Genomic DNA, 52,254 nt, shown 5'->3' with positions numbered 1-52,254 from the left:
GCCCAAAAGCATTGCTATCGTAAAGTGCCAGGCACACAGAAAAGACCTGTCCTTTGTGACGACGGGAAACAACGCGGCGGACGAGGCCGCGAAGGCGGCGGCTGCGGTGCCGTCCACGGCTGTTCTGATGTTTGCGGCCGAACTGACGACTGAGGTAACTGAGGATAATTTGAGTGATCTTCAGGACTCAGCCACGCAGGCCGAGAAACAGTCGTGGACGGAGAGGGGGGCTGTAGGGGGGGCAGATGGTCTGTGGAGGAGTCATAACGGTTTGATAGTCGCCTCCATCGATCTTCTGTCCTTAGTGATACCTGAGGCTCATGGTGTTGATCACTGTGGAAGAGCAGAGACCCTGAAACGAATCACGAAAATGGGATTTTGGTCCCCAAAGCTTCAGGCACAAATTGACGTTACACTAGCCAGGTGTTTAACATGCTTACAGGGCAATGTGCGCAAAGGAGTACCGACAGTGGCGGCTTACACACCCCTCCCTGAGGGACCATTCAGACATCTGATTATGGACTATACAGACATGATAACGCCAGTGCAGGGCAAACGATACCTCCTGGTAGTAGAGGACTGCTTTAGTCGCTGGATTGAGGCCATTCCATCTAAACACAAGAACGCGGACACAGTGATCAAGTTCCTGTGTCGCGAGGTCATTCCGAGATTTGGAATTCCCACGATATTACAAAGCGATAATGGCCGCGAGTTCATCGACAAGGTGGTTAAAGGGCTGATGCAGAAATTAGGTATAAGACAGCGCCTTTCCTGTGTCTATAGTCCCGGGTCGCAGGGGAAGGTGGAAAGGGCCAATCTGGTCATTAAAAACAAACTGTTGAAAATCTGTATGCAAACTAAGCTTAACTGGATTGATGCTTTGCCACTTGCTCTGATGGCTATTAGAAGCAGCGTAAACCGCCAAACACAGCTAACACCGCATGAAATGCTTACAGGCCGCAGCATGCCAGCACCGCCATTTAGACACCTGGCTAGGGGCCCGGCATTAGATATTTTTGAGCAAGATCTGAAAAAATATCTTCAGCAAGTGACTAAAATACATGAAGCTGTGTTTCGACAGGAGCAGAGAAAGGAGAGAAAGGGGGAGAAGGAGGCGGAGAAGGAAGCCACCAAACCGAGACTGATCCCTGGGGACTTGGTCTTCGTAAAGGTCCACAAGAGAAAGTGGTCATCACCCCGGAGAGAGGGCCCGTACGAGGTGATCCGATCGACTGGAACGGCAGTCCAAGTCAAGGGATCAGCGACCTGGTTCCACTTCAATCACTGCATAAAGGCCAGCGGCGATCTCTTGGGGGATACAATCGATCGCAGTTATGCAGAACCCGACATGGAGGGTCCGAGACGGCAACTGGAAGGTGCAGTGCCTGCTGATGCTCCCGCAGATGTTGGCAGCAGTGTGCGGACGGTCGGCCGGGCACAACGACGTCATTAAGAACCGTCACGGTCGACCCGTCCTTGAGGATGACGGGTTTGAGTGGGTAGGAGTCCCACGGGGTCCCGCTCAGGCTCAAGTACCAGCAGACTTTCATGACCAGGCTCAGAATCAGGCGCCCCCTTTTCCCTCCATCGAGGAAGGGGGGGAGAAGATAAGACTACAACCAAACGGGGTGTTTCCCGTAGGACCGCAAGGGCATGTTTTTGATTTTGACCATTCCCCCGTTACAGGCGGGGATACTTACCATTATACTAACGAGCATCGGGTTGTGGGGGTAGATAGGAGAGTTGAGCCTGTCCCGAACCAATCACAGGGGACAGGGGTGAGGGGAAAAAGGGAGGTCAAGGACACTGAGTCGGAAGAGGTGGGGGGACAGGATATGTTCCAGAGGACAGCCGGAACGTTGAGGGACTCAGTGGGCTCACTCTGGGCCAGGTTGAGGGGTTTGCTTCCTTCCGGGGAACAAGATGGGGGCGACTATGACTATGACGAGGAAGACCCGGAGGCTGACCCGATGTATAGGGCGGCTTTAGGGAATGAGTGGTTTAAGTGGGTCCAGTACACGAGCGCGCAGAATCAGATAGAGGATTGTTATGTCTGCTCCAAGGCACGTCCGGATAGGCTGCTGGTGAAGGGCACGAAGTTCAGTTGGGCTCAGTGTGACAGGGACGCAGAGGCATGGGAGGGGCCCCATAATAGTCGCCCTTGGTGCGAGGCAGAGTGTTTGGGGTTTCTCGGCTCTAGTCGTTTTAAGGCGGCAGGAAACGTCACGGATTTCAAGGATATCACTATGCGGGAACGGTGTAGGAAATTGGATGTACGTGTGCAGGGGGTAGCGACGGGGTTGCCAATACCCAGAGGTGTCAAACTATGGCTGACCAAGGATTTCGAGTGCTTGCAAAAGGAGGGGACCCGGGATGTAGGGGAGGTGGCAGAGGGGCGGTGCACTACTATTTGGAGCATCACGACTAACTGTACGAAAGAAGGAAAGTGTGGACACAGGGTCGTGTTAAAGGGAGTGGATACCAACCCACGGCCTGTAGCTTGCCCTTTTCATGTCCAGGATATGGCACTGGCGGACCAATACTGGCTCTGCGGCGGTAGGAGGTTGAGGAATACACTTCCTTTAGATTGGTCAGGTAGATGTGCCCGGGTTCAGGCGATCATGCCAATGGTGGTCCTACCATTATCAGTGACGGAAGGACCTTCTGAGTCTCCTATCTCTCGAACGAAGCGTAGCTACAAGGCAGACCCAAGGGTGTATCTGGACAGCATAGGACAGCCAAGGGGCATTCCAGCCGAGTTCATGGCTAAGAATGAGATTGCGGCAGGGTTTGAGTCTATTCTGCCATGGATATCGGTCAATAAGAACACCGGGTGGATCAACTATTTGTTTTACAATCAGCAGCGGTATCTCAATTACACCGAGGAGGCGTTGGATGCAATGGGGGACCAGATGCACGCGACCAGTACGGTGGCGTGGCAGAATAGACAGGCTCTGAACTGGTTAATGGCGGAGAAGGGTGGAGTCTGTTCCATGTTTGGACAGTACTGCTGCACATTCATTCCGACGAATGTGGGGCCAGGGGGAAAGTTCTCCGAGGCCATGGCTAAGCTGAAGGATTTGAGGGAGGAGTTGAGGGGGAATTCTGGCCGGAATGAAGAATGGTGGGGGAGTGGGGTGTTGGAAAGATTGGGACAGTGGGGAAGCATAGTGATGCAGACGGGGATATCCATCGGGGTGGCAGGGTTGATATTGGTTCTCCTTTTCTGTTGTGGTATGCCTCTCTTGGGTAGGCTGGTAACTTCACACGTAACGAGCCAAATGCTGATGGTGGGACAGAAAGAGATTGAGCCACAAATCGGGCCATATCCTCAGCTTTATGCTGCCTTAGAGGGAGACGAGGGGATAGAGGATTAGGGGTATGGTGAGGTAGGGACATTTTCTTTTTGTTGGTTCTTTCCTTTAAGAGTGACGGGGGATGGTCTGAGTGCAGTTTTGTTGGTTTATTCCTTTAACTAGGAATTTTAGTCTGATTTTCTAATGATCCTTCGGCATAGAGATTGCAACCATTGAAAATCATTGCATTGTTTTTTATTTTTTTATTATTTTTTGTTTATTTTACTTGTGGTCCTGGTCAAACCGGAATGGGAAGGGGCATCGGCAGAGTGTCGGTTCTGAGCCTGAGGAAGCATTGAGAAGAAGTGGTCGGGGGATCGGTTCTGGGGACTGGAGGGACAAAGGGGGGGGCTAACGCAGTGGGCAAGATGGGCACCTCCCGTCGAAGATGGGGGGACACGTGGTGAGGTCGGTACCAGCGCCTCCCGTCCAGGCATGGGGACATGCTTCTACGAGGACTGGAGGTGTGGCGTGGTGGTTGCTGTATTGGCAAAATGTGACTTTTGGCAATACGGTGAGGAGACTATGGCGTGGGCATGGAAGGGGGGCTGAGCGATGGACACTGGGACTCAATGTTATGGAAGAGACAATGTCATTTTTTTGGGAGGGATGTTCTATGTTTAGTTCTGACGGTCAACTTCTCCTTTCCCTGATGAGAGTCGCGGTTTCCGGCCGGAACTGTGGCTCATTTGGTAAGCGGTGGAGGTTGGGGGGATTTGTCTGTCAGGTTAGGATTATAAATTGGGGTATTTTTTTTTGATGTTTTATTATTACTCTTGTTTTGAGCGGTTTTGTGTTTATTGTGAGAACGGTAGTCAGCCTTTGTTGGTCCGTTAGGGGTCCAGTGAATGAAGTAAGGTTTCTTGTTTAGTTAGACGTTCACATTTTCTTGGTTATATGATTTGGGTGGGACTAGGGATAGCCCCAAATGGGGGAATGTTGGGGAAAATGTGTATGAGGTGGACTAGTTTAATATAGGTCAACTAGCAGTGCTGAAAGACGTCTGGCTGACGTTCTTAAAACAACTTGGACAGAGGGACATTTCAGTACGGCACATTGTGTGCTGGTAATCTTATCTTGTTCTTTTCTCTCTTTCATACATACACAGCACACACACACAGACACAGGCACAGCACACACACACAGACACACGGACACGCACATACACAATACACACATACAATACACATACGTCTGTACGCAGACGCACGCACACACAGACACACACACACATACACACACACACACACACATCTCACTCTCTACATCATATCGTGTGTGGATATCATATCTTGCTTATCTCTCTTCATGTTCTCTCTCTCCGATGTTAAATCTACGTATCATCTTAATGTACGTCATGTCAGATCTGACATGATGTGATACGTCATCATATCTGTCATGGGGGGGCAGGACTGAGAGGGGATTTAGGGACAGGCAAAGGGATCCAGGACAGAGTGTTTTTTGTTCAAGCCGTGGTGATCTTCTTTGACCCATAGCTCTTGCTGTTAAAGAACTTCTTTTCTTAAATAAATTACCTATTTGTTACAATTGGAAATATCGTCTCCTGCTGTGTTAAACAACCTTTCCACAACACTATATAAGATATACCCTAGCTATTTAAGATATACCCTAGCTATATAAGATATACCCTAGCTATATTAGATATACCCTAGCTATTTAAGATATACCCTAGCTATATTAGATATACCCTAGCTATTTAAGATATACCCTAGCTATATAAGATATACCCTAGCTATTTAAGATATACCCTAGCTATATTAGATATACCCTAGCTATATTAGATATACCCTAGCTATATAAGATATACCCTAGCTATTTAAGATATACCCTAGCTATATAAGATATACCCTAGCTATATTAGATATACCCTAGCTATTTAAGATATACCCTAGCTATATTAGATATACCCTAGCTATTTAAGATATACCCTAGCTATATTAGATATACCCTAGCTATATTAGATATACCCTAGCTATTTAAGATATACCCTAGCTAGTTAAGATATACCCTATCTATATTAGATATACCCTAGCTATATAAGATATACCCTAGCTATTTAAGATATACCCTAGCTATATAAGATATACCCTAGCTATATTAGATATACCCTAGCTATATTAGATATACCCTAGCTATTTAAGATATACCCTAGCTATATTAGATATACCCTAGCTATTTAAGATATACCCTAGCTATATTAGATATACCCTATCTATATTAGATATACCCTAGCTATTTAAGATATACCCTAGCTAGTTAAGATATACCCTAGCTATATTAGATATACCCTATCTATATTAGATATACCCTAGCTATTTAAGATATACCCTAGCTAGTTAAGATATACCCTAGCTATATTAGATATACCCTATAGCTATATAAGATATACCCTATAGCTATATAAGATATACCCTAGCTATATTAGATATACCCTAGCTATATTAGATATACCCTAGCTATTTAAGATATACCCTAGCTATATTAGATATACCCTAGCTATTTAAGATATACCCTAGCTATATAAGATATACCCTAGCTATTTAAGATATACCCTAGCTATATTAGATATACCCTAGCTATATTAGATATACCCTAGCTATATAAGATATACCCTAGCTATTTAAGATATACCCTAGCTATATAAGATATACCCTAGCTATATTAGATATACCCTAGCTATTTAAGATATACCCTAGCTATATTAGATATACCCTAGCTATTTAAGATATACCCTAGCTATATTAGATATACCCTAGCTATATTAGATATACCCTAGCTATTTAAGATATACCCTAGCTAGTTAAGATATACCCTATCTATATTAGATATACCCTAGCTATATAAGATATACCCTAGCTATTTAAGATATACCCTAGCTATATAAGATATACCCTAGCTATATTAGATATACCCTAGCTATATTAGATATACCCTAGCTATTTAAGATATACCCTAGCTATATTAGATATACCCTAGCTATTTAAGATATACCCTAGCTATATTAGATATACCCTATCTATATTAGATATACCCTAGCTATTTAAGATATACCCTAGCTAGTTAAGATATACCCTAGCTATATTAGATATACCCTATAGCTATATAAGATATACCCTATAGCTATATAAGATATACCCTAGCTATATTAGATATACCCTAGCTATTTAAGATATACCCTAGCTAGTTAAGATATACCCTATCTATATTAGATATACCCTAGCTATTTAAGATATACCCTAGCTAGTTAAGATATACCCTAGCTATATTAGATATACCCTATAGCTATATAAGATATACCCTATAGCTATATAAGATATACCCTAGCTATTTAAGATATACCCTAGCTATATTAGATATACCCTAGCTATTTAAGATATACCCTAGCTATATTAGATATACCCTAGCTATATTAGATATACCCTATAGCTATATAAGATATACCCCTAGCTATATAAGATATACCCTAGCTATATAAGATATACCCTAGCTATATTAGATATACCCTAGCTATATAAGATATACCGAAGAGAATGGACTCTGTTTTGCCCATGTGTAATGATAGTTTGTTGTCGGCGAGCCATATGCAGATTTTGCCTAGTTCCGAGCTGAGGGTGATGATGAGGGTTTTTTCAACCTGTAACTTGTTCTTGTCAGAGACCAGCAGGGCTGAGTCGTCCGCAAACAGGAACAAGTTGCAGTCACAAGCTGACGACATGTCATTTGCATAAATTAGGAACAGTAGTGGTCCTAGTATGCTTCCTTGTGGAACACCACAGTTCACTGTGAGGGGGGGGGATAGGGTACCGTTTACCTCCACCATCTGTTCTCTCCCCTCCAGGTAGGATTGTATCCAGCTCACTGATAAACTATCAAAACCAATTGCTTTTAGCTTGTCAATCAGAATGGTGTGATTGACAGTGTCGAAGGCCTTTTGTAGGTCTAGCATGACCATGCCGCAGTATTTGCCCGCGTCAACCTCTTGCTTGATGTGGTCGTTCAAATAGAGAAGGCATGTGTCAGTGGAGTGGGATGTTCTGAAGCCAGATTGGAATTCGTAGATTAGATTTTTATCCGTAAGGTACTTTTCGACCTGTTCGTATACTATTTTTTCCATGACTTTCGAGATGGATGTAAGGATAGAAACAGGGCGGTAGTTGCCTGGGTCTAATTTGCTGCCCTTTTTGTGCAGGGGTGTTACTCTCGCTATTTTGAAGTCCTTGGGGACGTGTCCCTGTTTTATGGAGAGGTTTATTATGTGTGTGATGACTGGGGTGATGGCGGCTGCTGAGTCTCTGAGGAATTTGGAGGGGATGTTGTCATGGCCAGTGGCCTTGTTCGGTTGGAGGGCGCTCAGTTTATTGAGTACCTCATCTGTAGTTACCATTTCGAGTTTGAAATCGTCTTTGTGGACGCCTAGGTTCTTGTAGTATGCTACTATGTGTTCTACCCCATACTGCCCTGAGTGGGAGGGTAGTTTGTTTACCAGTGTTGTGGCTATGTTTGTGAAGAAAGTGTTTAAGTAATTGGCTACATCCAGTTTGTCTGTGATGAGCGTGTTGTCCGTCTTTATGTTTATGTTTGAGAACCTGGTTTTAAGTTTTTTACTGCAGCCTAGTTGATTATTGAGTAATTTCCAAAGTTCACATGGTTTATTTTTGTTTTCCTCAGTTTTGTCATTGATGAATTTTTTTTTGCAGTTTTTATCATGGAGTTTACGTCATTTCTTAGTCTGTTTCTTACTTTGATCCGCAAATACCAGAAGAGTACTGACCTGCTCTTAAGATAGAGGCCCTTCGCTCGCCTGGTATGTTGATGAAGACTCAAACCTTTGACTGGTACTGTATAAAAGAATAGTAGTAATTATTGGTACGGTATATGAATAATAGTAGTAATGTCTGGTACTGTATATATAAAAGAATAGTAGTAATGACTGGCATTGTGTGTGTGTCTGGTTGTATATATATATATTAGTGCTGTCAATTGATTAAAATATTTAATCTGATTAATCGCATGATTGTCCATAGTTAACTCGCGATTAATCGCAAATTAATCGTTTTTTTTTATCTACCTTAAACGGATCTTTTTCAAGTTCCAAGTTTTAATACTCTTATCAAGATGCGAGTCAACAAATGCTTGCTTTATGCAGCCATTTAACACAAAAGGATGACCCTCATGCATTGCAAATTTGCATCAAATGCAAAACAGAGTGATGCACAAAATTACTTAAAAGAAAATAATAATTTAAAACAATGAATAAAGTGTGCATGACATAATAGGGGAAAGAAAACGTTAGGAACTTGTTACATTCACCCACACAAGGGCTGAGTAATCACACACACCCCCCCTCTCTCTCTCACACACACACTCTCCCAGCTCTCTTTCTCTTCCTCATCTCTCTCACCCCCCTCTTTCTCTATATATATATATATCTCACACACACTTCAGAAACAAACATAGTATCAATGAGAGCATCAATAATACACCTGAGTGAAGTCTAGTAAAAAAAAATTAAAGAATAAAAATTCTTAAAAGTTAATCGTGAGTTAAAAAAAAGAGTGGCGTTAATGGAATCGGGCGTTACCGCGTTAATACCGCGTTAACTTTGACAGCCTTAATATATATATATATATATATATATATATATATATATATATATATATATATATATATATATATATATATAAAAGAATAGTAGTAATAACTGGTACTGTGTATATAAAATAATAGTAGTAATGACTGGTACTGTGTATATATAAAAGAATAGTAGTAATAACTGGTACTGTGTATATAAAATAATAGTCGCAATAACTGGTACTGTGTATATAAAAGACTGCATTGTTTGTGAATGAATGTATTTTGTGAATTTAAACCATTCCCCATTTCGCTTGGAATCCCCTGGAATCCCTGGATCCTGGGATGATCCCACACTGGGAACCGCAGATTTGGCCTGAAGATGATTGAACACAGACAGTACAGCAGCTTTAAATGGTCATTGTGTCCTCTGCAGGTCAGGAAGCTGTGCCAGTCAGCAAATGCGATGGCAGTCCCACGCTCTCCAGGCCGTGCAGGAGGTAAGCTGCCTACTGTGAGAAACTACACCATCATGTTTTAAATACAGGCAGGCACGTGCACACATAGAGCTCAATGGGGTGCTTGAGCACCTGCCTTTTTGAGCCTCATCAAAAAAGTGCCATTTTTGAAAAAAAAAATAATAATAAAAAAAATAAAAATCTTTTTTACCGTTACGCATATAGACTGCCCTTCCAACTGAAAAATGTCAGGATAGAATCAAAATATTAGGTAAAGAGAGAGAGATGCCCCATATTCCAGTGCAGTTTGCATGGCCTCCTCTCCGCCGACCTATATTTTATGCATAGCGTGGGTGGTGATGATGATGATGATGATGATGATGATGATGATGATAGAAACCGCTGTGGCGCATACAGTTGAATGCTGGTATTACACTCACTGAGGGACACAAAGAAGTCAAGTCCGATGGGATTTGGGAATCTCAAATACAAATCGGGATTGGAATAAAAAAATGCATTTATATTAAACAATACAGAATATACAACACTTCTTGGGGTCTGTAGGGTAAGCACTTATTCCCTCCCCCCTGAACATTTATGGAGATGTGTGGGCCTTTTAAGTCGGTGATAAAAGTGTCTTTCAAGGATAAGTGAGCTCCTGCACTGATTATTATAGTTCAATATTCAATATTTGATCACCAAAACCCTCCAAAAAGCATAAAAAGGCCCCCCCCCCACCCCGCCCGAAAAGGGCCCTTAAAAATCGGGCTCGCACACTACGCGCGCTCGGTTAAAAACACACACAGGTATAGTGCCCTTTTCAGCCTTTGAGCACCTGCCCCTCTAAAGTCCTGTGCATGTCCCTAAATACAGGTGTCATTCACCTGCTGCCCAGTAGAGAAGACATTCACCTGCTGACCAGTAGAGAAGACATTCACCTGCTGCCCAGTAGAGAAGACATTCACCTGCCCAGTAGAGAAGACATTCACCTGCTGCCCAGTAGAGAAGACATTCACCTGCTGACCAGTAGAGAAGACATTCACCTGCCCAGTAGAGAAGACATTCACCTGCTGCCCAGTAGAGAAGACATTCACCTGCTGACCAGTAGAGCAGACATTCACCTGCTGACCAGTAGAGCAGACATTCACCTGCTGACCAGTAGAGCAGACATTCACCTGCTGACCAGTAGAGAAGACATTCACCTGCTGACCAGTAGAGAAGACATTCACCTGCTGCCCAGTAGAGCAGACATTCACCTGCTGACCAGTAGCGCAGACATTCACCTGCTGACCAGTAGAGCAGACATTCACCTGCTGACCAGTAGAGAAGACATTCACCTGCTGACCAGTAGCGCAGACATTCACCTGCTGACCAGTAGAGAAGACATTCACCTGCTGACCAGTAGCGCAGACATTCACCTGCTGACCAGTAGAGAAGACATTCACCTGCTGACCAGTAGAGCAGACATTCACCTGCTGCCCAGTAGCGCAGACATTCACCTGCTGACCAGTAGAGAAGACATTCACCTGCTGACCAGTAGAGAAGACATTCACCTGCTGACCAGTAGAGAAGACATTCACCTGCTGACCAGTAGAGAAGACATTCACCTGCTGACCAGTAGAGCAGACATTCACCTGCTGACCAGTAGCGCAGACATTCACCTGCTGACCAGTAGAGAAGACATTCACCTGCTGACCAGTAGAGAAGACATTCACCTGCTGACCAGTAGCGCAGACATTCACCTGCTGCCCAGTAGAGCAGACATTCACCTGCTGACCAGTAGCGCAGACATTCACCTGCTGACCAGTAGAGCAGACATTCACCTGCTGACCAGTAGGGCAGACATTCACAACATTTGTGATGTCACAGTATGATGTCATAATCAAACATTCTATAACATTTGTGTTCTATATAGGCAACAATTCTCTCAGAAGATCTCATTGTGCATCTTTGAACAGTACTGAACAGATAGACTAAACAACATAGATTGAAGCCTGCATTTCTCAACCAAGGTGCCTTGCCTACCGTTTTGCTGTGGAAAGGTGAGTGTCCATAACGGTTGATTTAATAAAAGAAAAAATACTAATTTAATCAGATTAATCACTTTATTCAAATTGAGGATTTAGTTTGAGGATAAAAAAAAATTTAAATTAAAAATAATTTATAAAAAGAAAATGATAATAATTTTTTGAATTTGAATTTTTTAATTAAAAACGAAGGGAGGGGGAATTGGCACAACGATTAAATTGGGACGGGGAGAAAACAGAAAAATTGGAGAAAGAGAGATACAAATAATAATAATAATAGAACATTCTAGAACATTTGTGATGTCACAGTATGTCATAATAGAACATTCTAGAACATTTGTGATGTCACAGTATGATGTCATAATAGAACATTCTAGAACATTTGTGATGTCACAGTATGATGTCATAATAGAACATTCTAGAACATTTGTGATGTCACAGTATGATGTCATAATAGAACATTCTAGAACATTTGTGATGTCACAGTATGATGTCATAATCAAACATTCTAGAACATTTGTGTTCTATATAGGCAACAATTCTCAATTCTCTCATTGTGCATCGTTGAACAGTACTGAACAGATAGACTAAACAACATAGATTGAAGCCTGCATTTCTCAACCAAGGTGCCTTGCCTACCGTTTTGCTGTGGAAAGGTGAGTGTCCACAACGGCTAGCTAGCTGTTCTACTTGAATACTGAATGTTAATATTGAATCAGACAATATTGAATACTGAATGTTAATATCAGACCATATTGAATACTGAATGTTAATTCAGGTTGACAGTTGACATCATTTGACAGTTGACAGGGGGCTGGAAAGTTGATCTAAAGGGGACATGCATTATAAATGCCTTTTTTCTGTGTTTCACAAATTCAGCCTGAGACGTTCAGAGTAACTCCGGCCCGCGCGCACACACGCACACACACTATTGTCACCTGTGTGTCGTTGCACTCTGGGTAATGTATCTGTAGTAGAGCGCTGTGTAGGCTACATCATCTGGATGGACTGTTTCTGTGCGAGCAAGCATGCATACTATGGAATTTAATCCTGCCGGCGCCACATACTGAACCACATACCAGCCCACATTAGTGGCCCACACACCGACTCACACACCGGCCCACATTAGTGGCCCACACACCGACTCACACACCGACTCACACACTGGCCCACACACCGACTCACACACTGGCCCACATTAGTGGCCCACACACTGACTCACACTGGCCCACACACTGACTCACACACTGGCCCACATTAGTGGCCCACACACTGACTCACACTGGCCCACACACTGACTCACACACTGGCCCACATTAGTGGCCCACACACTGACTCACACTGGCCCACACACTGACTCACACTGGCCCACACACTGACTCACACACCGGCCCACATTAGTGGCCCACACACCGACTCACACCGGCCCACATTAGTGGCCCACACACTGACTCACACTGGCCCACGCCGGCCCGCCCAACAGACCATGTAGCCTGGGAGATGACTGAAATCACTGCAAGCGCTAGTAGGCTATTTTTAAGCATCTTTCTGTGTCAATTTTCATTTTTACATCTAACTTTTTCAAGCCTACCCTACCATAGTGGGCCGGCCGATCGGAGTGGACTAAATGGGCCAGTCGAACCCCCCCATAATTTATTTTTTTTGGACCAGCCCACTTTACTTCCGGCCCATCGGGATTCGTCCCGAACATCCCGATGGCCAGTCCGGGCCTGTAATTCACCCACGGAACGATTGTTAGGAACATTCTAGAACATTAGTTCCGCCCAAACATTCTGGAACGTTTGTGATGTCATGGCAGAACAGTCTAGAACATTAGTGCCGCCCGAACCTTCTGGAACGTTCGTGATGAACCTTCTAGAACCTCTAACATTCTTATTGCCACCGGCATTCTGTTTAGCTTTCTAGTAATGTATTGTATCTTGTAGTTGTGCTGATGAATAATAAAGGAGTTACCTTCGACTTCAGGACATACATAACCACCCACCCACCTGCTGCCTACAAACCTACCCCCCCCCCCCCCCCCCCCACCAAATGCTGCATACCTATGTATGACCTATTTATCTATCTACTACTTATGGATATGAGAATTTTTTTGTAGTTTGCTTTAAAAAAAAATAAGCAGAGATGGAGATTTCCTCAGTATAGGATCAGCTGCTAGTGGACCGTCGGTAGTGTGATAGTAAAGGGTTAACCTTCTGTAGTGTGGCAGTGAAAGGGTCAACAATTGTGTGTATTGAGCCGTACTGTATTGTACCCATTCTGCAATCTGTTAAATAAAGTTTTCATCCATTCATTCAGCCTTTACTACTAACGTCGTGTCAACATGCCTGAGACGGAGACCTACTCCAACCCCCTGGCTCCGGACGGCCATGAGGTTGAAGACCACCGGTCCAAGCTGACCAACGAGGACTTCAGGAAGCTGCTGCGGCACCGTGCGATCCCCCGGGTCTACAACAAGGTAGCACCCACTTTTAGACACTTTAACACACTTTATATGTATATGTATTAGCAAAGAGATTTGCACTACAACTCGTACCTCATTGCACCATACCCTAAGTTGTACCTCATCCCATTTCTGCATTGTACTGTATATTGTATTGTAACTCAGTTACTTTTTTTCTTTTCTACTCTGTATTGTATACACTTGTATATTGAACACTTGTGTTTACACTTGTTTACGTACTTTTGACTTTGTATTTTATACTATTTTATCTAGCACACTCGCAAGAGCAAAACAGGAAAAAGCATTCATACAGTATTCTGTATTTTGTATGACGACTAATAAAGAAACTTGAACTTGAATACTTGAGGACTCGAACCGGGCCTCCCGCAAGAGGAAGAAGAAGAAGCAGCGTCAGCAGGAGGAGGAGAGGGAGAGGTATCTGGCGGAGAAGTACAGAGACAGGGCGCGAGAGAGGAGGGATGGTGTCAACGAGGAGACGGAGCTCATCAGCACTACTGCTAATTACAGGTGAGCAGCTGGCTGAATATGGGACGGATATCAAATGAAATTAACCCTTTCACTGCCACACGACAAAAGGTTAACCCCTTACCGTCGGTAGTGTGATAGTAAAGGGTTAACCTTCTGTAGTGTGTCAGTGAAAGGGTTTACCTGCTGTTGTGTGGCAGTGAAAGGGTTAACCTCCTGACATGTATTGTCGCAGTGAAAGGGTTAACCACTTGGTAGTGCGGCAGTAAAAGGGTTAATTATCAGGAATGTGTTATGTCGATATTATCCACAAAACACTCGGTTGGAATCACGTTATGTAATTAAAAGGACAAAACCAGTGCTTTATAGTTGTTGGTTATTCTCGCATAGAAACAATTGATGGCGCAATGTATTTTTAACAATATTTTTATCATAACCACGGCCAGCTCCGTTACAGTTGGTGCCCTAGGTCGGGTGTGGAATAACAGTATTGCTTTTCGATTGATTTAATTAATTTATCATTTTAAATATTTTGTCGGTTCCAAAATGAATGTTATTGTTTACATGTTGTGCCCTCCCTGTACCTGATTGGATAAATGGCATGTTGGTGCTCTAGTGTGACATCTAGTGGCTGAATGTTACCTGTAGCGTATATATAAACCCACTACGGTACTATTGTGTTGACGTTGACATTGATCCACCTCTGTGACCTTCAGGGCGGTGGGGCCGACAGCCGAGGCGGACAAATCGGCGGGCGATAAGCGGCAACAGGCCATCCAGGACTCCAAGTTCTTGGGTGGTGACATGGAGCACACTCACTTGGTGAAAGGCCTGGACTTCGCCCTGCTCCAGAAGGTGAGGGCCGAGATAATCAGCAAGGAGAAGGAGGAGGAGGACCTGATCAAGAAGGTGCAGAAGGAGGTGAAGAAAGACGTGGAGCCGGAGGAGAAGATCGAGTTCAAGACGTGCCTGGGGAGAAACTGCTACCGCATCCTGTTCAAGGGTCGCCAGCTGGAGCGCAACGAGCTCTTCCTCCCGGGGAGGATGGCCTACGTGGTGGACCTGGAGGACAAGTACCCCGACACGGACATACCCACCACCCTGATCAGGAGCAAGGCCGACTGCCCCACCATGGAGGCGCAGACCACGCTGACCACTAACGACATTGTGATCAGCAAGCTGACCCAGATCCTGTCCTACCTGCGCCAGGGAACCCGCAACAAGAAGCTGAAGAAGAAGGAGAAGGGCAAGCTGGAGGAGAAGAAGGCCCCAGAGGCCGACATCGGTATCTTCGACGACATCGGGGAGTATGACACCTCGGCGGTCACCGCCAAGCCCCCTCCCAAGGAGAAGGAGCGACACCGAGAGAGGGAGAAGGGAGAGAAAGGAGAGAGCGAGAAGGGAGAGCGGGAGAAAGGAGAGCGTGAACGGGACAGAGAGGAGAAGAGGAGGCGTGGCTACTTTAAGAAACCGAAACTGGATGACCAGGAGGCGGTGGAGGTTGAGGACGGTCCCGCCTCGGTCAACGACCAGATCAAGATGATCAACGAGAAGTTTGCCGGCGAGGCGGGCAGCCAGTGGCAGAGCCAGGAGACGGCCGGGCAGCGCGGCGGGGCCAGCAGGAAGGAGCAGGTCGGAGACTTCTTCGGGATGAGCAACAGCTATGCAGAGTGCTACCCCGCCACCATGGACGACCTGGCCGTGGACAGCGACGAGGAGGTGGACTATACCAAGATGGACCAAGGCAACAAGAAGGGTCCTTTAGGACGCTGGGACTTCGACACGCAGGAGGAATACTCGGACTACATGAACAACAAGGAGGCCCTGCCCAAGGCCGCCTTCCAGTACGGCATCAAGATGTCCGAGGGCAGGAAGACCCGGCGCTTCAAAGAGACCAAAGAGAAGGCGGAGCTCGACCGACAGTGGAAGAAGATCAGCACCATCATCGAGAAGAGGAAGAAGATGGAGGCAGACGGGGTGGACGTGAAGAGACCCAAGTACTGAGGTCTCCCTCCTCCCTGTGTCCTTCCTCCCTGTCTCCCTCCTCCTTCGTCCCTGTCTCCCGTCTCCCTCCTCCCTGTCTCCCTCCTCCCTGTGTCCTTCCTCCCTGTCTCCCTTAGTGTTGTCACGATACTGGAATTTCGAACTTCGATACGATACCTTGAAAAGTATCGATATTCGATACCATTTTCGATACCACAGGGAAAAAGGTTCAATCTTAAAATGTAAAAAAAAGAAGAAAAAAAAAGATAAATATATATTCTTTTTATTATAAATGTTGCTTTTGTTGCTGGTTGATTCTCCTCAGCTTCTCTCTGGTACTATAAGAGAAGATAAATATAACACTTTTAAAACCCTTTGTTTATCTTTAGATCACACATTTAAAAATAACTAAATGATATAATCTTAGAAATTAAGTAAACACTGTAATCTGTGTTGCATGTACCTGACAAACTGAACTGTTTGTATTACAGTCATATTCCAACTTAACTGAATGTTCATGTTTGTGTGTTTGACTGTTTGGACTACTGTACTATTACAGGTATTGAAATAAACAATGCAACTTCCTTATACAAAAAAAGTAATTTTTTATGAATAATTAAATATCGATATTGCGGGAAATGAGTATTGAAACTGTTTTAAATATTCAGAATCTATATGTATAGAAAATTTGATATTTTTGACAACACTAGTCTCCCTCCTCCCTCCTCCCTCCTCCCTGTCTCCCTCCTACTGGAACCGCTGTTCTGTATCGTATCGCTCTCGCTCGGCATCGCTCTCTGCACTATCTCGCATACGTGCACGCGCACTGAATAAAGACCACAATGTACCTTTAATCCCAATATTCGTCTGACCACACCCCTATCAGCTTACCCATATAAGCAGGGGTGGGGCCACCCACTCTCCTCCTTCTCGCTTTCACCACAAGGAAGAAGTGCCTCGGTAGATCCCCACACTTGACACCATGATGGAAGAAAGGTTTAGGAGCAGCTTTGGGAAACAAGGATACGTTGACATCATATCTTTATTTTCTCTCTCACTATTTTCGAGAAAATACGGCGATATTGTCTTCGTACTGGAGTGTCTGGAAGATGATGATCATTCTAAAAACCCTCCACCGGTTTTCGTATTGGGAGCACGCCGCTGCATGCTTCTCAACTGCAGTTCCTTGCTGTGTTTGTTGGGGTGAAACCTGTCAGGCCACAGCTGAACTGTCGGACATGCCGCTGTTGTGAGAAGCGGTGCGTTCCAGGTTGGGTGAGTAGTGTTTGCTGGCGGGCTCCACTTGTCTGTTAGTGCTATGGGGGCTACTTGACAAAGTTTATGGAAACCGGCCCCAGGCTAGGGTCCTTTGTTCAGCCACCTAGGCGACAGAAGGCCTTGGTCTGAAGACCATTATAGTTTTAACTAGTGGGCCGCGACCATTGACACTGGTGATCCCTGTGTGTTCTGGACGAGTGGATTCTCTCTGTCACCGTGTTAAGGCCCCATCTTTCATATCCAAATGAGAGTATTCCTTCACGAGGGGATATGTGCATGTAATGTGCGATAGCGGCAGATTCATGTTCAAAGTCAGCTACACAGGCCAGTTGGTACTGTGCTGATTCCGTCGGATGTGGTAAAGTCACCGTTGTGAAGCGGTGTTGACATCTTGTTTTCTCTTTTCTCTTAAAAAGTGAGGAGAGGTTCAGAACGGCGGCCTGTCTGGGTGAGTGTTATGTCATTGTTTACATGTTCATAGCTTACGGTTAGCCAGTCAGCTGTTAACTGCTGCGTTAGCCTGCTGGATCACTGCATGGCCTGCTTAGGGCCTACTATTAGCCAGTCAGCTGTTAGCTGCGGGGCTAGCATGTCGTGGTCGCTAGGTAACGTTAGCTTGCTGCTATGGCCATGGCCTGGCGCGGGGTAGCTTAGCTTCTCGCGCGCCGCCGTGAGCTCGCTTCTGATCGCGTGCGTCGTTAGATTGGCGTCTCGCGAGCAGAAGCAGTAGCACCCGAACGGTTGGAGCGGCCGTTAGCTTGATGCTATTCTGTTGAACGTGCTTTGATTTTAACATGTTTTACACTCTTGACCACGACGTCATCCTTGACAGGGGATGTTTTCGTCGACCCTGCCCTGAGCCAGGACGGCAAGGTTGCATCAACAGGGGACTGTAGTGCGGGTTGGGGCGGTGACGCTGCCCAGTTCGGACAACACAGGAGCGGCTGTGTTCCTACGGTGTCTGTGACTGCACTTCGCTGATCTGCGTTCCGGGTAGGAACGGGGTTGACCAGACCTCATAACACGTCTTCTGGTTTTACTTTGCTAAATGTATTGTGAATAACGGTGTTTTTCCCAAAACGTGTGTTGCTACAATGCATTTAGGATACGTTGCGGGTTATGTGTGAGCTGTTTTTGTCACTGGCAGTTAGCTTCTCCGTGCAAACGGGATGTAATGATCTGGTTGTTGTGTGAGAAACACGGCCGTGTACTCACAACTAAGGTAACTAACCTATGAAGCTATGCTTGGTGACAAGTGAGTAAAAGAATGTTCTTTCTCAGACTGTAATGACAATGAACAGTGTGTTCACACATTAACAGGTTTTCCTGTTTTAACTGGCCGTATTGAGGGTAAAATAGGAGGATTGTGTTTCCCCCCCGGTTCCCTGGGGACTTTTTCATCCTCCTATCAGACATGTTGTGCATTAATTGTGTCTTTTGTGTGGTAGGGATACGATGTAACTCTTAGCTTGATTGCTGAGGTTGTGCTAAATCTGCTGGAGAAACTTATTTCCTAAAGGGAAATTGGTTTGGTTGCTGTCATGTGTGCTTAGCAAGGCCTGTGGTCGATACTAATCAAGAATGATGTATTCTCTCATTGTGAAAAAAACGGCGTTCCTCTGTTGAGTGTTTTTGCCATTTTTTGTAGGTGATGATGGGTTGTGTGTGTCATGTGACCTACAACTGGGTTGTACTGGCCACGGAAGCACATGTGTATGTTGGACCGGGGTTCTTAGAGCCCTCTCTATTCTGTGTTTTTCCTTAGTAAAAATCAGATAGCAGGTTAGCTCATGCGCTGTGTGGAGCTGTGAAACGCTTCATAGAGCTGACTATGACTGTGTCATATTCTCTTTTTGTCGTTACATCGTATCATGGGTGTGGGGTCGTAAAGGGGTGAACTGGTAACCTTTCCTCTCCCCATTGTTCTGTCGGTCAGGGGTACACCCCCTGTCCTTCAAGGTTCCCGTCACGTGGCGGTTCGGCATGTTACGGGGGGGGGGGGGGGAGGGAGTTCCTGGTCCCACGGCCTGGTATATTGGGCGTGTGCACCGCAGGAATTCCCCCGCCATAGAGTACGTCACCGTGCGCGTCTCTGTTGGTAGGACTTCCGTGTGCTGTTCAGGTCCATGTGATGGATCTGTTTTCAGGGGGGTGGTCAGGGCTCCTCCTCACCAAGCGCCTATTCAGGCCTTCTGTGAGTTCGGACTCCTTCTTCCATGTGAGGGAGCCTCCATCAGAGTACAGAGCCTTCCTCCTCAGATTGTCAAAGTGAGTGGACCCTCTAGAAGGGTCCTTTTCTATTGTATGTATATTCGATTCAATTCGTTTATTGAGTGTGTATGGGTTCGGTGCCTCTTCCCCGGAGGCCCTAAAACCAGTTTTTTACATGGCTCAAGGTGCAATATATTCTTTTCAATCTGTACAGCTCGCGTGGGAAGTCTCTCTGGGGATCCCCGTCTCTTTCCTATGGGAGGGTGGTGGGATGTAAAAATGTGAACATTTTTTACCCCGGCTGTGTAGACTGGGATACATACTGTTGATGCTTCCTTCTTTCTATTCCAGAAGTGTTGGAGTTAGGGAGTGTCACACCCCTCTTGTCGTTCCCCTGGGCGCCTTGGGGATTCAATGACAGGTCTAAATAGCCTGTTCATTGATGGGGGTGTGTCCCGACGCACGTATAGTGCTAGCTCGCTGTAAACAGGCGATTGACTGGCACGCCTTGGTTGCTTGTGGTTGAAACAGCGTTTTTATAAAGCAACTGAGATGGGGGTTTTTCCTCTTCCGACGACCACATCCCATGACCTGGGTGGGTTGTCGACGGATTCTCGTTCATGTCTGGGGGATGATGACGGGATGGATCTGAACATATGTGGTGGGGTCTCACGCCCTTGGGGTGGGCCACCAGGCGCGGTTCGTCCGAACGTCTGGGTGGCGCCTTCTTTTCATGTTAAGATCAACACGCATATCTGCCCTTCTCCTGGAGTAGGCATGTCGGCGTGGTTAGGGCACGGGACTGGTTCTGGTCACGCTGGTCCAGATCAGTTGAACCCGTTGTCCGCCGGGGATGCAGATCTGCTGTTCTGGTACCCTGAGGGACTTGGGCTTTTTTCAGGGGGAAAAATGCCAGGTCGGTCTGGGTGTCACAGGGTTAAGCGCTATGGAGACCCTGGTTGGGTATGTTTTTACTCAGCACTGTCGTCATGGCTTACAGCCATGCCATTCTGTACGCGCTCGATCTCGTCGGATCTCGGCCGCTACACAGGTTGGTCCTGGTTAGTACTTGGTTGGGAGACCGCCGGGGAATACCAGGTACGGTGTGCTTAGGGGCTGGTTCTCCATTATTTTTCGCTCCTCTCTCACGCATGGCGAAGAGGGGCCTGTGGGGGTGGTTTTTTGACCTCCTCTGGTGACCCTGTGCTTCCCGTACCGCCAGGCCCGGTCCGAAGTGATGTTTGCGACCCGTAGGCCTGGGTTAACCCTTTTTGGAAACTGAAACACTTGTACTGCGGTATAGCCGGTGTATACCTGCAGGTGTGTTTTGGAGTTTTTTCTTGAGGGGTTATAGGAACAACCACCGCATTGGGTAACACCGAGGTGGTTGATTCCCTGGTGTGTTGGAGCAGTGTCAACTCCCGGGTTCACCGTTTGAGGGTGCCCCTGCACGTTCATGACGTCTGCCAATCGTGTCAGCCTTCTCTGCCTCGACCCCTCTGGGTGGGGGTTTTTAAATGGAGGCTTGGTCATGCAACACCGCCAGCTTACGCTCCTTCCGCCGGGGCGGCTGTGTTCAGCTGTCCCCTCTGGCGCCTGTCTCGTCCGCAGTCTCCAGGCTAGGGTTAACAGCCTGTTGCCTGGTTTTTCCCCGGTGCGCTGCCTGCTTCCGTTGGTTAACCTTTTTTGTGTGCTTACGGCCATGCTGACTGCCTGTTCTGCAGGGTCAGTGTGCCAGGCGGTGTACTATTGGGGGGACAGGGCCCGCTCGGCTTACGGCCATACCAACCTGAACACGCCCGATCTCGTCCGATCTCGGAAGCTAAGCAGGTTCTGGCCTGGTTAGTACTTGGATGGGATTCCGCCTGGGAATACCAGGTGCAGTAACTGAGGGGCCTTTGTCCGAATACGCTGGCGATGTGGGGGGCGGGGCACTACGTGCCCACCTGGTGGGGTCTTGATGCTGGCATCATGGACTTCTCCGGGCCCCCATTCTAGGGAGTCCAGTCCTTTTGGTGGGTCTGGGTCTTCCTTCGTGCTCCGCTGCTACGGCCTTGCCACGGGGTTGGGTTTGCCCTTGACCCCGTGATTCTGGGGGCAGTAACGAGGTTGTTCCTCCGTTCGTTCCCGGGTGGCATGCGGGTTGTGCGTGTGTGTAGTCGTGGGGTCAAGCCACGGTCTGCTCACCCTGTGCGTTGAGTTGCTTGAGTGCCTCTTCGCACGGTCGGGTCCGTCGCCCTCCCGTGAAGCCCCTAATAGGGGGGGTGCCCGCCATTAGGGTGGGTCGGGGGGGCTCGGCCCTCCCTGTTCTGATGGTTTGTGGGGGGCTGTCAGCGGGGTGTATTTGTCGGCCGTTGGCTCTCGCTCGGCCTCCCTTGTGCAGAGAGCGATGCCGAACGAGAGCGATACGATACAGAACGTTAGGTTATGACTATAACCAAGTTCTGTTAGTATAGCGACGCTCGGCATCCGACGCCGCTGCAGCCTTTGACCTCGCCTTGTGGCGAAAGCTTGGGAAGGAGGAGAGTGGGTGGCCCCACCCCTGCTTATATGGGTAAGCTGATAGGGGTGTGGTCAGACGAATATTGGGATTAAAGGTACATTGTGGTCTTTATTCAGTGCGCGTGCACGTATGCGAGATAGTGCAGAGAGCGATGCCGAGCGTCGCTATACTAACAGAACTTGGTTATAGTCATAACCTAACGTTTTTTTTAATCATTTCACACTTACATATATGTTGAATATATTTGACGGAGTTAACCTTTAATCTCTCTACTATAAAAGAGTGTCATGTAAAAAACGGTGTAGGTTTCTTGGGATTAGAAGCTGCTAACTTGTCATGTTCATTTTGGCATGAAACAGTTTAAAGGGGTTTTTCACCAAAAAGCAATGCTGTATTTGCACATAATCTCACACACATCCATTTGCAGTTTTGACAGTTATTGAGAGTAAATGGTTTTGAATATGGCCAACCAGTGATGCCATCAGAACATATTGAATCCTTGTGTTGTGTTAATTACAGCTCAATGGAATGATAAGTTAGCAGTTCCTATAAGATGAGTTATTACTATTTTTTTTCCATCTACATCATTCCATAGTCCCTATAAAACAATATATTGCTATTTCATGGTGCTGTGGTGATGTGGTCCTTTAGGATGCTGGGACTTGGACACACAGTCCTCTTCATATACAGGTGTAGCTGGTTAAGTCCTCTTCATATACAGGTATAGCTGGTTAAGTCCTCTTCATATACAGGTATAGCTGGTTAAGTGCTCTTCATATACAGGTATAGCTGGTTAAGTCCTCTTCATATACAGGTATAGCTGGTTAAGTCCTCTTCATATACAGGTATAGCTGGTTAAGTCCTCTTCATATACAGGTGTAGCTGGTTAAGTCCTCTTCATATACAGGTATAGCTGGTTAAGTCCTCTTCATATACAGGTATAGCTGGTTAAGTCCTCTTCATATACAGGTGTAGCTGGTTAAGTCCTCTTCATATACAGGTATAGCTGGTTAAGTCCTCTTCATATACAGGTATAGCTGGTTAAGTCCTCTTCATATACAGGTATAGCTGGTTAAGTCCTCTTCATATACAGGTGTAGCTGGTTAAGTCCTCTTCATATACAGGTATAGCTGGTTAAGTCCTCTTCATATACAGGTATAGCTGGTTAAGTCCTCTTCATATACAGGTATAGCTGGTTAAGTCCTCTTCATATACAGGTATAGCTGGTTAAGTCCTCTTCATATACAGGTATAGCTGGTTAAGTCCTCTTCATATACAGGTATAGCTGGTTAAGTCCTCTTCATATACAGGTGTAGCTGGTTAAGTCCTCTTCATATACAGGTGTAGCTGGTTAAGTCCTCTTCATATACAGGTGGAGCTGGTTAAGTCCTCTTCATATACAGGTATAGCTGGTTAAGTCCTCTTCATATACAGGTATAGCTGGTTAAGTCCTCTTCATATACAGGTATAGCTGGTTAAGTCCTCTCCATATACAGGTATAGCTGGTTAAGTCCTCTTCATATACAGGTATAGCTGGTTAAGTCCTCTCCATATACAGGTATAGCTGGTTAAGTCCTCTTCATATACAGGTGTAGCTGGTTAAGTCCTCTTCATATACAGGTATAGCTGGTTAAGTCCTCTTCATATACAGGTGTAGCTGGTTAAGTCCTCTTATACAGGTGTAGCTGGTTAAGTCCTCTTCATATACAGGTGTAGCTGGTTAAGTCCTCTTCATATACAGGTATAGCTGGTTAAGTCCTCTTCATATACAGGTGTAGCTGGTTAAGTCCTCTTCATATACAGGTGTAGCTGGTTAAGTCCTCTTCATATACAGGTATAGCTGGTTAAGTCATCTTCATATACAGGTGTAGCTGGTTAAGTCCTCTTCATATACAGGTATAGCTGGTTAAGTCCTCTTCATATACAGGTATAGCTGGTTAAGTCCTCTTCATATACAGGTGTAGCTGGTTAAGTCCTCTTCATATACAGGTATAGCTGGTTAAGTCCTCTTCATATACAGGTATAGCTGGTTAAGTCCTCTTCATATACAGGTATAGCTGGTTAAGTCCTCTTCATATACAGGTATAGCTGGTTAAGTCCTCTTCATATACAGGTATAGCTGGTTAAGTCCTCTCCATATACAGGTATAGCTGGTTAAGTCCTCTTCATATACAGGTATAGCTGGTTAAGTCCTCTTCATATACAGGTGTAGCTTGTTAAGTCCTCTTCATATACAGGTATAGCTGGTTCTGTATCGTTAGTGGCTTAGCTTGGCATCGCTACTGCACTATCTCGCGTACGTGCACGCGTACTGAATAAACCACAAATGTACCTCTAATACCAGTATTAGTCTGACCACACCCCTCATCAGCTTACCTTCATAAGCAGGTGTGTGGTCACCTGCTCTCCTCCTTCTCGCTTTCACCACAAGGAAGAGGTGCCTCGGTAGATCCCCACACTTGACACCATGATGGAAGAAATTGGATTAGGAACAGCTTGGGAAACAAGGATACGTTGACATCATATCTTTATTTTCTCTCTCACTATTTTCGAGAAAATACGGCGATATTGTCTTCGTACTGGAGTGTCTAGAAGATGATGATCATTCTACAAACCCTCCACCGGTTTTCGTATTGGGAGCACGCCGCTGCATGCTTCTCAACTGCAGTTCCTTGCTGTGTTTGTTGGGGTGAAACCTGTCAGGCCACAGCTGAACTGTCGGACATGCCGCTGTTGTGAGGAGCGGTGCGTTCCAGGTTGGGTGAGTAGTGTTTGCTGGCGGGCTCCACTTGTCTGTTAGTGCTATGGGGGCTACTTGACAAAGTTTATGGAAACCGGCCCCAGGCTAGGGTCCTTTGTTTAGCCGTCTAGGCGACAGAAGGCCTTGGTCTGGCGACCATTATAGTTTTAACTAGTGGGCCGCGACCATTGACACTGGTGATCCCTGTGTGTTCTGGACGAGTGGATTCTCTCTGTCACCGTGTTAAGACCCCATCTTTCATATCCAAATGAGAGTATTCCTTCACGAGGGGATATGTGCATGTAATGTGCGATAGCGGCAGATTCATGTTCAAAGTCAGCTATACAGGCCAGTTGGTACTGTGCTGATTCCGCCGGACGTGATAATGTCACCGTTGTGAAGCGGTGTTGACGTCTTGTTTTCTCTTTTCTCTTAAAAAGTGAGGAGGGTTCAGAACGGCGGCCTGTCTGGGTGAGTGTTATGTCATTGTTTACATGTTCATAGCTTACGGTTAGCCGGTCGGTGGCCTGGCGCGGGGTAGCTTGGCTTCTCGCGCGCCGCCGGGAGCTCGCTCCTGATCGCGTGCGTCGTAGATCGGCGTCTCGCGAGCGGAAGCAATAGCACCCGAACGGTTGGAGCAGCCGTTAGCTTGATGCTATTCTGTTGAACGTGCTTTGATTTTAACATGTTTTACACTCTTGACCACGACGTCATCCTTGACAGGGGATGTTCGTCGACCCTGCCTGAGCCTAGACGGGGATTGCGTCAACAAAGAGGACTGTAGCGACTGGTGGAGCGGCGACGCTGCCCGGATCGAACAACACGGGACGGCTGTGTTCTACGGTGGCTTGTGACTGCACTTCGCTGATCTGCGTTCCGGGCAGGTACGGGGTTGGCCAGACCTCATAACACGTCTTCTGGTTTTACCTTGCTAAATGTATTGTGAATAACGGTGTTTTTTCCCAAAACGTGTGTTGTTGCAATGCATTTGAGATACGTTGCGGGTTGTGTGTGAGCTGTTTTTGTCACTGGCAGTTAGCTTCTCCGTGCAGATCGTGATGTATTGATCTGGTTGTTGTGTGAGAAACATCATGGTGTTTATGTGTACCGTGTACTCACTACTAAGGCAACTAACCTATGAAGCTATGCTTGGTGACGAGTGAGTAAAAGAATGTTCTTTCTCAGACTGTAATGACAATGAACAGTGAGTTCACACATTAACAGGTTTTCCTGTTTTAACTGGCCGTATTGAGGGTAAAATAGGAGGATTGTGTTTCCCCCCCCCGGTTCCCTGGGGACTTTATCACCTCCTATCAGACATGTTGTGCATTAATTGTGTCTTTTGTGTGGTAGGGATACGATGTAACTCTCAGCTTGATTGCTGAGGTTGTGCTAAATCTGCTGGAGAAACTTATTTCCTAAAGGGAAATTGGTTTGGTTGCTGTCATGTGTGCTTAGCAAGGCCTGTGGTCGATACTAATCAAGAATGATGTATTCTCTCATTGTGAAAAAAACGGCGTTCCTCTGTTGAGTGTTTTTGCCATTTTTTGTAGGTGATGATGGGTTGTGTGTGTCATGTGACCTACAACTGGGTTGTACTGGCCACAGAAGCACATGTGTATGTTGGACCGGGGTTCTTAGAGCCCTCTCTATTCTGTGTTTTTCCTTAGTAAAAATCAGATAGCAGGTTAGCTCGTGCGCTGTGTGGAGCTGTGAAACGCTTCATAGAGCTGACTATGACTGTGTCATATTCTCTTTTTGTCGTTACGTCGTATCATGGGTGTGGGGTCGTAAAGGGGTGAACTGGTAACCTTTCCTCTCCCCATTGTTCTGTCGGTCAGGGGTACACCCCCTGTCCTTCAAGGTTCCCGTCACGTGGCGGTTCGGCACGTTACGGGGGGGGGGGGGGGGGGGGGGGGGAGGGAGTTCCTGGTCCCACGGCCTGGTATATTGGGCGTGTGCACCGCAGGAATTCCCCCGCCATAGAGTACGTCACCGTGCGCGTCTCTGTTGGTAGGACTTCCGTGTGCTGTTCAGGTCCATGTGATGGATCTGTTTTCAGGGGGGGTGGTCAGGGCTCCTCCTCACCAAGCGCCTACTCAGGCCTTCTGTGAGTTCGGACTCCTTCTTCCATGTGAGGAAGCCTCCATCAGAGTACAGAGCCTTCCTCCTCAGATTGTCAAAGTGAGTGGACCCTCTAGAAGGGTCCTTTTCTATTGTATGTATATTCGATTCAATTCGTTTATTGAGTGTGTATGGGTTCGGTGCCTCTTCCCCGGAGGCCCTAAAACCAGTTTTTTACATGGCTCAAGGTGCAATATATTCTTTTCAATCTGTACAGCTCGCGTGGGAAGTCTCTCTGGGGATCCCCGTCTCTTTCCTATGGGAGGGTGGTGGGATGTAAAAATGTGAACATTTTTTACCCCGGCTGTGTAGACTGGGATACATACTGTTGATGCTTCCTTCTTTCTATTCCAGAAGTGTTGGAGTTAGGGAGTGTCACACCCCTCTTGTCGTTCCCCTGGGCGCCTTGGGGATTCAATGACAGGTCTAAATAGCCTGTTCATTGATGGGGGTGTGTCCCGACGCACGTATAGTGCTAGCTCGCTGTAAACAGGCGATTGACTGGCACGCCTTAGTTGCTTGTGGTTGAAACAGCGTTTTTATAAAGCAACTGAGATGGGGGTTTTTCCTCTTCTGGCGACCACATCCCATGACCTGGGTGGGTTGTCGACGGATTCTCGTTCATGTCTGGGGGATGATGACGGGATGGATCTGAACATATGTAGTGGGGTCTCACGCCCTTGGGGTGGGCCACCAGGCGCGGTTCGTCCCAACGTCTGGGTGGCGCCTTCTTTTCATGTTAAGATCAACACGCATATCTGCCCTTCTCCTGGAGTAGGCATGTCGGCGTGGTTAGGGCACGGGACTGGTTCTGGTCACGCTGGTCCAGATCAGTTGAACCCGTTGTCCGCCGGGGATGCAGATCTGCTGTTCTGGTACCCTGAGGGACTTGGGCTTTTTTCAGGGGGAAAAATGCCAGGTCGGTCTGGGTGTCACAGGGTTAAGCGCTATGGAGACCCTGGTTGGGTATGTTTTTACTCAGCACTGTCGTCATGGCTTACAGCCATGCCATTCTGTACGCGCTCGATCTCGTCGGATCTCGGCCGCTACACAGGTTGGTCCTGGTTAGTACTTGGTTGGGAGACCGCCGGGGAATACCAGGTACGGTGTGCTTAGGGGCTGGTTCTCCATTATTTTTCGCTCCTCTCTCACGCATGGCGAAGAGGGGCCTGTGGGGGTGGTTTTTTGACCTCCTCTGGTGACCCTGTGCTTCCCGTACCGCCAGGCCCGGTCCGAAGTGATGTTTGCGACCCGTAGGCCTGGGTTAACCCTTTTTGGAAACTGAAACACTTGTACTGCGGTATAGCCGGTGTATACCCGCAGGTGTGTTTTGGAGTTTTTTCTTGAGGGGTTATAGGAACAACCACCGCATTGGGTAACACCGAGGTGGTTGATTCCCTGGTGTGTTGGAGCAGTGTCAACTCCCGGGTTCACCGTTTGAGGGTGCCCCTGCACGTTCATGACGTCTGCCAATCGTGTCAGCCTTCTCTGCCTCGACCCCTCTGGGTGGGGGTTGTTAAATGGAGGCTTGGTCATGCAACACCGCCAGCTTACGCTCCTTCCGCCGGGGCGGCTGTGTTCAGCTGTCCCCTCTGGCGCCTGTCTCGTCCGCAGTCTCCAGGCTAGGGTTAACAGCCTGTTGCCTGGTTTTTCCCCGGTGCGCTGCCTGCTTCCGTTGGTTAACCTTTTTTGTGTGCTTACGGCCATGCTGACTGCCTATTCTGCAGGGTCAGTGTGCCAGGCGGTGTACTATTGGGGGGACGGGGCCCGCTCGGCTTACGGCCATACCGACCTGAACACGCCCGGTCTCGTCCGATCTCGGAAGCTGGGCAGGTTCTGGCCTGGTTGGTTCCGCCTGGGAATACCAGGTGCAGTAACTGAGGGGCCTTTGTCCGAATACGCTGGCGATGTGGGGGGCGGGGCACTACGTGCCCACCTGGTGGGGTCTTGATGCTGGCATCATGGACTTCTCCGGGCCCCCATTCCAGGGAGTCCAGTCCTTTTGGTGGGTCTGGGTCTTCCTTCGTGCTCCGCTGCTACGGCCTTGCCACGGGGTTGGGTTTGCCCTTGACCCCGTGATTCTGGGGGCAGTAACGAGGTTGTTCCTCCGTTCGTTCCCGGGTGGCATGCGGGTTGTGCGTGTGTGTAGTCGTGGGGTCAAGCCACGGTCTGCTCACCCTGTGCGTTGAGTTGCTTGAGTGCCTCTTCGCACGGTCGGGTCCGTCGCCCTCCCGTGACGTCCCTAATAGGGGGGCTACCCTCCATTAGGGGGGGTCGGGGGGGCTCGGCCCTCCCTGTTCTGATGGTTTTGGGGGGCTGTCAGCGGGGTGTATTTGTCAGCCAAGTGGCTCCGCTTGGCCTCCCTTGTGCAGTAGCGATGCCAAGCTAAGCCACTAACGATACAGAACGTTAGGTTATGACTATAACCAAGTTCTGTTAGTTAGGGGCGATGCTTGGCATCGGACGCCGCTGCAGCCCTTGTCCTCACCTTGTGGTGAAAGCTTGGGAAGGAGGAGAGCAGGTGACCACACACCTGCTTATGAAGGTAAGCTGATGAGGGGTGTGGTCAGACTAATACTGGTATTAGAGGTACATTTGTGGTTTATTCAGTACGCGTGCACGTACGCGAGATAGTGCAGTAGCGATGCCAAGCATCGCCCCTAACTAACAGAACTTGGTTATAGTCATAACCTAACGTTAAGTCCTCTTCATATACAGGTGTAGCTGGTTAAGTCCTCTTCATATACAGGTATAGCTGGTTAAGTCCTCTTCATATACAGGTGTAGCTGGTTAAGTGCTCTCCATATACAGGTATAGCTGGTTAAGTCCTCTCCATATACAGGTATAGCTGGTTAAGTCCTCTTCATATACAGGTATAGCTGGTTAAGTCCTCTTCATATACAGGTATAGCTGGTTAAGTCCTCTTCATATACAGGTATAGCTGGTTAAGTCCTCTTCATATACAGGTATAGCTGGTTAAGTCCTCTTCATATACAGGTGTAGCTGGTTAAGTCCTCTTCATATACAGGTGTAGCTGGTTAAGTCCTCTTCATATACGGGTATAGCTGGTTAAGTCCTCTTCATATACAGGTATAGCTGGTTAAGTCCTCTTCATATACAGGTATAGCTGGTTAAGTCCTCTTCATATACAGGTATAGCTGGTAAAGTCCTCTTCATATACAGGTATAGCTGGTTAAGTCCTCTTCATATACAGGTATAGCTGGTTAAGTCCTCTTCATATACAGGTATAGCTGGCTAAGTCCTCTTCATATACAGGTATAGCTGGTTAAGTCCTCTTCATATACAGGTATAGCTGGTTAAGTCCTCTTCATATACAGGTATAGCTGGTTAAGTCCTCTTCATATACAGGTATAGCTGGTTAAGTCCTCTTCATATACAGGTATAGCTGGTTAAGTCCTCTTCATATACAGGTATAGCTGGTTAAGTCCTCTTCATATACAGGTATAGCTGGTTAAGTCCTCTTCATATACAGGTATAGCTGGTTAAGTCCTCTTCATATACAGGTATAGCTGGTTAAGTCCTCTTCATATACAGGTGGAGCTGGTTAAGTCCTCTTCATATACAGGTATAGCTGGTTAAGTCCTCTTCATATACAGGTATAGCTGGTTAAGTCCTCTTCATATACAGGTGGAGCTGGTTAAGTCCTCTTCATATACGGGTATAGCTGGTTAAGTCCTCTTCATATACAGGTGGAGCTGGTTAAGTCCTCTTCATATACAGGTATAGCTGGTTAAGTCCTCTTCATATACAGGTATAGCTGGTTAAGTCCTCTTCATATACAGGTATAGCTGGTTAAGTCCTCTTCATATACAGGTGTAGCTGGTTAAGTCCTCTTCATATACAGGTGTAGCTGGTTAAGTCCTCTCCATATACAGGTATAGCTGGTTAAGTCCTCTTCATATACAGGTGTAGCTGGTTAAGTCCTCTTCATATACAGGTATAGCTGGTTAAGTCCTCTTCATATACAGGTATAGCTGGTTAAGTCCTCTTCATATACAGGTATAGCTGGTTAAGTCCTCTTCATATACAGGTATAGCTGGTTAAGTCCTCTTCATATACAGGTATAGCTGGTTAAGTCCTCTTCATATACAGGTATAGCTGGCACTGCCACCTTCCCGAGGAGCCTCCAGAGGAACGCGGTGGCCAGGGGACACACACGCAGGACCAAGAGAACAGGCTGAGGAACCAGGGCTGGTGGGCCAGGGAGCCCTGCTCGGTCAGCATCAGCAGCTTGACCAGGGCGTACGTGATGACGGTCAGGCAGATGAGGAGAACCAGGGTGGACAGAACCAGGACCCGCCGTGGACCGTCCTCTCTGTTCCATACCACCCCTGTGGAGGCTCCGAGCAGCAGGGACGCCCTGACCACCACGGTGCCCCAGAGGTCCAGGACCGAGCAGAGGGTGTTAAAGTTCCGGATATCCTCTGTGAATATGGAGATCTGTAATCCGTGTGTATACAGGACAGTGGTCACGACAGTATCCACTAGGACGTACAGCAAGGTGCAGTTTACAGCTGAATTGATCCCCATCCTAGTAGCTAGAGATGATAGCTGGGGGGTTATTATTATTATTGTTATGGTTTGTAACCGACCCCAATCGCACAACACAAGACAGGTATGATGGTTTGCCAAGAAACAGGTATTTATTTAGAACAGGGAAATACAGGGAAAAGGGCACTGTCCCTTTAAGGGAGAATCACAAATACAGGAATATAATATGAGGGGAAGGAAAGGTGCCTTTAAGAGGCGGGCAGGAAAAGGGAACACTAAGGGAAAGTAAGGGAACGCCTAAGGGAAGGTTAAGGGAAAGCCTTGGGACAGAGGAACTAGAGACTAGGTAAACCAGGGACAAGGAGAACTAGGGAGAGAGGACTAGGGACTAGGAGAGCTAGGGAACAGGAGAAACGGGGACTAGGGGAACAAGGGACAAGGAACTAGGTGGAACTAGAAGGGGAGAACTTGGGACCAGGAACTAGGTGGAACTAGAAAGGGGAGAACTAGGGAACAGGAACTAGGTGGAACTAGAAAGGGGAGAACTAGGGAACAGGAACTAGGTGGAACTAGAAAGGGAGAACTTGGGACCAGGAACTAGGTGGAACTAGAAAGGGGAGAACTAGGGAACAGGAAACTAGGTGGAACTAGAAGGGGACTGAGGCCCGCGGAGGCGGGCTGGGGTACAGGGAGGAACTGGGGACTGGTGGGAAAACATCTGGGCCGCTCTGCAGGACAGAGGAGAGAGTTAATGCACAAAAGGGAAAAAACAGAGCAGGTGCAGAACAGTCCAAATAACAAAGTGAACAAAGTAATAATATCTTCGTGTGACAAACACACAGGGGGAGATGTAAAGTCCAAAAATACTATTCTAAGTGAGAACCAAAAACAGAGGCATTACGCTGGGAGATGAAATGTCCAAACTAACTAACAGAGGCAATACGCTGGGAGAGTGACATCACAATCAAAACTCACCCAGGCGTATGCGTAAAGGTACAGGAACAGCAGCGGGAACGGGGGCAAGAGGCATTACGCTGAGTGAGTGACATCACAATCAAAACTCACCCAGGCGTATGCGTAAAGGTAAAGGGGCAGCAGCGGGAACGGGGGCAAGGGCACTACGCTGAGTGAGTGACATCACAATCAAAACTCACCCAGGCGTATGCGTAAAGGTACGGGGACAGCAGCGGGAACGGGGGCAAGGGCACTACGCTGGGTGAGTGACATCACAATCAAAACTCACCCAGGCGCATGCGTAATGGTACAGGGACAGCAACGGGAACGAAGGCATCGCCACCGGGGCGGCTGGCTGTCCGAGCCGAGGGAGAGAGTGCTGGAACAGTGGCGGTGATGAGGGCATCGTCCACCGGGTAGCCGCTGTCGGAGCCGAGGAACAGAGTGCTGGAACAGTGGCGGTGACGAGGGCATCGTCCACCGGGTAGCCGCTGTCGGAGCCGAGGAACAGAGTGCGCGCCACACCTTGGTGTGCGCGTCGGAACAGGGAGCTGGAACAGTGGCGGTGGCGAGGATGTCGTCCACCGGGTAGCCACTGTCGGAGCCGAGGAACAGAGTGCGCGCCACACCTTGGTGTGCGCGTCGGAACAGGGAGCTGGAACAGTGGCGGTGGCGAGGATGTCGTCCACCGGGTAGCCACTGTCGGAGCCGAGGAACAGAGTGCGCGCCACACCTTGGTGTGCGCGTCGGAACAGGGAGCTGGAACAGTGGCGGTGGCGAGGATGTCGTCCACCGGGTAGCCACTGTCGGAGCCGAGGAACAGAGTGCGCGCCACACCTTGGTGTGCGCGTCGGAACAGGGAGCTGGAACAGTGGCGGTGGCGAGGATGTCGTCCACCGGGTAGCCACTGTCGGAGCCGAGGAACAGAGTGCGCGCCACACCTTGGTGTGCGCGTCGGAACAGGGAGCTGGAACAGTGGCGGTGGCGAGGATGTCGTCCACCGGGTAGCCACTGTCGGAGCCGAGGAACAGAGTGCGCGCCACACCTTGGTGTGCGCGTCGGAACAGGGAGCTGGAACAGTGGCGGTGGCGAGGATGTCGTCCACCGGGTAGCCACTGTCGGAGCCGAGGAACAGAGTGCGCGCCACACCTTGGTGTGCGCGTCGGAACAGGGAGCTGGAACAGTGGCGGTGGCGAGGATGTCGTCCACCGGGTAGCCACTGTCGGAGCCGAGGAACAGAGTGGCGCGCCACACCTTGGTGTGCGCGTCGGAACAGAGAGACGCATCGGGGTGCGTCTGCCAGGAGGAGTGTGCCAAGCACGAAGGTCTGGAAGATGCGCGTCGGCGCGCTGAGGTCTGGAGAGCGTGCCAAGCTCGAAGGTCTGGAAGATGCGCGTCAGAGCGCTGGTACGGAGGAGCGTGCCAAGCTCGAAGGTCTGGAAGATGCGCGTCTGTGCGCCGGTACGGAGGAGCGTGCCAAGCTCGAAGGTCTGAAAGATGCGCGTCAGTGCGCTGGTACGGAGGAGCGTGCCAAGCTCGAAGGTCTGGAAGATGCGCGTTGCGCGCTGGTCTGGAGAGCGTGCCAAGCTCGAGCGTCCTTGGAAGATGCGCGTTGCGCGCTGTGGACTGGAGAGCGTCTGCGCTGGTCTGGATGTGCGTCAGGACGACAGCTGCGCGGGGGGTCTGAAGTGGATGACTGGGATGCCTCCCGTGGAAGTCTAGGGAGCGCAGACCAGTCCCACTCTCAGGCAACGGCGACAGCAGGCGAAGGCTGGAGCAAACATCTCGACGCCGGAGAATGGAACAGCATAGGCAGACAGAGGATCTCCCGAAAGAGTCTAGATGTTTAGAGAATATGACTCGGCAAGTATACAACACGACCCCACGCCAAAACGAGGGGAAGCGCCCTGGTATTTAAAGCCCACAGGGGGACTAATTAGCCTGCCACCACAGGTGCGAGAGATAATAGAATATCAAACAGGTGTGGCCACTAAGGGTAAGGAACGAGAGGGTGGGGGCTAGAGAGAGTGAGTAGGGAATTCCTAACAGTAGGCTTAAAGAAGACAGAGAATAGGGAATTCCTAACAGTAGGCTTAAAGAAGACAGAGAAAAGGTAGTGAGCAGCGGGCAAAACCTCACAATTATTATTATGGTATGATGAATATATATTCCTTTCTTCTGAAAAGATTAGGTAGTTGTGATAATTAATTACGTATAGTTTAGCTATAGCCTATTACTGAATGGAGTAAAAAAAAAAGAAGAAATGTCCTATTCCTATTGCGTTCCCCAAGTCCGGTCGCATTAGCCCGTTCCTACCGTGCAGGACGCCTATTGTTTAATAACAGCGCAGCAGTGCTGCTTTTGCTTCCGCGTTTTCCCTGATTGGCTGCGCCATGCCCCGCGGCAGGCGCGGCAACCGCAGAGCGGAGCGGCAGAGCGAGCGGAGCGGCAGAGCGCGAGCGGAATTATGTCATGTCCGCCATGATTTTCATTCGGCGCTTCAGCTCACCTGGCAGAGCAGCGGTCCTGCGGTCCGTTGTTGACGAGTTCGAATCCCATAAAAAAAAAAAAATTTTAACATGATTTTTTTTTAACGTGTATTCTTTCGCCGGTTAAGGTTAGGCATGGTTAAGGTTAAGGTTAAGGTTAGGCATTGTTTCGGAGTTGGTTAAGGTTAGAACGGTTAAGTTTAGGCGCTGTTAAGGAGCTGGTTAAGGTTAGAGTTTGTCTTAGAGAATGGCAATATTCTTTCTATGGTTAAGGTTAGGCATGGTTAAGGTTAAGGTTAAGGTTAGGCATTGTTTCGGAGTTGGTTAAGGTTAGAACGGTTAAGTTTAGGCGCTGTTAAGGAGCTGGTTAAGGTTAGAGTTTGTCTTAGAGACAGCCTATTTCCGCACTGCCGCTCTCCCGCGTTGCCGCGGTCACATGGTCAAATTGTCACATTCTTGCACTGCTGCGCTGTTAAAAAACAACACGCGTGCAGGACACGCGATGTGGCCTCAGGTTTCAAGGGCTTCCATACTCCCTTTTTCCCCCTCTTCCGTACATTAGACTCCTCGGCCACTGTAGTCCTTCTCATAGTTGATAGTATCCACGTTTCAAATTCCAGTCACAGGCTGTGGTGTTGACTACACTTAGGTAAGGGACTACAGCTGTTAACGGAAGTCACCGGTGCGCGTGTACCGAACGCGGAAGTGAAACTCCGTTGGGTAAAATCAGTGCATACCCTACTCCTAAAGTAGGCTCTCCAGGCCCGGGCCGGAAGTGGATACACACCGTGGTTGTTTTCGTCGCCGTCTCCTGCTCCGCGCGGTGTGTTTATTAACGTTACTGTTTATGGTATTATTTGTCTTATTAATAGCTAATAACGCGCGCAGCAGATTTATTTAGTCGCCCGTTCGACGAACAGATGAAGTAAAAAGCTAAACCAGCGACATTATTCCCCGGTGCAGCCGCTGACACGTTCTATTAGAGACGACACACCGACACACTTCACGACGAGGCCTCAACAATAGTCTCTCTCTGGTCTGTATTTGTACTGTTTTGTATTTATTTATTTATTTATTAACACAGTTAAACAAAAGTAAAAACAATACATAATGAGTTATAACCCATTTGTGAAGGAGAAGTTAGAAGCCTAGACTAGAGACTTATCGGGAACTTCCCCTGTTTTGTAAAATCTAAAATACAAAAATATACATGTTATAAAGTACCAGAATACATTCAAAAGATACGTGTTAACACAAACATACATACAGTACACAGTGCATACATGCATTATACTGTATACAGCGTACATAATAATACATAAGCACCCACCCATCTGCCTACAAACCTACCCCCCACCAAATGCTGCATACCTATGTATGACCATATATATCTATCTACTACTTATGGATATGAGAATTTTTTTTGTAGTTTGCTTTAAAAAATAAGCAGAGATGGAGATTTCCTCAGTATAGGATCAGCTGCTAGTGGACCGTCGGTAGTGTGATAGTAAAGGGTTAACCTTCTGTAGTGTGGCAGTGAAAGGGTCAACAATTGTGTGTATTGAGCCGTACTGTATTGTACCCATTCTGCAATCTGTTAAATAAAGTTTTCATCCATTCATTCAGCCTTTACTACTAACGTCGTGTCAACATGCCTGAGACGGAGACCTACTCCAACCCCCTGGCTCCGGACGGCCATGAGGTTGAAGACCACCGGTCGGCCCTGCAGTCCAAGCTGACCAACGATGACTTCAGGAAGCTGCTGATGACCCCGCGGTCCGCCCCGTCCTCCGCGCCGCCCTCCAAGGGGTCATCCGGCAGGCACCATGAGATGCCCCGGGACTACAACGAGGTAGCACCCACTTTTAGACACTTTAACACACTTTATCTGCAGGGGAGGAAATTAGGCCATTTGGCTCGCCAAATGCGAGTATTTTTTATATTTGGCGAGTGATTCAGGAAGACCACTCGCCACACTGGCGAGTAAACAAAACAAAACAAAAACATTTTGCAATCACGGTCACTGGCAAACGGTGCGCGTCTTCTGAGTGCTTGCTTTAGTTGACAGTGCCACGAGAGCACTGCACAAGACCCACGGACATATAATGTTTAATAAAAGTTCCTGCAGTACTGGCCAACCCGCGGACATGTAGAATGTTTAATAAAAGTTCCTGCGATACTGGCCATCAGTCAAGGGAGCACTCGCAAACAGATAACGTTAAACACAGCAGAAGATGGAAAACAGACCAACGGGGAACTGCATCCAACCCTAGTACAACCCTCGAGTATAAGTTACTAAGGACACATTTAAATCACAGAGGTGTAATGTTTAGAGGTGGGACGGTTCACAAAACCCACAGTTCGGTACGTACCTCGGTTTTGTGGTCACGGTTTTCGGTTCGGTTCGATATGTTGTTTTTTATATAAAAAAAAATGTACTCCAAAAATACCAGAATCAGCATAAAATATATATAGCCTAAAAATAATCCAACTTTTCAGTTATTCTCAAGGACGTAGTCATGCAAAAACTGAAAGAATGAGGTAGTTTGACATCAGGCACATCATTTTACCACAAGGAGGAAGTGTTTACAGCCTTAAATAATGTTTGGCACACAAGACCGAACTGACAGCATACATCAAACTAACACACACACACTGTACTGTTTAAAAACAACACTGCTCTGTTCATTCTATTTTTAAAATACGTACATTATCTGTCTACATTTATTTAGACTAACATTATTTAAATATTGAGTGCAACTGTGGTGGATTACATAATTCGGTGAGTTGGAACTATCTATGGGTTGGCGCGGGTCCCCACGGACATTTTAGCGTGTGGGACCATCAGCTTAGGAGGAGTTCATAACATCAACAAGCAGCACGAAAGCAGCAATAGTCCCGGTTGGAGTTAGTAAAACACAGTTGTATGTTAGCCTTCTTGGATGTTGAATAAACGCCTATCATTGTCTTTAAACACCCCGCCTCTCAGACTCTCATTTCCTCCTCTGCTAGCTAGTAGCTACGATAACATTTCATTGACTGTATTAGCTGGGGCTAGTGGGGCTACCATAGTTAAAACGTGCGTTGTGTTGTACAAACTGCTAACGCTATGGTGTGTGTAGGCCTATGTAATGTTAATGGCTATGTTTTTAAAGTCGTAATGAAGATTGATTTATATTGTGCTTGCCATTTTTACACAAACTGACTAGCACCTGGCTGCAGTTTTTTTATTTATTTGCGCATCCCCGGAACCGTGCAATTAGGGCTGCAACGATTAGTCGACATAATCGACGATGTCGATTATAAAAAATCGTTGACGAGAAATTGTTGCGTCGATTAGTCATTAAAAAAAAATTATTTAATTTTTATTTTTTTTTGTGCACTACCTATCTTTGTGAGAGTGGCTTCTCAGGGTTCCAGACAACATCATAACATGATGATCCCATAGCAAATTTTGGACATTGAAAACATTGTTCCCCTGCAGGAGATGATGATCAGACTAGACACACAATACATTACACATGTACTCCTCTCACTCACACACAGCGATCAGAGTAAGACACACACATACACACTCCTCTCACTCACACACAGCGATCAGAGTAAGACACACACACATACACACTCCTCTCACTCACACACAGCGATCAGAGTAAGACACACACACATTCACACTCCTCTCTCACACACAGCGATCAGAGTAAGACACACACACATTCACACTCCTCTCACTCACACACAGCGATCAGAGTAAGACACACACACATTCACACTCCTCTCACTCACACACAGCGATCAGAGTAAGACACACACACATACACAAATTACACAGTACACACCTCTCACTCACACAGCGATCAGAGTAAGACACACACACAAATTACACAGTACACACACTCCTCTCACTCACACAGCGATCAGAGTAAGACACACACACATACACACACACACGGACTCCTCTCACACACAGCAAACAAAAGTTATTTAAAGTACACTTCCACTTTAATTTGTATTATTTAATTTATTTATCTTATGAGTGATTGCTGTATTGTTCTTCAAATACATTTTCATTTAAAGTGGCTTAAAGATCCAAATTCAAATGTTTCATGAGTCATTATTTTAATTTGCTATGGGATCATCATGTTATGATGTTGTTGTTTGCTCCTGACAAGAGTCTCAAAGTCTGGGGTGATGGTAGACAAGCAACTCTGAGGTCATGCTCAATGTCCAATCTGTTCCTCTGCTCTGTCTTCAGCTGGACCAGAGCTGAGAAGCCACTTTCACAAAGATAGGTAATTAAAAAAAAAAATGTTGGTTTGTTGTTGTTTACATTGGTTTTCGATTAGTCGACTAATCGAAAAAATAATCGGCAGATTAGTCGACTACCAAATTAGTCATTAGTTGCAGCCCTACGTACAATACACAGACCCCCCCCCCCCCCCGAACCGTGGAGGTTGTGCCGAACGGTACACGGTTCGGTTGCGTACCGTCCCACCCCTAGTAATGTTAGTCTATTGGAACTGTATGCAGTGGTTAGCTTCTAGTTAGCGAGAAGTAGCTTGTAGCTTCTATTGGTACTTGTGGCTAGTAGGAGCCACTTGTAGTAGTACTTGTAGCTTGTATTAGTACTTGTAGCTAGTAGGAGCCACTTGTAGTAATATTTGTAGTAGTGACAGGGATATTTAGGAAAGTAGATTTAGGACCACTTCTGTAAAGAGAGACTTTGCAAATAAACCATTTGGATATCTTTACTTTGCACTGGAGCGGCTGTGGACATTGCTTTTCTTTATCAACGGACGTACTACTCACAAGTAAGTAATTTGACCAGTGGAGTGGATCGTCGGCCCTCACACACGGTGTGATTATTACTATGATTGAAAATTAATTTAGACAAAGACATACAAAGAAGTAATTATCACAATTAGCGATTTATTTTTGGCTGGTAAAAAATCTGTTTGGCTGGTAAAAAAAATCAGCTACTCGCCAGTTGGCTGGTAAGCCAAAAAGTTAGTTTCCTCCTGTAGACATTTGCACTACAACTTAGGGCTGGGCGATATGGAAAAAAATCATATCGCGATAACGATATGATAATTTTATTTTATTTCTCGATATCGATAATTATCGAATTGTTATAAGTATAATTTTTTTTTTTTTTTTTTTTTTTTTTTTTTTTACAACAGATGTATGTTTATTTTGCAGCAATTCTTTGTCATTGCCGCCATCTTTAGTGTTACATCCCCTCACACTCCAGTTCTCAGGCTGCAGCTGGTTTAAAAGCTAAAGTAAACCGGCTTCTCTGCTGGCTGTGGCTCCAGAGGAGTTGAACAGTTCTGGCTCTGCTAGTTTATTTTCGATCTTTTGGCGCTTTTTTGGTGGACAAACCACCGCACATGTGCACTGTGACTCGTGACTGGAGTCTAGTTCTGCTAGCACACATAGCCTACTGTGTACAGACGGTTTCAAAATGTATTTTAAATTAGAAAGCAAACAAAATAAATGGACAAGAGAAAAAGAAATCTGAATTTGGTCAGTATTGTCATTTGGACAAGCAAAGCCATTACTTTAAGTTGCAGGCAAGAAAGACAAGTCTGTCCACTCTCTGGTTTTAAAACTGCCCTGTTGCAGGTAAAAAAAAAAAAAACGATTTTTCGATTTTTTTTTTATTTCGATATTCGATATCGATTATTAAAATATATCGCGATATTTATCGTTATCGTTATATCGCCCAGCCCTACTACAACTCGTACCTCATTGCACCATACCCTAAGTTGTACCTCATCCCATTTCTGCATTGTATCAGGGTTCGAAATTAACGGGGGCTTGGGGCAAAAATGCCCTCGAAAATTGACCAAATGCCCTCGAAAATCAGTTAAGGGGGGCAAGAAAAGCCCCCGACAGTTTACTAATTATATATATAATTATATCTATGCTCTACAGTGCGAGCATTTCCCTCGTATTTGCCCCTAATAATGTATGTGTGCGAACCGGAAAAATCATTTACTTGCAGTGTGCGAGACGAGTGAAGATTACAAAACAGCTCCGCTGTTAATAGTTCAGAAACTGGACTGAAATTCAGTTTTTGGGTGGAATGTTTGTTGCAAGGAGGGAGGGAGGCGGGGACCGCTGCGTGTTACAGGTACTTGAGAGGTGCGAACACAGACAGACGGAGAGCTCTGCTTTCAAGCATGCATAGTGTAACATTAAGTTACACTGCTATCTTAACGTTAGCAAGCTAAGCATCTGCATAGCGTGACCGGTGTAACGTTAAGTAACTTGTGTTCGGCGGGGGAAAGACCGTTCCATTTGTAACACAACTTCAAAGAATAACATCCAAATCCGATCCCGATGCGCATTTCCTTCATTCCACAGCGCTGAGCGTGCAACGTATTTCATTGATAGATCTGGCCAGAGCCTATACTCACAAACGTTCCAGTGCTGTCTTCGGGATGATTTTAATCCAAACGTCCATTCAAAACTTGTATTATGAAATAATTCTGGGATGTCTGACTATTTCCCTATGCATTGGTGCGAGTTCAGCTGACAGTCCATAGAGTCCATGACATAAGTTCATGAGATGCTCTGTTCTTTTGTTGTGTTTGAGGTGGATGTTGTTGCGTGTGTGGGGTTTTTCATGTATCAATTTGAAACAAGCCTCTTGACTGTTGGAATTAGGGATGTTAAAAATAAAATGGCTAATAATATTATTCAATATTAGACATTCATTGATCCAGAGGCAACCGGCTATTCGTCTGCTATTTGTAGATATATCAAGACAACAACACAACTTGCCCTCAGGGACAATCATATTTCATCTATTTAGAGTATGTAATGTATTATTTACAGATAATTGAAGGTACCTCAAAACATGAAACCAAGCCATGTCACACATCGTGTGTGTGTGTGTTACTTGAACAATTGTCACTGTGCTGCTAGATTTCTTTGTGTGCTCCTAAATTTGTATTTAATTTATTAAAATTTTATTTAGGAGCACATGTGATCCTTGGGAAAAAGGTTAGCGTAGAGCCCTATATATGGAGACATTAACATTACGTTATCAAACATAGGGACGAAGACTGTAAAAAAAAGTGTCAACAATGTTTTATAATCTTTATGTTAATTTTCATTATAAAAATGTTGTGCCCCCGAAATACAAAAAAGCCCCCGAAAATCAATTAAGGGGGGCAAAAAAAGCCCTTGAATTTTTTTTTTAATTCCTAACCCTGCTGTATATTGTATTGTAACGAAATACATTGATCCAGATCGATATATCGATCTATTATCAATTATCAAATAGGATCGATGCAACGTAAAAAGATAGACTCTTATTTTGAAAATCCCCTCATGAGCATATCCGCCCGGCTGCAACAACAATAATATCTCTGTGTGTAGAAGTTAGACAGCATTGCTTCAGAGTCTGCCTATTTTGCCCGAAATAAGTGCCTGTTTTTTCCCCACAAGGGGTCAAATGCATCTAACATGCTTTCCATCCTCGCCATTCCTTTATGCCCACGTCGCGTTAAATACCGAAATTAACGTTGTGTTAGCGTGAGCTAACTAAGCTAAGCTGATCAGAGCCATATAGAGAGAACAGCAGAGGTCCACTAGGGACTGGGAAGGAGGGGGGGGTTACTGCATTCTCGAGATAGCCCCACTAACAGGATCTGGCCGGTACTGCACCTTCTGACTCCCAATATGCCTTTTCCAGCCAAAATACAGCGCTGTGATAGGATATTAATATCGGAAAAAAAAAAAACAGTGAACAGGAGGTCTATTTGTATTAAAAACAATAGATTGTTTTTCATTTAAATGTCTGGAAGAGATCAAAAATAAAAATGTCATGATATTTCCATTGCCTTTTTTTTGTTGATTTAAATGTTACTGATTGTGTTAAATGGGCATATAATATCGTCTCATATCGATCGCAGGCACCTGAATCGAATCGTATCGTATTGTGGCAGACTTTGTGATATCGGAAAATATCGTATCGTTGTCCAAAGAATCTATATCGTATCGTGATGAAACTGGTGATTCCCACCCCTAATTGTAACTCAGTTACTTTTTTTCTTTTCTACTCTGTATTGTATACACTTGTATATTGAACACTTTTGTTTACACTTGTTTACGTACTTTTGACTTTCTATGTTATACTATTTTATTCTATTTTATCTAGCACACTCTCAGGAGCAAAACAGGAAAAAGCATTCATACAGTATTCTGTATTTTGTATGACGACTAATAAAGAAACTTGAACTTGAATACTTGAGGATGAGGACCCGGCCGCCCGCAGGAGGAAGAAGAAGAGCTACTACGCCAAGCTGCGTCAGCAGGAAGTGGAGAGGGAGAGGGAGCTGGCGGAGAAGTACAGAGACAGGGCGCGAGAGAGGAGGGATGGCGTCAACAAGGACTACGAGGAGACAGAGCTCATCAGCACTACTGCTAATTACAGGTGAGCAGCTGGCTGAATATGGGACGGATATCAAATGAAATGCCTCTTAACCCTTTCACTGCCACACGACGGAAGGTTAACCCTTTACCGTCGGTAGTGTGATAGTAAAGGGTTAACCTTCTGTAGTGTGTCAGTGAAAGGGTTTACCTGCTGTTGTGTGGCAGTGAAAAGGTTAACCTCTTGACATGTATTGTCGCAGTGAAAGGGTTAACCACTTGGTAGTGCGGCAGTAAAAGGGTTAATTATCACGAATGTGTTATGTCGATATTATATTATCCACGAAACACTCGGTTGGAATCACGTTATGTAATTAAAAGGACAACCAGTGTCCCATATAGTTGTTGGTTATTCTCGCATAGAAATACTTGATGGCGCAATGTATTTTTAACAATACTTTTATCATAACCACGGCCAGCTCCGTTACAGTTGGTGCCCTAGGTCAGGTGTGGAATAACAGTATTGCTTTTCGATTGATTTAATTAATTTATAATTTTAAATATTTTGTCTGTTCCAAAATGAATGTTATTGTTTACATGTTGTGCCCTCCCTGTACCTGATTGGATAAATGGCATGTTGGTGCTCTAGTGTGACATCTAGTGGCTGGTTACCTGTAGCGTATATAAACCCACTACGGTCCTATTGTGGTGACGTTGACATTGATCTACCTCTGTGACCTTCAGGGCGGTGGGACCGACAGCCGAGGCGGACAAATCGGCGGCAGAGAAGCGGCGACAGCTCATCCAGGAGTCCAAGTTCTTGGGTGGTGACATGGAGCACACTCACTTGGTGAAAGGCCTGGACTTCGCCCTGCTCCAGAAGGTGAGGGCCGAGATCACCAGCAAGGAGAAGGAGGAGGAGGACCTGATCGAGAAGGTGCAGAAGGAGGTGAAGAAAGACGTGGAGCCGGAGGAGAAGATCGAGTTCAAGACGCGCCTGGGGAGAAACTGCTACCGCATCCTGTTCAAGGGTCGCCAGCTGGAGCGCAACGAGCTCTTCCTCCCGGGGAGGATGGCCTACGTGGTGGACCTGGAGGACGAGTACGCCGACACGGACATACCCACCACCCTGATCAGGAGCAAGGCCGACTGCCCCACCATGGAGGCGCAGACCACGCTGACCACTAACGACATTGTGATCAGCAAGCTGACCCAGATCCTGTCCTACCTGCGCCAGGGAACCCGCAACAAGAAGCTGAAGAAGAAGGAGAAGGGCAAGCTGGAGGAGAAGAAGGCCCCAGAGGCCGACACCGGTATCTTCGACGACATCGGGGAGTATGACACCTCGGCGGTCACCGCCAAGCCCCCTCCCAAGGAGAAGGAGCGACACCGAGAGAGGGAGAAGGGAGAGAAAGGAGAGAAGGGAGAGCGGGAGAAAGGAGAGCGTGAACGGGACAGAGAGGAGAAGAGGAGGCGTGGCTACTTTGAGAAACCGAAACTGGACGACCAGGAGGCGGTGGAGGTTGAGGACGGTCCCGCCACGGTCAACGACCAGATCAAGATGATCAACGAGAAGTTTGCTGGCGAGGCGGGCAGCCAGTGGCAGAGCCAGGAGACGGCCGGGCAGCGCGGCGGGGCCAGCAAGAAGGAGCAGGTCGGAGACTTCTTCGGGATGAGCAACAGCTACGCAGAGTGCTACCCCGCCACCATGGACGACCTGGCCGTGGACAGCGACGAGGAGGTGGACTATACCAAGATGGACCAAGGCAACAAGAAGGGTCCTTTAGGACGCTGGGACTTCGACACGCAGGAAGAATACTCGGACTACATGAACAACAAGGAGGCCCTGCCCAAGGCCGCCTTCCAGTACGGCATCAAGATGTCCGAGGGCAGGAAGACCCGGCGCTTCAAAGAGACCAACGAGAAGGCGGAGCTCGACCGACAGTGGAAGAAGATCAGCGCCATCATCGAGAAGAGGAAGAAGATGGAGGCAGACGGGGTGGACGTGAAGAGACCCAAGTACTGAGGTCTTCCTCCTCCCTGTCTCCCTCCTCTTTCGTCCCTGTCTCCCGTCTCCCTCCTCCCTGTCTCCCTCCTCCCTGTGTCCTGTCTCCTAGTGTTGTCACGATCAGGGTTTCCGTTAGAAAATATTGGTGCCGGTCTCCGTGTCCTGCAAGATTTCAATCTCCCGGACAAATGGGAGAAATTCCGGTCAGAGTTTATTGAGCTTAAAAACAATTGATAGGCAGGCTATATAAATAATGACATCCTCAAGGCATGTAGATTTATAATATTTTTACTTAAAACTAGGCTACTTTTGCGTATACAGTCATTATATTCCAAATAAAATAAGTCCCTCGAGACTCTGTGCTGCTGCTGACTTGAAATCAAATAGGTGTCTGTGGGCAGTCGGCCCGACATTAAACAGCAGTCTGTTATAATCACATTTTTATGAGCTAACGAATTCCGTTATATTGGACATTTCTATTAATTATATCAAGCGAAGAACTGAGAAATTTGGCAGAGAGACGGCAACATTATCGCGGGGTTCACTGAAATCTAAACTTGCGTGATGACTATCTCCGCCTCCCAACGAAGCGATAAACTAATCCCAATAGTATGCAACTGCAGAGCCAGCGGCGCTCTCGGGTCCGGTCTGGGGACCGCTCAGCAGCGCCACCCACCCAATGGCTGAATTGCCAATGGCTGAATTGGAGTATTGCACTGTGCGGGCACAACTGTGAGCTCTGCGGCTCTGCAGTTGCATGCTTCTCGCTAATCCAGCATCAAGCTCCCGCCCCGCCATTCTCATCAGCAAACCACAGCTGCCTAACCCAAATGAATTTCGACATCGCTTCACCAATAGTCGTTATCAGAACACTACACACATATCATAATGTTCACAGCAAACTGTAGTTGATCACCAGGTATGTTTTATTAACGTAGGTTGAATAATTCATATAAGAAAAACGATAGGGAAATCTCTCTTACCTTTCTCCACTGGTTAAAAATGTCAGGAACTGAAATTGAAACTGGCTGTGCGCGTGATATGATATAGGAACACACATCTTTGTCATTATTAGACCTGCTTGGTGAAGCAACAATGAAACAAATGTAACTATTTTAATACAATTCAAATTGTGCTTAGAGGGAATTATTTTCACAGGACATTATGACCGGAGATATTTAAATATGTCGGACTTCAACAGATTTCCCCGGTAAAAAAAACGGTAATTACCGGACAACGGAAACCCTGGTCACGATACTGGAATTTTGAACTTCGATGCATCTCCCTCCTCCCTGTCTCCCTCCTACTGGAACCGCTGTTTTTTTTTATCATTTCACAGTTACATATATGTTGAATATATTTGACAGAGTTAACCTTTAATCTCTCTACTATAAAATAGTGTCATGTAAAAAACGGTGTAGGTTTCTTGGGATTAGAAGCTGCTAACTTGTCATGTTCATTTTGGCATGAAACAGTTTAAAGGGGTTTTTCACCAAAAAGCAATGCTGTATTTGCACATAATCTCACACACATCCATTTGCAGTTTTGACAGTTATTGAGAGTAAATTGTTTTGAATATGGCCAACCAGTGATGCCATCAGAACATATTGAATCCTTGTGTTGTGTTAATTACAGCTCAATGGAATGATAAGTTAGCAGTTCCTATAAGATGAGGTATTACTATTTTTTTCCATCTACATCATTCCATAGTCCCTCCCTATAAAACAATATATTGCTATTTCATGGTGCTGTGGTGATGTGGTCCTTTAGGATGCTGGGACTTGGACACACAGGATCTATGATGACAAAGACACGTGGGAGTTAAAATGTTTCTGCACAATTCTGATATTTAATTTATACAATGAATAATTTGTTTTGTCACCTCAGTCCTCTTAATATTCGGCATATACAGGTATAGCTGGTTAAGTCCTCTTCATATACAGGTATAGCTGGTTAAGTCCTCTTCATGTACATGTATAGCTGGTTAAGTCCTCTTCATATACAGGTATAGCTGGTTAAGTCCTCTTCATATACAGGTGTAGCTGGTTAAGTCCTCTTCATATACAGGTGTAGCTGGTTAAGTCCTCTTCATATACAGGTGGAGCTGGTTAAGTCATCACCATGTATGCACCATATGTTTGCAGTAATCTCCAGAGACCTGTGGAAAGCAGGGCTCCTGTGTTGCTCTAGAACTAAGTGTTGGTCCGATTCAAAGGTTCCCTGTTCACTGGAGACATTCCCTGTTCACTATACTGTTGACCAATAGCCTGTATTATACATGTATTTGTATTTTTGTTGATTCACATATAAATTCATGAAGAGCTTGGATGGTCAAACCTGAATGTGTTTATTGTTGTACTCTAGTCACATTACTATTGTATTGTAGGGAGGTTGTGGATACCTCAGTTTGTGGACATTTTGGAAATATAATTATTTGTTTGCTTCCTAGTCTTACTTGCTTTATTGATCCTGATAGGTGTGTAAGTTTAAAAAAAGAAAGTCAACAACTAATGTCATATTAGTAGATTTTGTGGGATCCTTCTTTCAACATTCAGTGAATTAAATTGTTAGTACGTGCTACAATAACATTGATCTTTGCTTAAATTTGAACCTATGCATTTAGAGGCAGACATTGTTGATCAATTATAGTTTGGAAGCCAGTTTCTGTATTTTTGAGTTAGTGGCTTTTTATGTTGGAAGTTGTGCTGTGATCATTTGCAGATTGGAATGTGATAAATAATAAATATACCTCTTAATGGTTATTGTATGCAATCTTTTATTATTCAATGCATGTGTATAACCCCAATTCATATATAATGTGTATAACTCCAAGTCATATAGCAAGGAAACATACTTTGTTTTCTTCATGCTGCTAGCACTTGTATATAGGTCTATAGTAAAAAAAAAAAAAGTAAAATAATTAAACATTAATTGTCAATACAGGATGGAGAATAGTCTTTAGCCACCAGCGACATAACTTAATCAGCATGTTGGATTACTAGGAATTAGTATGTAATGTATAGAAATAAACATTGAAATTTAGTTTAAGATAAGATATTCCTTTATTGATCCCCTTGGGGAAATTCAGGCATCATAGCAGCCAGCATGGGGGGGGGGGGGGGGTACAGGTAGTAAAAACACAAGCAGTGTAAACAAATAAGTCAATATAATTTACTATCTAACTGGAAAAATACAGTATGCACAGTGACACATAAGGTGCAGTATGCATAAGGTAGTGTTATCATTTTCTATCTAACTAACTGAAATATACAGTATTCACATAAGGTGCCCGTATATGCATACAATGTGTTATTGTCCTCCTTGGGTTCCTATTCTAGTTGGATGTCTGGCCGCAGTCCCTGCCCCCTGTTGTGGAGCCTGATGGCCGCTGGTATGAAGGACTGTCCGAGGCGGTTAGTTGAGTGTCGGGGGGGGTATGAGGCTGAACGTGCTTCTCATCTTGACTAGCTCGTCGTAGTTTGGACAACTAGATGTTTGTTTGTTCCTTTTATGTACAACATGTATCCCAGAGTACAAGTATCAACACATGTATCCCAGTATCAACCATATGAAGTTACCTGTTTATCTTGTGATGTATTTATTATAGCTTGTATTTAATGGGGTTTTCCATAGAATGATGCAACACAACCACATAGTCTCAGACCTTGACTCACTGCATGTGAATGTACTGTATTTCTGTTGGGCGACATAACACTTAGATTGTGATGATGATGTACAAACCTCTGGAGTTTCTACTGACATGAGGGGGAGTACATAATGGCATTTCACTTCAGTAGGACTTGTCAAGTTTCAGCAGTCTTACCTCCATGTGAGTGCATCTACTTAACTAGACTAGTCAACACCACCATTCCTCCCAACTCAAGGCTCATCATTTACCTGTAGTACTATCATTCAGTGTGGGGACTGAGTAAATATACTTCTGAAGTATAAACAGACTACTGCTGTGCAGATTTAAATAAAACAGACAATTCAATGGTATGTGTTTGTTTTCTCTTTACAGATGTATTACCGGCTGATCATGTCGGTCTAATTGAAAGTTTGGCACCAAACGTGCGTTCACGTGCTACATAGTGACGTAATGACTACGGCTATCAAAATTAATGCTTTAACTCTGGAGATTAATTTAAATTATTTAAAGCGTTAAAAAAACTATCTATGGAGTGAAAACATTTCTGAACTTTCAGCAGTATAAATGGCTTGTTCTATTTTTTTGCATTGACTCATGCACCTTTTTGAAAATCATCTCACATGAAGATGGAACACATTTGTGTTGTTATGATTTATATTAATGGTAGTTCATACAAGACATTATCGTCCTCTAAGCCAATCTGCACTTTAACACTTTAACTGCCGGGAACGTGTTTAGGCGTCTTTCCTAGCCATGCTCAAGTTGCCGAGGACGGCGTAAATCGTCTTTGATATCAATATTTCAAAAATCTGTGATCGGAATCATATTTCCCCTCTGCAGCCTTGAGACACACTGCTGATTTCCTCTCAACCCTCTAGCGGTTCAAGAGCGCCATCTGGTGGCCGATCGGCAGATCGAAACCGGATGTCAACCTTTGAACCGGTAGGACTGTTTTTGGAGGAAAATCTGCGCGGTGTTTCTTGTGCATCGTTGTATAATGCCGCTCCAAATTACCCTTTTTCGGCACAGCCACAGTTTGTTTGCAAATCAGACAGACTGATTTTGCGTTGAAATAAACAAAAAAGTAAGCCTCCTCCCACTCTTCATGGAAATTATATGTTTTTGGTCTTTTGGCTGCTCCGGTTCTGCTTGCGGCGCTGACGCTGGTGCTATCCGGTAGCTCGTCGGAGGCGGCGTTGGAGCTGCTCCCTGGCGGCGCCGGCAGCTCGTCGGAGGCGCCGTTGGAGCTGCTCCCTGGCGGCGCCGGCAGCTCGTCGGAGGGTCCTGGCTCTGGCGGCAGTGAAGTCTTGCTTGCGTTGTTGAAAAGTAGCGTCCTCTGAATGAACCTCTTTTTAGCTGGTGGTGTTCCATTCATCTTGCAGTTTCGAGTGACTCAAGGCTGGTCTCAGAGCCATGTTTATACTGTACCTGCCAGGTGATGGGCCCGACCCCCACTCATGCCACTCCATGAAAACAAAGGCATCAATTTGCATCCCTATGGGTGAAGCTCGCTGTCCGGAATATACGGAATGTAGACGGTATCGATTGGCTCAGGCTGCCTTTTATACACAGGACTGCTCGAACGTTTGTTGTCCTCCCCTCCAAATCAAATCAAATTAAATGATTTTCCAAAATAATCTCGCGGTCTACTTGAAACCAGCGCGCGATTTACCGGTCGATCACGATCGACTGGTTGGGCACGACTGATCTAAGGGATTGTACTATCTAGTCCTATAAGCTCAACTGATAAGCTGGAGAAATCCAGTGACTGCTGTGAAAGTGCAGCTGACAACAAGGAAAAGACCATGTGACGGAATGGAAAGACAGCTGACAGGAAGGAAAGACCCTAACGGGGCTGTCATGGACTAGCTATCCATGATGGCAGGCTCCGTCGCTTAATTAAGTGCACAAAAGCCACCCCTCATTGCTACGAAAAGTCTAAAGAGAAAAACACCCCTAGAGTCTGCGAGAGCGGGGGCGGAAGATGACTCATCGGCTGACCACCCGGTAACTGACCCTGGAATGAACATGATGACGAACCAGATAATTGGTACATCAGCTGAAGGACAGGAGCACCAACTATGTAGCTGTGGCTGGTCCAAGGTAACATCCATCAGAGGCCTACGAATACATCAAGGGCGGATGAAGTGCTTGAAGAAAGTGAGGCCGGGACCTCGCATTGATCATTATCTTCTGAGAGAAAGGTCAAGTCAGGCGAGTGAAGCTCAGCGGCAGGATTTAACCCACAGTCCACCGAGCATCAGTACCCCAGTGGCTGAAAGTAATTCAAGCACATCAGAGAACTTGGAACCAAGTCACTTGCAACCTTCTTTGGAGAAGAACATACAAGGCCACAGACCTCATGTGAAGTGGCCAAAGTCCAGCAGCAAGAACGAGTGGGCGACAATCGATGCAGACCTGATCAAAATCCTGGATGGAATCAAAGGAACAGTAGAAAAGAAACTGGAGAAAATGGGCGATCTGATCTACTTCTATGGAGTAGAAAGGTTCGGAACAAAAGAGACAGGAAAGAAGGACATGACACCAACAACACCTCCCAAGTCCAGAAGGCAGCAAGAAATCCAGCGCCTTGTCAAAGAAAGACGGGACTTGAGGAAGCAATGGAAGAGAGCCTCATTGGAGGAAAGAGTGGGCATCGACCTCCTGCAAACAGACCTGAAGGGACGCCTGGGAAGACTGCGGAGAGCTGCAAGAGGAAGGAAAGAGCGAGAACATCCTTCTACAAGGATCCCTTCAGATTTGTGAAAGGACTCTTCACAAAGGAAAAGAGCGGGTCACTTAAGGTGCCAAAGAGGGAGTTTGAGAACCATCTGAAAACAACTCACACAGACAGCAAAAGATATGAACAGAGGGAGTTACCACCAGACATGCCACCAATTCCTCAACCAGAACACCAGCTGGATGACTGTCCTCCAAGGTGGAGGAAGGTTGAGGAAGCAGTGAGGAAGGCAAGGGCAGCTTCAGCTCCAGGACCAAATGGAGTTCCATGCCGGCTGTATAAAAACTCCCCAAATATC

General features: G+C 46.2%; 2 protein-coding genes across 3 annotated transcripts; both read left to right on the top strand.

Annotated features, from left to right (window-relative positions):
- Positions 1-13,777: 13,777 nt before the first annotated feature.
- Positions 13,778-16,387, top strand: LOC311247248 (protein Red-like; the record flags this gene model as incomplete). The annotated part of the gene is made up of 3 exons (XM_084337596.1): positions 13,778-13,912; positions 14,265-14,425; positions 15,100-16,387. The coding sequence occupies 3 exons, from the start codon at positions 13,778-13,780 to the stop codon at positions 16,385-16,387; spliced, it is 1,584 nt and encodes a 527-aa protein (XP_084193722.1).
- A 19,560-nt stretch (positions 16,388-35,947) lies between these two features.
- On the top strand, positions 35,948-48,317 carry LOC311247245 (protein Red-like). 2 transcript variants are annotated; one of them, XM_084337588.1, is made up of 4 exons: positions 35,948-36,000; positions 36,804-37,029; positions 43,442-43,623; positions 44,304-48,317. In XM_084337588.1, exons 2-4 carry the CDS (start codon positions 36,829-36,831, stop codon positions 45,583-45,585), a joined length of 1,665 nt encoding a protein of 554 aa, XP_084193714.1. In that variant the 5' UTR covers positions 35,948-36,000; positions 36,804-36,828; the 3' UTR covers positions 45,586-48,317. The 2 variants fall into 2 exon arrangements, with proteins under 2 accessions (XP_084193714.1, XP_084193713.1); XM_084337587.1 differs by having other exon boundaries at positions 35,958-36,213.
- Positions 48,318-52,254: the final 3,937 nt, after the last annotated feature.

Source organism: Notolepis coatsorum (genome assembly GCF_963971535.1).
Source record: "Notolepis coatsorum genome assembly, chromosome: 20".
Lineage (NCBI taxonomy): Eukaryota > Metazoa > Chordata > Actinopteri > Aulopiformes > Paralepididae > Notolepis > Notolepis coatsorum.
This window is presented reverse-complemented; position numbering and strand designations above follow the sequence as displayed.

Bases quoted from the DNA above. Each gene is read 5' to 3' on its own strand.
- LOC311247245 (XM_084337588.1), top strand. From the start codon at position 36,829: ATGCCTGAGACGGAGACCTACTCCAACCCCCTGGCTCCGGACGGCCAT. The intron at 37,030-43,441 runs GTAGCACCCACT...TGAATACTTGAG, and splicing joins TGCCCCGGGACTACAACGAG to GATGAGGACCCGGCCGCCCG. The intron at 43,624-44,303 runs GTGAGCAGCTGG...TGTGACCTTCAG, and splicing joins AGCACTACTGCTAATTACAG to GGCGGTGGGACCGACAGCCG.